The sequence below is a fragment of the Pteropus medius genome, unplaced genomic scaffold (genome assembly GCF_902729225.1).
Source record: "Pteropus medius unplaced genomic scaffold, Ma_sr-lr_union100, whole genome shotgun sequence".
NCBI lineage: Eukaryota > Metazoa > Chordata > Mammalia > Chiroptera > Pteropodidae > Pteropus > Pteropus medius.
In genome coordinates, this window is record NW_024344374.1 from 795,505 (window position 1) to 867,593 (window position 72,089).

General features: G+C 36.3%; 1 pseudogene; it reads right to left on the minus strand.

Annotated features, from left to right (window-relative positions):
- Nucleotides 1-24,224: 24,224 nt before the first annotated feature.
- Nucleotides 24,225-52,342, minus strand: LOC120608764 (WD repeat domain phosphoinositide-interacting protein 3-like; annotated as a pseudogene).
- Nucleotides 52,343-72,089: the final 19,747 nt, after the last annotated feature.

The following is a 72,089-nucleotide window of genomic DNA, read 5'->3' on the forward strand; positions in this document are numbered from 1 at the left end:
CTCCCTTATCTAATTCTTAACACCATGATATGTGGTAGGGAACGGTTTTGATGATATGAATGAGAGAAATAGAAAGCCCTAAAATAACCATGTTTTAGTTAAATTAGAATTCAGAAAAATAAATCTCTTGATCAGGAGTCAGCAAAATTTTTCTGTAAAGGGCCCGATAATAAATATTTTAAGCTTTGTAGGAACACAGTCTCTGTAGCAACTAATTATCTCTGCCATCACAGCATAAAAGCAGCCAAAGATGGTGCAAAAAGTGTTGCTGCACCAGATTTGGCCCATCATTTTCAGATCCCTGTTCTTGATCTTTAAGTACTAAAAAGAATATACATTTTTCATTTATGATTACCGGTTAGTACAATTCATGATTTAAAAAATAGATATAGCCTTATTTAGGATTTTGTTTCTTAAGAATCAAGTAAAACAGAGAATGGTCGAACTACAGAATATTAGTGCTACAAAAGGCTGGCTCTGCCAATGGTCTATTTTTGGAAAAGCAAAATATTTTAAGGAATGTGGATGGTTTGTTTTATTCTACAAATTATAGGTAAATAATGAACCATCAGAGCCAGCAATACTTCCCTGGAAAGGATCTTAAAATTATAAAAACAAAGTAAAGGTTATTTAAAAAAAAAACAGCTACTAAAGTGAAGTATTAGATTGAGATCATAGATTGTGTCCCCCACTTTTCCTTTCTCTATTTTTCATCCTATCACCAGGCATTTATAATAAGTCCACGATGAAAAATTACACTCATTTCATCTTGAAAGAAATATCACATCCACATGTGGGCCAAGTGATTTAATCTTGATTAGTGCTGTCTGAAGCCTTGTCAGATGGGTTAGTGATTGGTCATGTATTTTGTAGCACTGCTATTAAATCCACTGGGAATTAACATGTTAAATCCATAATCATGCTTTATTACCTGTATAATCCTGGGTTAACGGCAAAATGAAGTTGATTCATTTTTCACATGTTCGCCAAAGTGAAGTCATATTTTTTCTCTTAACTAGTAATTAACCTTTACGACTTTATTAACTACTTTATTAAATTTAAATGAAATGTTTATTGGAACGAGTTCATGGGAAGTGTAAACCGCAATGCCAGTGTGGCCCTGGTGATGTCCTGTTCCTGGAACTTCTCTATTAAAAAGGTTCATATTATAAGTAGTTTATTTTTTATCACAGGGTACGAGTGCTTGTAACTTAATAAACAGTGAGGCATAATAAAACAAGCAATGGCTTTGGAATCAGATAGACCTGGGATCAAATTCATATCTAATTGCTTACAAGCTATGTGACCTAAGGCAAGTTACCTCATATTTCCAAGGCTCAGTTTCCTTATATATAACATATAAATAATAGCAATCCAGACGTCTGAGGATAATGGAGGTGAATGAAATCGTGCGGGAAGATATGAGAGGCAGTCAATTTGCAGAGGAGTTTTTATTAAAGCTTCTATTTTTGGTCAAAGCAGAAAGATTTTGGTATGGTACTCATACAGAAGAGAACACTGGAGGCAAAAGGAAATGTCTATTCCTAACTTCTTTCTACCTTCTCCAGCCCCATGGACTAAATAGGAACCCTATAAAGAGAAAATACATGGCATAGACTGATAATATCTTTCATTAAGAATCTCTAGGACTGTCACCAGCCTAAATAGTCATCTTGTACAAATCAGAGAAAAGTCTCCCTTGGGCAGAGACAGGCCTGTGGACACACAGCAGAGAGAGTTTTATGTGAAGAAGAGGGTGGAGTAGGGCTTGGTGAGCCCAGCATGTATTGGGTATCAGCTTCCCTAGTTGCTCAGCAGGGCACATCTGCACCCCAGGGTTTGAAATGGGCTTTTGGTTGCCCAGTTGGACATGACTTTCCCAGCCTCTGGTCGCAGGAATTAGTTCCAACTAACGAGAGTATGCACAAGTGATGTCTATAATAACTTCCAATCATCTTCCTTAAGAAAAGCCCTATTGTCTTGGATATTCTCTTCTTTTTACCTCTGTGTGGGAAATAGCAACAATGGGGTGGTCATCTGGAATACAGAGACAGAAGCCATGTGTTGAAGATGGCAGAACTACTCCATCAACCTGGTGGAAACAGCCACCATCAGTCCCGGGATGCTCGTTTCTAGAATATACATCAACAAAAATAAACTTGTCATGATGAAGCCCCCATGTGTTGTGCTCTTTCTGTTATATCAGCCTCGCTTGTATTCTAATTAGTATGGGGCTTTTAGATCAGAGTTGAAGGAGTTATTTTTATGACAGAGTCTGACTTCCAGTGACATAAGAAATGCTGCTTTGGTTTCCAGGTGAAAAGCTATGATGAAGTATGGAGAGGAGCACATGGAGTGCTTTGGCATAGTGGCAGCACCTAGGAAGGCTGCAGCAGAGCAATGATGGAGACTGTGATACATGACGGGAAATGACAGATGCCCAAGAAACTTGGCAATGCAGTGGCTCTGCTCAACTGAAGTGGCACACAGGAGATCTTCCTATGGACTCCTCATTACACTTGAGTGAGAAGGATGGTATAGATGGCTAAGGTCCGCATAAGTAAGTGATGGGAAAAACAAAACTTGCACTATTATTGTTACTCTGACCCCATCTATACGCACAAGCTGATAGGACTTTGAGTCAATCAAGGTCCAATGAAGAAAATAGAAATCGTTCTGTGTATTTCAAATAGAGGTACTTTAGAAGAAGGTTATTGTTTCAAAAGTGATTGAAAAGTTGAGAAAGGGGAAGTTGAGGTAATACAGAGATTAGGAAGTACAAGAAGGTCCCGGGACTATAAGAACAAAAAGGAAGAGATGGTATTAACAAACCCAAGAAAGCGCTCACTATGGTGGTGGTGGAGCTTACTACAGCTGTTGCAGCTGCTTCTCCTAGAACTACTGATCACTCTTGGGCTTGTAAATCCTGGCAGGCATTGGCCAGTTACCCACTGCTACTCCTGCTAGAAACCATAAAGGCTACTGGTGTTCATAGTTTCCTGCTATGAAAAGAGAAAAAAAAGATGAACCTATAGAAACTAAGTTTGGAATTATACATTCACTTTATAAAGGCAATTTTCATGTTGCTATGGGGGAATTAGAGGTGAGGGGCTGGAGGCCAGGAAACCTGCCAACTGGAGGTGATGTTGTCCACAGTCTCTAGAACAATGTTAGGTAGACAGCAAACCTCCAATATGTATATGGTGATCTAGAAATTGAATACAAACCTTTCTGTTTCTTCAACTTTTAATTTTAAGGTCCATCTCCCTTTTCAATACACAGCTATTGAAATTGTTTATGTGCCACGAACAAGTGTAAGTTCATGGCACATAAACTATTTTTTAAGCAGCTAATAATATAATTATGTACCTGACGTATACTCCCTTTGCTTCACATTTTGTAAATTTTTCATAGCATGAAGTTTATTTCATTGCAAATTATGAAACACTGAATTAAACATAAGCTTGAATGCCAAAGGAGTAATAGAAGTATGTCAAAGTTTCACCTGCTCTTGGTTTAATTTAAATAAAATTTGCTGGTCTTCAGAGATGGACACTGAAAGCTTATCAGTGAATAATTTTAACAAATGAGTGATATACATATTCAAAGAAATATCGACGAAGGTACTAATATTTTGTTGGAACACTGACACTTATTCACTATGTTTTTTCAAGTCGTTAGGTTTATTTCTCACGGGGTCATTCTATCTCAGGGTTTGATGCTTGAGGTACACAAATTTTATCTCTACTCTTACCATGAACTCATACCCTTACCCCCTAGCTTGTACAAATGACTAAGGAATCCTGCTTATTGGGATTGCAATGACTACTAAACTACGTATTAGAGAGGGCCCACGAGATCCAGTGACCCTATTACTGTCTCCTCATTTGAGCGATGGAACCTCATTTGTCACATTATTTCAAAGTGATGCCTTTTTACACCTGACTGGTTTACCTTGGGTCAATATTACTGACAAATGACTATCTCCTTCAATATCAACCAGTGATAACTCTTAATGTGACTTATAGTTGCAAAAGATTAAACTTCCAGTATACTTACAAACCAAGAGAAGTCTTGTCAAGGAATATTTCTAAGTTTCTTTAGTGCCCAGTACTGTGCTACATAGAAAATACATAAACTGCGTAAAATCGTAGCTCCATTCTTTGAATGCCTGGCAGTGGGCTGAACATTTTACATTCGTTATTTCAGCTAGTCCTCTCAGTTATGCTAAAGGGTATTTTCATGCCTATTTTATAAATAGGGAGACAGACTTGGCAGTAGATTTAAACTTAGCTCTGTCTGACCCCAACATCTTTGCTGCTAATCTTAGACAGGATTCCTGCCTTTTGGGGTTGGTTCTATCCTTTAGGGAATAAAAGAAAGGCCCACGTGGCCATCGTTTTGCCAATCTCTTTTTCATCTCCCTCTCTGTCCCCACACACAAGGTTTGCTGGACATACCTTATCTAAGTAAATACACGATCAACAAATCATCAACCTCTACATGCACAGATGAGTCTGCTATTTGTGGTGTTTTCCATGACTCTTTAGCCTCCGTCCATGGCTCTTTCCTCATATGTGTGTATGTCTTCCAGCCTCTTGCATAGCAATTGTCTCTTTATACCAGATTAGCCCTTGGGAGACAGACCAGGCAATTAGGCTCCAAGGCCACTTGACCACTTCTCTGACCTGGACTGGTGCCTCTAGGCCCCCTCTTTCCCTTACTTTACTAACTCATGGATTCTCAGCATTCTTTCCTTTTCTTTATGAAGCTGCTATAACCTGCTTTACCCTGCAGAGTGAGATTTGGTCTCACACGCTTCCCCTCCATCCATGCTACTCACAAACGTAAACCGGCAGGCCTTTCATGTGTATATTTTAGTATTTTTAACCACTGTAAAAACAGAGACAAAGACAGATAGAAACAAACAAGGGTAAGATATAAATGTTGTAAAAGCCTGTTGTTGCTCCTGATTCCATAAGGTTGGGGGGCATTCATCTGAAAACCTCAGATTGTGCTCAACCTTTTCTGAATTGCTGATAACTGCTCATTGTCAACACGAGAAAGTCAAAGGTTTTGCATACCAGGTCCCCCACTGGCCTGTCTGATGCCATCTCCTATCATTCATAACTCACACTCCAGCCATGGAGCACTGTGACCATGCCCCTTTACACTTATTTCTTCTGCACTTGCCATTGCCCCTGCCAGGAAGGACTTCTTCCGTATCTAGTCCATGTGAATGGCATTGTCCTTCAAACATCAGCTCCTATTTCATTTCCCTTGTAAAAATTTTCCTGATTCCCTCGGGCTTCATGAACAGCTCCTTCTATTCTGTCTGCCTAACAGTACTTCATGTCTGCCTCTCTTATAAGCCCTTCTCCCATCATATTTATGTGCCCATATCTCTGCTTGAATAAGATGTTCTTAATGGCGGGGGCCATATTTTGTTTACTCTATTGCCTTCTTGGCACTTACTAAGTGTCTGGATCTTAGAAAGTACCCTCCCCCCGAAATTTGTTGAACACACAAATAAATGCATGGATAAGTGAATCATATGCTTGAGAGCATATGAAAATGAGGACAAGTCATTATCATAACCATGTGTCACACATCCCAGGGCCAAGAATGTGAATGACAGTTTTAAAACCTCCCATATTTATAACGTCTCTATTCACATCATATTGCTACAGAAACCTGGCATTTTATACCAGTTTTTTTCTACCTAAGGATGTGGAAGAATTACTCTTCCCCATCAAGGAGAGGCAGTGTGTCAGTCTGATGTGTGTTCTGTAGCAGAGCAGTACCCTCCACAAAGTGATTGCCTGTCAGCTTTATGGCAGGTGTTACAGCAAGCCAGCTCTATCTGGCACAGAGGGGAGTTAATGAAGGAGTGGTGGTAGGGGGGACGTCTTGAAACATTCAGACAGCATGGCTGGGAGCTGGGTGACTGAAGGGAGAAGGCTCCCTCTCAAACACATAGGAAGGGGTCTACTTCTGGCCTTTGAAGGGGACAAAGTTATCAGAGAAGTGTACTGTCCCCACCTTCTTGGGTAGCTACAGGCCCTTCTGCGTGAGGCTTGTCCTCATCCTCCCACCTTCTGAAGCAAGCAGCCAAGGTATTCCTAGGTATCATTTTAGTGTCAAGGACGTCAAAGATCGGTGACTCTCCTTACCTGTTTTTGGAGAAGATGAATACACGGGATGTGAAAACAAGATGGGGCCTCTCTTGTCCTTTAAAGTCTGTTTAGCCTGAGAGAGGATTTGCTCTCCTTCCACTTTGTTATCTTCAGATAACATGATATCGCATCATACCTGGGGAAAAAAAGTTGTCTCACTGATTGAAGTTGAACATTTATATTTATATCTGGTATTGTGGCAGATTGAGATATGGGCCATAGTCTCAAAAAAATATATAGTCCATGGAGAAACACACAAGTTAACCAATGATTACACTGTGATAAGTGTGACTTATGGAAGAGCTTAAAACAAGGCACTGTGAAGAATATGCTGGGGAACTCCTAAGCCATATTCTGTGGTTGATGTAAAGCATCCCGAGGAAGACAGGAGTTGAGCTGAGTAATAAAAACATCAATAGTTAAATAGGTTGAAAGAATATAAGAGGCTTTCAGGCCAAGTAAACAAGATATATGAAAAAAAAGGGCAACATGATACTTCTTCTGGGAGTTATTATTTAACCTGACTGGCACACGAGCTGGAAAGTAGAGAGTAGGAAAAGATAATGCCAGAGAGTTAGGTTCAGAGAAGGCTGTGATGGGTTTGGTGAGTAATGTTGAGAAGTTTGGACTTTGAGAACACAGAGGAGTGGCTGAGAACCACAATCCAAAAGTTCAAGTTGATTAAAGGGGATGTTGCCATAAAGAAGAACCGAGTAGATGAAGATGAGTCCTGACTCCCGGCGTGGAATACACAAAGCTGAGTTTCCTTGCTGCTCTGACAGGGGAAATGAGCAGCCTACGTACCACAAGGCCAAATGCCCCAACTGACCAGCTACTAGTGTGATGTTGGACAGATTACAGCTGAATACAATCCTTTAAGTTAAATCAATTCACTTTCACGAGTCCCCATTATTTTTCTACTTGAAAAGCTGGTGTAACAAATCTATCGCACAGCCAATTTGTGAGTATTAAGTAAAATAACATGTGAGAAAAGTGAAAAGCGCTTAATATAATGTCTGACACATACTTGGTGCCCAACAAATTGTTAAACTTAAATTGTAACATACTTATTAGAACTCTACACCAACACTCCCCAGCAGGACTTTCTGTGATGATAAAAATGTTTTATGTCTGTGCTGTCTAATGCTGTAGCCACTAGCGACATGTGGCTATTAAGCACCTAAAATGTGGTTAGTGCAACTGTGGAACTAAATTATTAATTGTATTTCATTTCAATTAATTTAAAGTTAAGTACCCATGTGTAGCTAATGGCTGGCATACTGAACAACACAGCTTCATTTTTTTTATAAATTCTTTGCAAAATTAAAATGTTTTGTTCTAAAAATATAAAAAATATAAGGTTGGTCATTTCCAATTTTGGTAACCTTTTAACATAATTCTACTCTGTTTATCACTCACATTTTGAAATTTCTGGTGTACAAATAACTTTTTTAAGATAATAATTTTGATTTTGACAGCATGTTTGGATACATGTTATAAAATAACTGAATAATTAATTTTAAAAATAAAATTACCTAACAACATATACATTATTGATCCCATTTATTTTAGAAAGATATACATCAAAACTTTAATACTGTAATCACAAGAATGTGGGATTATATGTGATTTGTGTTATCTCCTCTCTGAATGTTTAATATTGCTTAAATCTTTTTAAAGGAACAAGTGTTAATTTCATAATTTGAATTATTTTGTTTATGTTACAAAAATAAAAATGAATTAACCAAAAAGATTCCAGAAAATAAGAATAAGCCCCAGTCCACAGGAACACTGCCTCCAGTTGTGTCTCCATTTAAGGCATTCAACTTTGGCTTTCTATCATGACTAGAGATTCACCCTTTGATATAAAATTAGGTAGAAAAAAGTTAAAGCAGTTGGTCTGAGAGCCATTCACTCCCTTTACCAAGAGTATGCTACTGAGTAAAAGCAAATAGGGTAGGTGACAGAGTCTAATCTCCTTGTTGGCATGATAATTAGACCTCTTGGTAAGTGATAAAATGACATTTGCTAGGAAGAGGATCCTTAACTATTGAATGCTCTTAACAGGATGTGTTGATTATGTATTGGTCAGAAATTAAACTCATAATCTATGGATTTATGATGTATAGTTTCTTTAAAATAGCAAGGACATTGAAAGGAAACCCCTGACTAATTCACCAAGAAAGTGGTTCTTCCCTAACATTACTCATCAGCAAAAGTTAACTGAGCATCCAGGCTTCTCCAGGCACTGTCCATAGTACTGGTTATTCAGAAGTCAAGACATAATCACTATTTTTAAACAGCTCATCAGCTAAAAGGACTCTGTGTTGACAGTGCTAAGAAATAAACACAGATGCTATGTTAGTACATATAAGAGGTAGAAACCCAATCTGAAAAAATTATGGGAAGTTTCCTTAAAGAGGTGATATCCTAGAGGAAACGTTGACATTATCTTGACAAATGGCTGTTGGGTATTCTTGGAATTTTGAAAAGATTAATAGTAAGAAGCATAGGTCTAATACAAAGCATGGTATATGGTGAAATTAAAAGTAGACCAGGAGGCTTGAAGTCTTGTTCATAGAAGAAGAAAATCAATGATGGACAATGATGCAGGAAAAGGGCATATTAGATCTTTTATGTGACTTAGGGCAGGGGTCCCCAACCAGGTACAAGTCTGTGGCCTCTTAGGAACCAGGCTGCACAGCAGGAAGTGAGTGGTGGGAGAGCAAGCAAAGCTTCAACTGTATTTGCAGCCACTCCCCAGCGCTAGCATCACTGCCTCAGCTCCACCTCAGATTGCCAGGCGTTAGATTCTCATAGGAGCACCAGTTCCTGGTGCCAAAAAGGTTGAGAACCACCGACTTAGGGAATTTCCCAGCTATATTGAAAAAAAGGAAGCTTTTTAGGAAAACAGTGACACAATCATATTAGTATTTTAGAATGGTCATTCTAGAAATAGTGTGGAAAACTGATTAGGAGGAAATAAGGCAGGAAGTTAGGAAGATTTATCAGTGATCAAGAAGAAAAATATCAGGAATCTGAAATAAGGCAGAGGCAGTGAGAGTGGAGAAATGAGAGTCATTTTGACAGCCGTTTAGGAAGGTCAGTCTATAAGATTAGATAGATTAAATGTGGAAAGAAAAGGATGAAAGTGAAGAGAATGACTTATTTTCTTATTTGGGCAACCAAGTAGATGGGTTTACCAAAGATATGGCCCAATGGAAAAAATTAATTTAAGAAAAAATTATAAATTAATTCAGTTAGGTTTTTGAATTTGAGGTATCTGTGAGTTATAAAAATGGAGATATTTAATAAGCACTTTTATATGATACCTGGAGTATAAAGATCTAAGCTAAAGATATGATCTGGAGGTTATAGCTTGCAGGTAAAAGTTGAATTCTCTAGGAGGGTTAAACATTGATCCACAGGGACGAAGGGAAACATACAATAGGGCTGAGACCAAGAACCAATACGTGTGCATGAAGGAAGAGCAGAAGGGAAGGAGCACACCCAGGAGACAAGGAAGCAACAGCCAGAGAGGTAGGACACAAATGAAGCACTGAGATGGACACCAAGGGAGGAGAGAAAGGAATGATCTGTGTCAAATACTCCCGAGCCATCAAGTTAAAAAAATATCCAGTGTTTTGAAAATCGAGGAGATCATTGACGGCTCTGGCAAGAGCAGGTTCATTGGTAACAGAAAGTGAAATCCAGGAGGAGTTATTGGAAACTATCACAAGGAGAGAAGACTAGGCTTCCTTTTACAGTCTCCTGGTTCCTATCAGTAATTAGGATTCTCTCTCCTACCCATAGAGTGTGAGACATTGTGAAAAAGGGGACAGAGTCTCACTAATCTTTGTTCTCTTCTCTTTAAAGAAAATAGAGTGCTGCCTACTTGTTTCCTGGTCTCAGATATAAGGTAAGTTCAAACCTTGGTCCTGCTCTTTTTAGCTTTGTGACCTTGAGCATGTCTCTTAATTCTTGGTTACAATAGCATAAATAATGTTTACTAAAAGGAAGTAGTGGACCAGCTGCAAGGCATCACCTGGGAGGCTGTTAGAAAAGCATATTCCCAGGTCCCACCCACGGCCCGTTGCATCTGAACCTACATTTTAACAAGATTTTCTGATTCTCACACATATAAAGTTTGAAAGGCATTGACTTAACTCAATAAATTCAAATTTTCCAACTAAAAAATGGGATGTAATCCTGACACACAGATTTTTGTAAAGACCAATATTTAAAGTGAAAGTTAATATCGATTTGTATTAACCCTTGAACCTATTGCTCATTGATATGGAGGTAAGAGAAAATAAAAAGGGGAAACCCCAAATACTTCTTGTACCATTTCCTTCTTAAATTGTAAACTTTTACAAGGTAAACCTGTCTTAAGAAATAGACCATGCACTATTTCTGCTTTGGGGTGAAATCAATCAATATTTCCCAAGTGATTGGAATCAATTTTGTCAGCTTCTACAAGAAGATATGTGGACCATTTGAGATACCACGGGGTGAAATCTGTTGTACATGGAACTAAATCTATAAAAAAGGAAAAACAGTTACTTATCACGTATATAATATTGGTGCTCGTTGCCTTGTAACTTATATTTCTGACCAAACACCCGCACAGTCATACACTCTTATGTGCATGTCTGCCCACCCCTCTGGGTTAGAGTTCATTATTCAACCATTTAACAAATCTTATTTATTAGGCAGCTACTCTGTGCCTGGCATTGTGCTCAGCTAGAAGTATGACAGTGTAACCACTTGATGCAGTCCTCAACATTGTGAAGTCCACGATCTCATTTTTCACGCAGAAGTTGGCTCTACTCCTGCCCCCAGCATCCTGGCCTCTCAATTTTAGTTTATCATTTAGTACTGCCCCTTAGTTCCCCTGCTTTTAAATGACAACCAGGGTCATCCTACTGCTGACATTTCACTGCCCAATATAATTCTGCCTCTCAAGTTTACAATTGCTCAAACACTTCCAACAGCAATCCAGTACTCATTTATTTACCGTTTGTTCAACATATATTGTTGAACACACTGTTTGCTAAAGCACTGTTCTAGAAGCAGGGCCCAGACTCTGATTTGCCAAATAAAGAATATGATAATTTTTAGTTAACAACAATCCTGCCATTGTAGTTTTGTTAAAGATAAGTTCTCTGAGGAGTGCTACACTTAAGGTTACCCTAATTACAATAGCATAAATAATGTTTTACTCAGGAATTTAATGACTTTTATTTGAAGCTTTTACAGCTTTCCTGGAATTTTCCTATTTGTGTACATCCGTATTATCAAGTCCTTGCAACTTTCCTTTTCTACTTTGATTCCTTTATAAGATAGGGTCCCACTGAGGTGGATCTGAATATTCTTCTGTTCTTTGAAATAAAAGTGTAAGGTTATTCCAGATTTAAATAATTGGTACCATATAGCTCTGCGGGATGCAGAGATCAAAAAGCCCTTGATATACTTGTTTTCATTTTGTTGTTCTAATATTCTGAGGACAGGTCTTCTGGGTCAAGTTCAAATATCAATTATTTATCATATTCTTAATATTATTGCATGAAATAAACCCTTCCACTAGAAGACCGTTTCAACTCAGCTGAGGTAACATGGAAGCTAAAGACAGAAGCCTGAAAGATGTAGAATAATGTGATGATCCCAGGCATAGAGGGAGAGAAAGAGAAAAGAAAGGAAAATAGGGATAGAAGTGTATTGGAAAGAGAGAAAGTAGCTTCCAGTTATTGCTCAGCAAATCCAAAGAAGGGCAGTAATTTATTTGCTCATGTGAAATAGAAAGTATAAGAAAGTTTTTGAATATTAGAGCTGGATTCTATTAAAATAATGCAACATGTCTAGGGATTAGGATTTTATCTTGCAAGTGTAGTGTCATATAATTAGAAGAAAGACTTTAAAGAAATATTCCACAATGTTATCTATGCAACTGACCTGGGGAGATGGGATTACTAGGTATTTTTGCTTTCCTCTTTCTAATTTTCTCTGTTGTCCACACTGGGAATGCTTTGTTCCAATATGAAAAAAAAACACAAAACAATACTCATTTAAAAATGAAATGCTCCCTTCTCCTATCTTCATAAACAATCACTTTCAAGTAGGTCTAAGTTTATTGCAACAGGAAAATTTTGAGTTTCAAATGAGCCTGTTACTGAGACCACGATTTCCATTCCAATTTCTCTCCTGAGAAAGGAGTGTGGAGATGTTTGAGCTGGAAAATGTGTCTCTAAGCCATTCCCAAAGGCTAGGCACCCTGTAGTTCTCCCTTTTTAAAGAGCAAAACAATATGGTCACTTCTCACAACACATTCTTAGCAGAGATCAATTGACTTTATATCTACCACCATGCATTCCCGAACTGAAAAAATATAAACAAATAAAAACAGCAATGATGCAGATCCATGAGTCCACCTCACCCCTTTCACTACCACAGGTGTGCTCTGGGTGAGGATGGCTTTACAGCCAGTAAAAAAGCAGAAGGGATAGCTGAGAAAGTGTTTCAGGAGCAAAAGTCAAGAGCAAGGGTCTCAGTGGAGTAGAACAGCCAGTGTAGCCCAGGATATGGCAGCATCTGACATGAACCTCTTCTTGCTGAGCATACCCGAGCGTCTGGAGGTGGGCACATTCACCTGAATTAGTTGCTTGCCAGGTTCCACCTGGAGGATCCTACTTCATCATCATAATCAGGGAAACCTCCTTTTTACAACCTTTCCTGACTATGTAGTTACCCTCTGTTCTGTTTCTGTGCCTTTTCCATGCTTGTTACTGCTTTTACACATAGAATAATCATTTTTTTCTAGTTATTTGGCAATTATGTTCATATATAATTGTTATATATAGATATATATCTATTTATACATGTTACATATAATTGTTACATATAATTGTATATAGATGTATATCTATTTATACATATGTTACATATGTTACATATAATTGTAATAATATAATTGTTACATAAAATAATATATTGTTTTTACCTGTGTTCCCTTCTATACCATGCACTCTATAGGGGATAGGGCTGTATCTCCATTATTTACCACAGGGTCCGGAATAGATGCCTCTCTTCACATTCGTGAATGAATGGATAATTGGTTAAAATGAAATAAGGCAAGAGAAGCATAACTGCTCATTAAGGTAGGTGCTGTGACATAATAAAATTGATTTCTATGCCTTTTGTGTGCCATGGGAAACTTATCTGAGCTTTTTATCCTGCAACTACAATGGAAAAGAACTTCTGACCGAAGGTTTGTATCTGGCCTTAAATTCTAGTTCTTTCCTAGATAAGTCTCCAAGTCAGTTTCTTTATTTGTAAAGTAAGGGAGATAAACTAAGAATATCCTAAATTCTTTCCTCTCTTTTAGTGTTTAGGATATTTTCACTGAACATTATTATCAAATGTGTTAGTAATTTTGTTAATAGTTTCCTGCATTTCAATCCAGTTCCCTTTAGATTCCGACTATGTGCTACTTCGCCGAGTGACATAGCTTCTGACATGTGATCTGAAAACAGATTAATATACATATAAAATCGTTCATATTCTAATAGTGAGCTTATATTTATAAAGATGTGATTTTTGATATTACATCTTTATATTTTAATTTAACCTAGAAAAATTAGATAAGAGTAATCATTTCTTTATGCTATCATCTCCCTAATTGGCTGTAAGCTCCCTACACACAGGAAAATACATTTCCCGTTTCTCTGGCCTCAGGAACCAGCCCTGGGACTGCCATGAAATGATAATCGGTACACATTCATTTAATTGAGCTGAAATCCCTGAGTACCATTTCTTCCATCTTCCAGGCCTGCAGGCCATTGTTTATTTAACAAGCTGTTATATTTAACAGATAGATTTCAAACCCCAAAATCTGGTTCTGGTGCCTTCACTTTTCACCATTAGGATAGCTCACCTCGAGAGAACCCCCTTCTTAGGAAAAATGAGTAAAAGACCTTAAAACATAATCTTTTAAAACTATATAACCAAGACTCTTCAGAAAATCTTCTCTCATTTGAGATGTCTTTGTATTTTGACAGAAATATCCATTTCATGCTGATATTGCTATCACTGAATCACTGTTACTGATGTCTCCATCCCCAACCTCAACTATTATCTCCCCTTCCTACAGACTCTCCATAAGTCGCTCAGTCTGTCAGTCTCCTGATTTGTAGCCTTAAAATATCAATTTTTAGCACACCACATATATCAAAGCCATAATAGTCCAATCACTGTAATCTTAGTAGGATTTCAGGACGTAGCAGTGAAGGTCTGAGTCTCTAATATTTTCTTCACTCTGTGGGCCCATTCAGGACTGCCCCCATACCATCTGCTTTGTCTCATGTTCCAGCCTCATCAGCCCATAAAAATTCTGACTTCAAGTTAGCACAGGGTGGACTCACTTTCCTTCCAAAATCTATTAAAATGTTTATAAGTTTGGAATAATCTACATAAAGCCCCACATCTGAGAGTGGACCATTAGCAATCAGGGATGCTGAGGAATTTTTATATTACGGAAAGCAGTATGGACCGTTCTGTTTGAAAAATTGGAACAGAGAAAATAAATAATCCAGAACACAAATAAAGAAAATCTGTAGTTGAAAAGTCAGCTAAGGACACAGAACTCAACTGGGTCATGATGCAGAAGTCCAAATAATTAGGTACTGTTGTCAGGACAGCCAGGTGAGTTGACTATATATATATAGTATTATAATAATGGTGTATGGTGTCAGATTGGTACTATAATAACGGTGGATGGTGTCAGATTGGTACTATAATAATGATGTATGGTGTCAGATTGGTACTAGATTTATCAGGGTGATCACTGTATGTTATATAATGTCTAATCACTATGTTGTACACCTGAAACTAATATATTGTATTCCAACTGTAATTTTTAAAATATTATTAAAAAAAAATAGGAGGACTCCCTGGATGTAATCTAATCACATGAGTCCTTAGAAACAGAGCAAACTTTCTGGGGCTGGTGGCAGAAGAGGAAGTCAGAGAGATTCTAAGCATGAAGACAATTCGACATGCTGTTGGCTGGCTTGAAGTTGGAGGGGGCTGCATGGGAAGTAATTCAGATGACCTGAAGGAGCTGAAAGAGGACTCTGGCTGACAGCCATCAAGGAAACAGAGATCTCGGCCCTATAACCACAAGGAACAAAATTTGACCAATAACCTGAATGAGTTTGGAAGCAGATTCTTCCATAGAGCCTTTAGACAAGTGTCCAGCACTGTCATCACCCTGAAGTCTACCTTGTGAGACCCTAAGTAGAAGGCTATACCAGATGTCTAATCTAAAGAACGGTAAGCTAAGAAAAGTCTGTGTTGCCTTAAGCCACTACATTCATGGTAATCTGTTATACAGCAATAGAAAATGAACACATTTACCATCTACATTTGATATTCTGCTTTATTTTAGTCTCTATGAACTCAGGATTCTCCTTCACCTTTTTTAATCTAAATTCATATATAACTGCCATAAACTTTTAGATTTTGCATGGGACGTTATCAATCACCCAGTTCAACCATCTTAATTTTATAGACAAGGAAATTGAGGTTAACAGAGGTTGAGTAACTGGCTTAAGGGCAAACAGTGATTGGGGCTAGGAATTAAACGTAGGCTTCTGACTATATCTAAAATTTCTGTCACCACTACAGCTACTGTACCATCTGCATCTTAATTATTTTGTCATCTTTTTCTGACTGTTCTTAATCTTCATAAAAATGTTATTCAAATGCATACAGCAATCAAGAATTCATGGAATTTTCCAAATGCAGATATCTCATGTTTTGGGAGATAGTATGCTATCTATTTTTTCATGTGCCACCTCTTTTCCTTGATTTTACCTGACTGCTTGGGAAATATAGCATTTCTCCCTACATTTAGCGTTACCTTGGAAAATATAGCATTATCCTACATTTGCCCACAGTTAAGTTCTTCTGCCACTTTTCTGCCCACTCACACACTCTTGTGCCATTTTCATGCAGTCCTTTCCTGCGACATGGCATTTCTACCCAGAAGTAGGTAGCATCATCTGTAAATTTGGAGAATTCACTGTGCATTCCCTCACGATTATTTACAAATTGGTTAAATAAGATCATCCTCCAGCACCAATCCCTGGGGACCCCACTTGTCCATTTAGAAAAATATTCATTCTTTTAAAACATTCGTTTCTTTCTTTTAAGCCCTTAGCAGTTATTCACCTAGTTTTTTGTGAGCTGTCCTGAGCAAATTTAGCAGCAGCTGGTAATATACGGTCAGCCATATCTTTTGTTCCAGATAAAATATGCTCCAGTTCCATAAATCCCACTACATCTGATAAGTGCTGGGCTGTAAATCTTCTTACTGCAATGTGTAAATGGCTATAAGGAAACGTGGTCAATTAAAACAAAGTTGATGTGTAAACAATTTTCCAAAGAAACACCTTTAAAGTTAAATGATTAAACTACTCCTAAACTTCATCACCCTTGAAAGTTAAAGTGACAAATTACTTGCATTAGCTATCCTTCCCCAAGAAATTAAAAAAAAAAACACTTCAGTCACTAACATTTATTTAGTTCCAGATCTGTGAATGTAGGTAACATTATTAAAATAATGATGTTATTATTCTTTGTATCAGCATCTAATATGATGTTTGCCATGTATAGATTATTCGATAAATGTTATTCAACTGAAAAAAGAAAGAATAAAATGAAAGAGACTATTTAATTTTCATGCTTAGAATATTCAGCCTCCAGCAGCACAGGTTTAATATAAATTATTGACTCTCTTACTTCCTCCTGACTGTATGACCCAGACCTCCAGGCCAAGGAGGACTTTCTAAGCAGTAGCTGAGAAGATTTTTTTTCATTTTCAGGCTAAACTATAGAGTTCCCAATGGAGGAAACTTGATCTTTCCTTAGTCTATGGTTTCTTTAAGAACTGTACTGCCAGTATATTGTTACTAGCCACATGTGGCCTTTAAATTTAAATGGAATTAAAATTATATGAAGTTAAATATTCCTTTTCTAGTTTTACTAGCCACACTTTAGGTGCTCAGTAGCTACATGGGCTAGCGGCTACTATTGAATGAATGAATGAATGAATGAATGAATGAATGCATAAATGAATAAACAAATGAATAAATAAAATTGAACAGTGAAGAAATAAAACATTTTAATCACCACTGAAACTCTTACTGTTCCAACAAATAATGGAGACCAGTAGAAAAAAAAATGAATGAAAGAAGATGGGCAATTTTGCATCTTAGTATTTACAAGTATTTGGAGAAGCAAAAGGTCTGCAGTTGCCAATAATTTCTCAGGCAGGAAGGCTTGATTTTACACGTTTACACAAAACCATAAACCTGTTTCCCCTTTGTTTCACACCACTCAAGCTCCTGTTGGGAATCTAGGCCCAGGTTCCCCATTGCTTCCTTTGTGAGGCCATTTTAATATGGCTGGGAAATAACTTTCTGTCTCCGCTCTCTTTTTGTCGGCAACCCTCAATAATGCTAAGAGCGCTAGTCGTCCTTCCAAGCATTTTGCAGAACAGCATGCTACTGTGGTCATAACTCTGTACAAAGTTAGCACTCATTTTCTGTTATCTGTTGTTCCTGCTACCTTGCATTTTCGTTTTTGAATTTTGGAGGAGCCATGTTCTCCTTCAGATTGATAGATTTAATTATCTCTAAAATACAATTGGAATGGAAAAATTCTAGTTTATTTCATTATATATTTTATTTCCTATCAAGATTACATTTCTTTCTCTATGGGAAATATTAGTTCTATATTGAATAACATTTACATAATCATAATTTTGTAAATGCAGCTCACTGATTTTTTAAAAAATGTCATAGAAAAAGCATCTAATATGATTATAATTATACAAAGGAATGTAAAGTCAGGCTTATTATAGCTTGAAATCACCCACAGACATAGGCAAATGTTACAAATCAGCCTCCCAACCCCTCCAATGTGTCATTTACCAGTAAACCACTGGGTATGAGATTCTGCAAAATTAGAATTTAATTATTTAAATAGTATGTATCAAGGAATAATCTACATGATGACAAAAATAGAAATATATATTATTTAGAACTATAAATGAAACCAATAGAAGAATCAAGAAATAATATAAATAAAATTAGTAGGGAATAAGTAGTGTAAATAAATCCCTAGATCTTTCAGAGGCAAATTTTATAGTTACTATTTAAAGTTGATATATTGGGAAAAAAACAGATGTCAGTATATTATTTAGAATAAGTATGCTAACAGATTTGGGGACAAAAAATTTTCATTTAACACAGGCTTCATATTATTTCAACTTTTACTATGTACCTACGTTACTTAATAAATGTAAAATTTTCAAAATAAAACACATATTAACTGCCACATTGACCTTATTCTTCTAAATCTTCTATATGAATAAATTACTTGTTATTAAACTTAAACTGCTACAGGAAAATAAAGGAGACAAAAACATTTATTAGGCACATACCAAGTGTACTACCCTAAGAGTTTCTGTACTCATTAATTCCTAGTGGGTTAAATCCTTCTAATGTCCCAGTAAAGAAGCAGTTTTAGAATTTAACAACCTGAAGCAAGAAGAGATATATCTGGGGCAGAAAAAATTTGATAAACCTACAACGTCGGGGGTACCCAATGTCATCTGTGTATAAAAATGACTTGGTTAGTGATGCCAGGATTTGAATTACATTTCTTATTGAAGATCCCTTTGTTTTTGTGAAAGAATAAAGACTATGAGATGGGAATTGAAGGGGAAAGTATATTATTCTTTGATCACGCTTGCTTGGCCACAGACGGGCAAGCGGATTGACTTGTCCATCCAAACTCGGTAATTCCTCACTCCTTCACTTTTAGTTTATGTCTTTATTTCTTTATCCTTGGCAAGAGCAGAAAGTAAATCACGGCATTTCTTGGATGAAAGACAGAATGAAACAGCTGTGACCCCTGAGATATTGTTTACTTTATTGCCTCCCGATACACACTCAGTCACTTTTGTTGGACATGCTCGATGGCTTTCGTTCACAGTTGGCTGTTCCGTCTGCTCTACCAACTGATGAAGGGGCAGAGAGTGGCTACTTTAAGCCTCGCTTATTAATTCATCCATTACACATTCATGAGCATTTACTATCTGAGAGGGACTGAGAACAAATCAGGTAGGTACCCTACCTATCCTTAATGTGCTAACAGTCTACTAAGGAAGGACAGAGATGTGAATATTAATCATTACACAAGGAGGGTGAGAACTAGAAGAGGTATGAATAAAGTGACAGGGAAACACAGAAAAGAGAAAGACTAATTCTATATAGGAGAAAGGCAAGATACAGAAAGGTTTACAGACAAAATGATATTTAAATTATACCCTTGTGGTAGGCAATGGCCAGCCTGGTGAAACAATTCATGACACAGATATAAAAACCAGAATCAGCAACCGGGGCACAATTACAGTCCATAAAGGGTAGCAGGTTGAGTGGATGTAGTGATGTGATACCCAGATCACCCCTGAAGAACCAAAACACTCAACCTAGCTGCCAGTAGTGTTACCTGCTAAAGGCTCAAAGCTGAGTCCTTCCCCCTCTTCACCCAAAGACATGCCTCCACTGGCAGGGGCAGCCCGATTTGTCGAATTTATCAATTTAGGGATGCAAAGTCTTAACGGTCTTGCCTCTGATGAAGGGTCATTCCAGTGGGTCATCTGAGTTCCAGAGCATTCTATATGTGGTAGGCTAAAAAAATTGCCCCGCACAGATACCAATTCCTAATATCTGGAACCTGTAAATGTTATTTTATATGGAAATTGAGTCTTCGCGGATGTTATTAAATTAAAGGTTTGGTGATTGAAAGATTATCCTGGATTATCAAGATGGGCCCTAAATTTCAGTACATGAGGAGAAGGCGATGTGAAGACAAAAGCAGAAACTGGAGTGATGTGGCCACAAGCCAAAGAATGCCAGCAAGCACACGAAGAGGCAAGGAATGGACTTTCCCCTAGAGCCTCTGGAAGGAGTGTGGCCTGACAGTCATCTTGATTTTGGCTCAGTGATACTCATTTAAGGTTTCTGGCCACCAGAATCTGAGAGAAAATGTGTTTATTGTTTTAAGCGGCCACAGGACACTAACACAGGCTGAGGTCAGCTGAAGCCTGTGCTGCAACTGCATCTCAGTTCAACTTCTTCCTCGGCCCCCTCTTGTGGAACAAATTAAGCCAAGTCTGAGCTGTCATTATTTTAGGCCCCTGGGCCTAGATCAGTCTTTTGTGGTCTGGCTTAGCTCAACACTTTACAATAAATAATAATTTGTCAGGAAAAGGGGCAAAGGTCAGGCAGGGAACCAGTGTAATGCATGAAAGAACTGGTGTATTTAAAGTTTTCAGGAATTTAGGACATATATGTTATGGCGAGCCTCACATCTTGAAGCTCCACTCTGGGTCTCCTTATGGCCTAATTGCCTACTTTGTTTCTGGCTTCTATCAAGCCTGGATCTGACACTCAAACAGTGAGCCCACCTCATGCAAGGCTTTTCATTTTATGCTGAGGTGCTTGGACATTATCCCAAAGCGGGGAGTTTTTCTGGGGAGTGACATGATCAGATATGTGTATTTTAATATCGGTTGGCTGCAATGGGTAAATAGGAGTGAAGAAAAGACAGAGTGACAAGGGTAATAGAGTAACAAGAATAACAGGAGCAAAGGGTAATGAGGTCACATGAACATGGTATGTTGTTTCCTGGGCTTTGAAAGGAAACGACTTCAGAAAACAGCTATGTTTAGTTAGTGCTGACCTTGAGCTCCACAGTTGAGTTTAGAGGCTAACCATTTGAGAAGGCAACAACAGTTCTGACGACAATGCATCCCTAATCATGGCCTGCAGAAAACTGTAGGAACCTGGGCCGTACAGCCTGGGTTTGAATCCTAGCTCTGCCACTTAATTCGCAATATATATTTAAGTAAGGTTTATGAACTATGTCTGCATTTTTCTCATCTACATTGACACCTATTTCAAGAAGGTTGTGTGCATTAATATACGTAAAGCACTTAGAATGCCAGGCACATAGCAAATGCCTAATAATATTAGTTGTCAAAAGCCCAGCAGTTTCTTAAAATGTTTTATAGTGAGGAGAACTGCTTTTCATTTATCAGAGCCTGAGGGATCTTGAAAAATGAGGAGAGAAAGGAATGTATATAAAGTTGCTGATTAAAGTTGGAAAAGACACACTGCTACCAGGGATTTTACCTTCTGCCTAGTCTCCAGCCCCAACTTTCTTTTCCCCCTTCCTCAGTAAGAATGGTGATCTCAGCAAGGGAATCCTGTATGTAGAACTAAAAGGGGCAATCACAGTCATCTCGGCAAACAATGCATTCAAGGCTGGGTTCCTACTACCGCCTGCTTCATCCTTTGGTTCCGGCATTGGACTTGAATACCTCTAGCAATGGGAAACTCACACTATCCACATCCTCAAATGGCACCCAGTCTAGTGGACAACACAGTCATAAATGATCAATTATACACATCTATAACAGCATAATAAACTGCATAATGGAAGCCAACTTGATGATGCTACAGGACTGAAGAAGGAAAGACTAATTTACCTTGGGGTAAGTAGGTAAACTTTCACTAAGACAATTATATCTATGATGAATCTTATAGGATGAAGTTTTATCTTGCTAGGCAGAGAAGCTGGAGACATTCATTTGACGCAGAAAGAAGAGCCAACAATGGCACAGAGTCTCGAAAGAGACCAGCTTCTCTGGAAAATCTTGATAGCTGAAACATAGCTTGAGGAGCGGTCAGGGCGGAGTCATGAGAAGAAGGGACAGAAGTTTGGTCAGGGGAAGTAGGTTATAAATCCTTCAAAGCAATGCTAAGGTCTTTATAATGATCCTGAAGGCAAGGAGAGACTTTGAAGATTCCTAAGAAGAAAAGAAATATAATTAGATTGTTGGTTTAGAAAATATTTGTGATGCTCTTGTGGATGAAAGAGGGCAAGACTATTGAAAAGCCTCCTGGACATAACGAGGAAGTCAAGTCTCTTTGAGGCACAACATTTAAAATCACAGTGATAATGCAAATATAATCCTAATTTTTTACATGCAAAATCCAAGACAATGCAATTAAATGACTTCCTAAGGATTGTACATATGATCAAGGAACTTTTTATTCAGGGATTTTCTGTTTACTTATATTTTGTTTGTGTTCATCCAGAACATTGTTTTATAGACATACATTCAAAAGATATGCTTGCCTTTTAACCCAAAAGAGAGACGTGAAAAGATCAAACTAGGAAAACTGTTATCTTTTTCCATGTAAATGGCTGGAAAAGCCAAATGTATAGTGTCTGAAAATAATTGCCTTGTCAATCCCTACAAATGTTTCCATTCCTGTGAAAAATAAGTGTGTATTACTCAACATATGTGTCCATCAGTCCCTATCAGTTTGAGCTGAGGATTAGTCTGGTAAAATTTCCTAATAGAATACTAAGTGCTAAAATGTGACTTCTTAAAACTGAGAATTTTATTTCACAAAGGTAAATTTAAAGCACAAGTTTGGAATTAAAAACAAAATGAAAACTTTATCAAAGTGAAATATATTTTGGAAGTAAAATGCATTAATAGTGTTTTGCTGATTTTTTTCTCCTGAAGTTATTATTAAAATAAAATTTAAGTGTCCATTAAGGACACCTGAGTTATAATCAAGACCAGCAAATGCATAATTGTCATGTTACGTTCATGCTTTAGCCCTTGTGTCATATTTGTTACAAAACTGAGTATTTGCTGCTATACAGATTTTAAATGTTTGCAACCTGAAATTAAAAACACAAAATTAAATCTCTTTATCAGAAACTTAAGAAAATTAAATATATATCTCATATAGTATGTAACAATATAGAGCCCATAATCTATTGTTTAAAAAAATGCCATGTGTCTTCTGTTTCCGGAGAGCTAGTGTGCAGCTATTCTTACAAATGTTGGGGAGAGAAAAAGATGGTGAGAAAAGTAAGCAGAAAGGGCAGACTGACAAAGGCATTTTGAGCAACACCACTAGAAATTACCAGAGACTGGCTATTCCTGATAATGCTACTTTGTTGAAAGAAATGCTGAATATTTTCTTTCATAGACTCTAAATTAAATTACTAATTTCTAAGGTCTATGCATTACTTTGTTCCTTACACATAACAAAGACATTTGTTTTAATCCTGAATAAGGCCAATTCTCCTCATTTAGGAGACTCAGCTACGGTCCCTGGGAAGACTGGCTACTCCTGACAATGATACCACAGAACGCCTGGGCTCACTGAGTCTGGTGTTTTGCATCAATGTTAACAATGCCAGCGCAGAAACAGGGCATGGCAGCGCACAGCGTGTGTGCACACAGAACCAAAGTTACAGGCACAGAAAAAATGATGACACTGAATTTACACAGGGGAAATGTCCGCATTGTGTTTTCTAGCATAGTTGTGTCTTTTTCTTCATGTTTAGCCGGAGAGGACTTCCTTTCTAAAGCAAGCTGCTGGTATTATTATTGTACTTAAAACTGTTATACTGTAAACACGAAGTTTGCATATTTGTTCATTTCTTCACTTTAGACTCAGTAAGAATGACAGAATTTGTTGCCAAAAACAAATTTGAATTGTTCATTCTTTTCTCAACATAGATTCTAAATTTGTATGGAATGACCCCTAATTTTAGATGTAAAGGATGCAACGGAATTGCTAAAGCTGAACTTCACAGACGAACTAAAAGACAAGAAGCTGACAAACAGGCACGAATTACTCAGTCACTCACGAATCTACTTATGCCTGTGTAATTATTCCTCCTTTAATACTGGAAATGGGAAGCCTTCCTTAGGAAAGCAAACGACTACATTTGGCTTCAGAGGCAAGGGTCATAGGGGCAGTCGCTCCAAGCCTGTCACCCACGAGGTTCACAGTGTGCCAGCACCGGTCCCAGAGAGATCTGAAGGGTACACTCAGCAATTCAGTGGGGCGGTCACCATGGACACTGATGGCACATACTTGGTAAGAATCATGGCTTGTCATTGGTCATTTCTAGAAATGGCGTATAAGCATCCCGGATGTACCCTTCATTGAAGCTGAATGGGAAGGTGTATAGTAGCTGCCTGCTGCACAAAGTGAAATAACAGTATTTGACACTGTTCCAAAAGTGCGAATGCATGGAGAGCCTGAGGGAACCTGAAATTTGGGCAAACTTCATTTGGAACTGAAGTATTTCACAAGGAAATTGGTTGATGTGAAACTATACTGTTCGTTCCTTTTTTGGATCTTTGACAGCAGAAATGTGCACTGTGCTATGGTCACAAGATATACAGATCAGGAAGCATCTTGACTGGTTAATGCAATAAATATTTGCTGCTTCACATCTTCATAGTTCCTGGATTAGACGCCCTGATGAAGTAGCAAATTATTCTTGTAAGAGTCCCTTTAACGGATGGCAATTCTGTCCTGTACAGGCTGAGTGCAATGCAGCTCGGGATGTCCTTGGGTGTGGGAATGTCCATGGGCAGTAACTTGGTGCTGGCCAGGTCCACAAGCTGCACATGACTCACGTGCGTGCCTGGGAGGGCCAGGAAGGAATTGCTGCTGTTGTGACACAAGACATAAAGTCCGTTAGGGTTATAGCAGGTTTCCAAGACATGCAAATTATGGGAACTGTATGTGCATGTGAACATTTTATTCTTGGGGTCCAAAATGACCATAATTCTATCTCACCTCAATTTGACCACCTCGACTTCTGTAGATAACTCTGTTTTAATAACAACCTTCTTTTTCAGATCATTCAAGATTAACGTTTCATTGGGAAAGTATTTCAGCTTCTTTTCCACCAACAACTAAAGCAAAACAGTTGCAGCAAAATGCCATTTGGAGAGATCTTGAAGTAGGGTCAGGCTGCTCCTAAAACAATCAAATATGTAATATACCAGTGGGTGATAAATGCTATGAAAAAATAATAAAGCAGAATAAAGCAGAAAGGACACCTGACTCAGGTGTGTGCTTGGTGGCTTAAGATCAGCAAGGAGATCAAAGAAGCTAGAATAGAATAAGGCAAAGAAAGAATGTAAGAGATAAAGTCAGAGAGGTGATAGGAAGTCAGATAACATAGTAAGATGATGGTTAGCAAGGAAATTCCTAAATTATGAGACCTACGTCCAAGTTCTACAAGAAATCACAGAGCTAGAGAGATTCTATAGAACTTTTTGACTTGTCTATGGGGAAAGTAATCCTCAAGAGTAATGACTACTAACAGGTGAACAAAACGGGTTGAATTATTTGAGGTATGAAAGCTACATGGAGGCAGCGTGGGGCCAAGAAGGCGGGACTAGGGTTTCTTTGAAATCCAAAATGGTCCAGAAATAATTTGCATGACACATATTTTTGAATGAAAGTTTATTTTTGAAAATATGTTAGAAAATATCAATGGATGTTCTTACTGGATAACCAAGCATGAAGAATACATATCCTCCAGTTTACTTCTTTAGTTTCTCTGCTTTTCTTTCAAAGAAAATGCATAGAGAGGCTTGCAATGGTTTGCTATAGATAAAACGAGTAATTTGAATCTTTCTCCTTGACTGAGAAGTGATCCAGATTATTTGGCAGCTGACTTTTTTCCAGTTTGCATTGCATTTGCATTTTAACACAATGTCAATAGACATAACTATCTTCTTTGAACATTTTATTCCTTTCCTTTACAGAGCAGTTATTCTGATCAGAAGATAAAATAACGATTTGAAATGAAGTCTCTGATAGAAATCAGACCAACCTATTGAAATAAATTTAAAAAGAAATTCTACCTCAAGATGTATGTGTAGCAGAGTAAAATGATATACTCCTGCTGTTTCACAAAGGATGAATTACTGTGAATGCTGCCTAAACAAGAGATGAAACTTTAAAACACTGGCATTTGAAGAAATACAAGCTTAACCAAGAGGAGAAAAACCTATACTATACAGACGTGCTATGTCCTTTTACCCACAAATGCCTTAAGAAGATTACATACATATTTGTTAATTCATAAAATATTATTGTGTAAATATTCTGTACCAGGGACTGTGCTTGGCACTAGGATAACTCAGTCTAGTAGGGAAGGATGGTAAGTGAACTAACTACTAAAACATGATGAAAAAAGTAAGCACATGGGAGTGGGAGGAGTTATTGTAGAAACACAGAAGAGACTGGAGAACTGAGAAAGGCTTCTTGAAAGAGATATTGCTTGAAAGAGATATTTCAGGAACTCGGAAATTATGATTTGAAGGATGATTCATTCAGTAGGAAGATCCTTGGAAAGGGGTCAAGGGATCTAGCTTCCGATATGATCTCTGCCATTAAATAAACTCGTGACTGGAAAGGTGATGGGAAGCATGCATGAAGGGAAGAGATAGGACAAATAGGATGCCGTGAAAGTAAAGAATGCTTGACATGGCTGGGTGGAAAGGACTGAGGACCTTAAGTGTAGTTGTAGCCCTTGGACAAGCTATGCCTGGGAAACCACACATCCTAGGTTTCTTCACAAGAGAGGCAGTTCTGGCAACTTTAGTATCTTTCCTGTACATCCTTTATTGTCTATGGGTTTTTCCAACTCCTCCCTAAAAATTTCTAAAAACAAAATGTAATCTAATCCATTGATTTTCAGTATGTGGTCTCAGAATCTCCTGCAATACAATTACCCAAGGTCCTTTTTATAAATGCACGTCCCTGGGTCTTACTTCAAGGTAGCTGAATCCAAATATCTGAAGCTGGTACTCACATTTGCACTTCTAAACAGGAGCATTGTGGGGATTAAAACCCATGGCTCTCAATTCCCAATTAAGTGTGTTTTTTACTTCACTGTGCAATTTTCTCTTTCTGATCCAGCAGTTTAAAATTATTGGGTGTTTCCAGAAATAACACGGAACAATTCTATGTTAAATTGTTAAGAAGCAAAATAGAAACTTAAGTTGTGCATGCTGTAATACTTTTATCTATAAGCAAAAATATTCATGAAAAAATACTAAAAGGAAGCACAATGAAATGTTAGTCATTTTTGCCTTCATGGGATAAGACATGATTTTATTCATCTTTCTCTTTTTCCACAGTTTTCATCTTCAAAAATCAGCACATTTTTATAATTAAAAATAACACGTTAACTTAATTCCACCTGGAATAAAATTAGAGTTAAAATGCAAAAGCCATAAGTGACCCTGAGAGAACTTTCAAAGTCGATGGTAAATTGTGTTTTCAAGAAGATTTAAGAGTCTTTGTTGGCTCTGGCCTCCCAGATGGTAGAGATCTGCTCAGTGATATCTATCTCATTAGATTTCTGAAAATGTCCTTTGATCATCAACCTTTGCCCTACTCTTCCTGAAAAATTAAGTCATCAGAAACTCTGACTCAGGGACACAAAGGGTTTGGAAGATTTCAATTTGGGGATGAATTAAAATGACAGGGAGTAGTATCTGTTCACTTCTAAAACTCTGTAAATCTTCTTTATGAGAAATTTTAAAGGCAAGCTTTAAATTCTTGATCCAGGATTTAAAAGTTGATGAGGATAAAAAGAAATTCAGATATTCTTCTCAAATAGGGATAAAGCTAAAAACTATAACATTTTGATTTTCTTTTAAATGACTGTTTTAATGATAAACCAAGTGATTATACTTTTAATTTAAAAACTTTTGTAACATTCTATTATACACAATTTAAAAAATAAAAACAAATATTAACTATCCATAGTCTCACTATATATTAACATTATAGTGTATTTTCTATAGTCCACGCATGGGACTGTGATCATAGACTACATAAAATTTGGACTCATAATTCTCATAATATTTCAACATACATATTTCTCATGTTACTAAGTAGATTTTGGAAACATTGAATCAAAAGATTCTTGACACTAAAACCATCATTGAGCTTATCTATTTAGTTCATATTTTGAATTACCTACAATAGGCTTTTGGTCTGATGACACATTTAAGTATTCAAGAGGACTTTCATTCTATTTCTTATTGCTTTATTACATAATTAGTTATACCTAGAGGAAGCAATGATAAGGGGGAGCATAAGTTTAAGTGAAGAACCTTATTTTCACTCCTTATTAAGATGTCTATCTCATGGATGGATATTCATATTTTAAAAAGCTTATAAACAATAATATCAACTTCTTCAATAGAAAACTTAACTTTGTGATAACAGATGAAGTTAACCAAATGTTTGTGAAAGCACTAATTTGAGGATTCTTCCCACTTCTCTATCCCCCTTTAGAAGCTGCAGCACCTTTAGGTCCTGCATATTGTAGGGAAAATAGACTGTCATTGGGCTTGGATAATCTTAGGAAACTTTTATTGTGCTGAGCATTGGAATATTTCCAAATGGATCTGGACTCTCTGAACATCTGGATATTGATATATCACCTGGAAACGTCCCTATTTATTCTTCAATAAATCGGATGGCACCGAAAGCTCGATAAGTCCTACACTTGGAGAAAGAGAAAGGCAAAATATTCTGAGATAAATTATATAGCAGGTAACTACTGGTAATACATAAGAAAACCCTGGATGACAGAAGGTTCTAATAGTGCCTAATCTTGGAGACCAGAAATAATAGTTCCCAGGAAATTTGAGTCCAGTCTCCCTGCTCTTTCAACAGACGGCTTATTATAGTTCCCTCAATTTCATTTAAAATTCTTGCAAAAAACTCCCCCAAGCAGTTTTTTTTATTAGAATTTTCCTTTACTTTCCTATAGTGACACGTCCTCTTTACACTTAAACTTAAACTGTCCCACATCAATCACTAAGTTGTTCATTCTGGGCTTTAGAAAAGATAAAGCTGATACACAAAAGAAGAGTACAAGGTGGCTCCCTTCCTAATGCTAAGTTCAGTTACATCATGTTGAAATCTTGAAATCAGCCACACTGAGAGCACTTTAAACCACAGAAATCAACAAACATTTACATCAGGGTCCTTGCTGGCAGCCCTAGGTGGCTTATCTGACCAGACCACCACCGTTTGTAGAGCTCCACACAGGAATCAAGTGTGAGCATAGTCTGATAATCACGCACTTAGTGGCCTTAATCTTAACTGGCTCTCACTGGCAGTATGATCTAGAGTCTAGACACAACAGCATAAGCAGCTTGAAAAGGAAAATGAAAGCCGAATTTCCCATTTAGTGGCAATCCAAAGTTACCCAAAGTATAAATCATAGCAAACTCTCTTCCTCCCTTAATTCAAAGGGGAAAGAAGAAGACAAAGATGAAGAATGAAGAAGCAGAGGAAGTGAAGGAGGAGGTGGAAGAGAAATAAAGGAAAAGAAAGAAAAATAAGGATGAAAAAAGGGCTTGTCAAAAACCTTGCTTTTTCCACAGTGGCCAAAATGCATGGTCATTATTTATCCTTTGTTTCAGAGGCACTTTTACTGTGGATTTTATTTCTCTTTTTCTCTCTCTTTTTTTTTTTTTGCCAGTATTAGAATACCCTGTGACATGCCTTATTATAGTACAGTAGTATTCTGTACCATGCTTCGCTTCTGTACCTCAAAAATCCAAGACTATCTACTCCTTTGAGGGCCCTAAACTCCATTAATGAGTCATAATAAAATGCTCTATTTCCAAGACTCGGTGACACAAATAAGTGCTTCTCAGATGTAAAAGAACCACTCACAGGCAAAACAAGATTAGGCAAAAGAGACTGAACTTGAATTGTTACTTTTGGAGAGATCGTTTAGATCAGACTCATTACGAAGTTGCCTTTCAGAAAATTAAATTTCTTATTAAACTGCTAACTTGACTCTAATTTCTCAAAGACCCTTATTATAGTTTATCTCAGTTTAGTACCAGTCAAATATATCATTTTAAATATACTCTATTGAGACTCTGAATATCAGATACAGAGCTAAATGAAATATCAAAATTTCTCACTCAGGCAAATTCAGATTAGATGGTTTCATAAATTATATCAATGGTGCAGCACATACTCTGCAGTCTCCAGATATATGATGATTTCCATAAGACCATGTGTATTTTCAAGTATTGTTGGTGTCACCATGAATCATAACAAAAAGTAAGTGAAGATGAAACACAGGTACTATAATTTGCAGTTTGCACCATATTTGAGGTGTATTTCCGCTTTGACATTATATTCAGACAAAGAACAATAAGTAATTCTCAGTTCCTCTTGGTAATACCACAGAAATTTTTCTAATAAAAAGAAGAAACAGAAAATAGAAAATGTAAGTCCCTAGTCATACAGGGATTTTGTTCAATTTTATTCACTGATATAATCCTACTGTTTAGGACAGTACTTAGGAGAGTAGGTACTAAATAAATATTTGTTGACTGAATGACTGAATGAATAGAAATTTTGGATTAGTAACTTGACTACTTTTTTATGGGTTTCACTATGATTGTATTTTCTTTTTTATTTTCCATGGTAACTGCACATTTCTGCCACAGGGAAGTAGTCACAACCCATGATTTATAATGCTACAAATTAACTGCATTTTCATAGAAACCTCTTTACATCTAAATTAAGTTCATCATGTCAGAAAATCCTTTAGCTAAGGAACATAGCCAACAAAAATTATCTCAAGAGGCCAATTTATATTTATAATCTTGCTTATTAAAATTCTTATTTATGTTATTTCTTTTTTTTTTTTTAGAGAAAATAGCTGTTTTATTATTAGCTTATGGCAGGTAAACAATAGGTTCTCAATAAATACCCGTAGAGGGAGTGATTGCATTGATAAATGAACAAGATTAATTTCTAGTCAATACATAAAATACATTGATAAGATGCCTAAAGAGCTTATATATATATATATATATATATATATATACATACACACACACACACATATTTTTTTTAAATTAATTAATCAATTTTTTTATAGTGACATTGGTTAACAAAATCTGGTAAGTTTATGTTATTTCCATCACCATTTTTTCTGTGCACAAAAGCACCACCATTCAAACAAATAAACAAACAACAATAAACTTCCTTTCAGATTTAAAGGAAAGGGACCCCACCCTTTTGCTAACTAGGCTCCTGAACTCAGTCCTCTCTGACTTTTCACCAAATGTGAGCAGCTGTGGAGTCACCTGGACACAAAGGAGCACTTGTCAACTAAGCTAGTTTCTGAAAAGAAGAAAAAATATCATATCCCTTTCTTTTACTGTCAAAACAAGTTAATGACTACTTTAGGAACATGTATATTTGAGGAGAATCAACTTAATGACCTGTGTCAATCAAAGTCTTAATTGTATGGGTAATTAATCCTAATTAGTTGATGAAATATTTATAATTAACTGTGTACAGTTTCTATTACATGCTACTATACCTAGAGATAATTTTTTTAACTGTCTGCCTATAGATGCCGGTAAATGAAAGTGTGTAAAAAATTATCTCACATGTAAATTTTCAGGAAGGTCAAAATATATAAAATTAAACTTTTTGTTTTGAAAATTAAATTCTAAACTTCCCTTTCCAAATCATAAAGTGAAGACTTTCTTTTTTCACTTGGAAATAAAGGTATGTGATTTAGAAAAGTCTGAGCTTCCAACTCTATGTTAAAAAAATTGATAATTTTAGGTAACAAATTCTATTACAATCTCTTACATGAATTATTTAGATCGGAGTCCCCAACCCCCGGCCACAGACTCGTACTGGTCTGGGGCCTGTTAGGAACCAGGCCACATGGCAGGCGAGTGAGCAAAGCATTATCTGTATTTGCAGCCTCTCTCCCCAGCACTAACATCACTGCCTCAGCTCCACCTCAGATCATCAGGCATTAGATTCTCATAGGAGCACAGGTCCCTGATGCCAAAAAGGTTGGGAACCTCTGATTAGATCACTGTTCCCCTTATTTGGCTATGTATCAGAATCTCCTGTAATGCTTTTAAAAATATTGATCTAAGGATCTGTGCCTAGATCTATGGAGTCAGAACCTTTGAGGGTGGAGCTCAAGAATCTGTATCTTCAAAATATATTTTCTCCAGTGATTCTGATGTTCAACCAAGTTTGGTAATAAAATATCACTTGCTAGCCTCAATCTCATCCCACCACATACTCCAGGAAGCAAATCTACATAAAAATTAAGCCAATTATCAAACTTAGAGAGTTTAAATTTGTCTGACTTGACATATAGTTCAGAAACGTTATACAAAATTCACTCCGGAGGATCCCTGTGAGCAATCCAAAGACTAGATCTTTCATCATCCGTAGTTACTGCAACCATGGTAGCAGTTTAGAACTGTATAGCTTCCCATCAGGGCATACGGTAAAGAGAAAACAAACAATAACAATTTTGAGTATAAGCCCAAATCACAAGGTTTGATACTCTAAATTGCCAGCTTTGACTATCTGCATTTGACCTGTGATACTGTTAGCTCTGCACTTATCTTCTCACCCTTAGCTTGACTGCCTCTTTATTCCCAAAAAGGCATGAACCCAGCATCTGGAAACAACTTAGCTTGATCCTTTGCTGGGAGATTTGTTGTTAGGGAAAATTGTGCCATTGTGTATTCCTGTTGTGTGAAGGAATTCAATATTTCATAGAAACAGAATGATCAGATTCACTTTTGCTTTTGAGCTACTACATATTACTGTGCAGGGACTCATCAAATTGAGTCTGACCTAAAAATAATACAAAAACAGAAAGAAATGATTCATTCTATCACCTTTCTTTTTGTGGTTCACATGGATACCCCATCTCCAATCCCACTCTTTAATTATATTAATTATGGCAATAGGCAGAGAGTATACTAAAAAAAAAAAAGGCTTACAAAGTATGTGTGTGGGGGGGGATGTACTTCAGCAATTATAACTGAACAATTAAGGAAGTATTTGACTTCAGATATGGTTTAGTGAGTGTTCAATAAGAAGCAAATAGACATTTCTAGCTCTGTTTCTTGGCTTTGCTTCTGCAACATTATTTGCATTTTCTGCAGACCCTGCTCCCTCTTAGCAATTATAAGATGACTGCAGCAGAATGACTCCATCCCTGCATGCTCTCGTGCAGTAAGGAAAAAGAGTATTTCTGAGGATTAGGTGAAAATTTAATTGAGCCTCGTTGAGTTTTATTGGCTTATGCATTTATATTGGACTGTCATAGATTGAGTTGTCCCCCCTCCAGATTCATGTGTTGAAGTACTAACCCCTACTGTTTGGAAATAGGGTCACTGCAGATGTAATTAGTTAAGATGAGGTCCTATGGGAGTAGGGTGGGTCCCTCATCAAATATGACTGGTATCCTTATAAAAAAAGAGAAATTTGGAGAAAGACAGACACACAGGGAGAAAGCCATGTGAAAACGAAAGCAAAGATTAGGGTGATGTAGCAGAACACAAGAAAAGGTAGAGACTGCCAATAAACCAGTGGAAGCTGGGAGAGAGGCATGAAACGGATTCTCCTTCACTGCTTCTGAAAGAAACTAACCCTACTGACACCTTGATCATGGAACCATAAGACTGTAAGACATTAACTTTCCACGTTTAAGCTACCCAGTTTGTGCTATTTTGCTGTGGCAGTGCCAGGATCAATCAGCATGGTCAAGTGAAAGCAATATTCTGGCCAGGCTCGAATCACGTGCAGGGCAACCATACGAGGAATGGAATGACAACTCTGGAACAGACTGAGGAAAGAGGTGATGCTCAAGGGTAAGTTAGAACTGGAGGATGAATGAAGGGTGGGTAGAACAAACTTTAGCTGTCAACCATACAGCTTCCTATTTCCTCTCCATTTTAGAGGCATCAAGGTTCACTTCTTCACTTATTTATGTGATAAATCTTTGTCCTCTTCCAGTCCTTCAACTACACCTGATATTTTCTCATCTGCACAAGGTCAAGAGTTTCTCAGGACCCTAGAAACATTGGAAATGTCCATGATTTCCTTTCCAGGTTGAAGATGTTAATGGAAGTAATGATAATATAAGATCCCTGGTATATACAATGATATCTTAGTAATCAAAGTAGTTGATCAAAATGTTTTATCTTTTGTCCATAATATATGAGATTTTGCTATGTGAATATACCAAAGTAGTATGATGAACATATGTAGAAATTCTACAACAAGCTAAATCTTGGAATGGCATGTAAGAAACAAATGCCAAAAAGAATAGCCATTTTCAGTTTGAGACAAATTCTGTGCAATACTAATATGTGAGAAGCATGGAATTGAGCATTAAAGGAGAGTTAAAGTCATGCTGGCATTATTAATGTATATGTTGAGATAATAAAGGTTGAACCATTAGTATATATATTCATGAAATGGGCTATTAACATTCTGTTTGTTTTATACTTAACTCTGTAGGGTCTACTAATTTACAATTAAATTAAAAAATCCACTAGGACTAATGAGCTAATAATTGCAAAGAACTCTGAGCATGGAAAAAAGGCACCAAGGGAAGACAAACTTCTATTTGTGAAAATCGAAACATTTGAGACTTTAATTACATCCCTTGCTAGAACTGACTTGTAATCAGTTATGGGGACTAGCCCATTAATGCTCTTCTATGGGACTCCTACACAACACATTGTAAGCCATTTCACTTATCAAATTTGAATATACTTGAGAGCAGGCATTTTCAGTAATTCTGTCTCAGTACATCAGGTTCCCTTTTTTCACTGAAATTCAAAAGATTCTAATTAGTCCTACAGTATAATATATTTTGATCTAGTTTTGTAAAAGTTTGAATGTAATACTTATTTATGTTTATATTTAGTCTTTAAATTGTAATAGTAATTGATTAAGTTTAATTAGTAATCTTTGAGTGGTGGGAATTTAGATGATGTTAATTTATTTTTAATTTACTTTTCTACATTTTATAATACGATGATCACATATTACTTATATAAATTTTAAAAAGACAGTAAAACATCCTGGAAAACCATTCTTCCTGGGTTATTTGGAAATAATTTCACTAGGGAGCTATCAAACATTTCATAAATTTTATGCTATGCATTTGAATCTATGCGTAGAGTTGAGATTTGTGATCAGCTGTACATTATAGATATCTGAAAAATACTAAAAATGAAGGGCTTTATTTTTCTCATACACCAGGGAATTTGCAGGTAGGAAGTCCAGGGCCGGTATCTTGGCCTCACAAAGTAATAAAATCTGGCTGCTCCAATCTTTCTCTCTGTCATGTATTCAAGGTCATATGGTCTTAAGAAAAGTACTCAGGTTCCAGCATTGAGTCCTCATTCTGGTGAGGAGAAAGGAAGACAGCATCTGCCAGTTAAGTCTGCCCATTAAAGGAGGTTTTCTTTTTTCTCTCCTTTTTCAAAATCCCAACCCAGTGATTTGTGTTTATATCTCAATGTTTGGAACAAAGTTATATGACTATGTCAGTCAGTAAGCAAAGCTGGAGAACGAAGTCTTTTGCTGGCCAATATGCCTCCTCCAACAAAACTGAGCATGAAACACATAATTTTATGTACCACTGAAAAAGAAAGAAAAGAAAAGCTCCTGCTAATGAAATTATGGCATGATTTTCTTTCCATTTAGAAATTTACTTGATAATCGCTGAAAGAATACCTTTCGTCTTTTTTACACTTAGAATATTATTGTATGTCATGTTATTCTGTGTCCAGAACATTGTGCATACATACACTTTTTTTTCCAATGGTAAATTCTAATCTTTCTGAAGACATTTTAAAAAGCAATTAAATTCAACATAAGTACACATAATTCGGTTGATGTGACGACAGTGAATAATACTGACCAAATTCACACAAGATCAGATACTAAAATACCAACTACACATAATTCAACTACCAACTACTCAATTCAGTTGATGTGACAATAGTGAACAGCAGTGACCAAATTCACACAAGATCAGGCAATAAAAATCATGTCATGATGCTTCTTAGCCAACGGTGATGGCAAGACGCCAACAATGGCAAGAGTATGGAACACAGAAGCACAAGTTGGTCCTAGAGCCAGTTAGTACGGCACCTAAAAATTAACTAGGCTGCTTTGGCTAGTCGCGATGTCTGCAACATAACTATTTGAATCTGTGTGGCAGTACTTTAAATTTAATCCAGATTATTTTTAAAAAGGAGGTGGTAATATTCTCTTCTAAGTAACTATTTAAGAATTAAATGTAACTACTTTCAAAGGACAAAAAATCCAGATACTAGATAAGGCATTTTAGATTTCATAAAAAGAACTAATGGAGAAAAAGCAAGCAGGGACCTAGGGAAAGAAAAGAAGGATAAACCAGAGGACAGGATAGAAGGAGATATTTGTTCAATGCAACCTTGAGAGAGATAAAGGCACTGGAAGTAAAGTGCATCCAGGCATTGAAATTGCATCCCTGAACATGTTAGGGCATATAATTAAGCTGAGTGTGAGGGGCAAGGAGGCTGATAGGATGATAACTAGCTCGGTCTTCTGCTGTGAACTTGCATGCTCTTTATCAGTGTAATTAAGGTCATATAATCCATTACCAGCAGAGGATCTGGCATATAATAGTGCTCAAAATGATTTATTACATTGAATTAGAAAATTTTAAATTTTATTGGGATGAGGAGTTGAAAACCCCAAGGATATTCATAAACATTCTTTTTCAGCTCAGTAGGTTAAGTAGAAGCTCACTCTTAGAGATTTTCTTTTTTGTTGGGGGATGGTAGTCAGGTTTCTCTTTGACTTTAGAACCTAGGTGGGAATCAGTAGGTAAGAATCAGACATGTCTATCAAAACTAAAGAACTTGACTTAAATGTTACATGCTAAAAGAATATTCTAGTTGTCTATCATTTCACAAGATAAGCACAAGTTATAGTCAGTAAAAAATGGATTTTGAATTTATACTAGATGTCATTCAATTGCATTTATTACGCACCTGCTTTCTATAGCTTCCTGAATTGGATACTATTGGAAGATAACAGAAAAGACTGGTGGAGTGTAAAGAGAGGCTTGGATTCAGTGACTAAGTCTTCTGTGTCCCACGCTAGATCCACAAAATCATCATCTCTGCAGTTCTGACTCCAGCATCTGTAATTTAAATATCTGCCAGAGTAATTCTTATGTGCAGCTCTGTTTGAAGTCCCCTAGACTGGATCATTTCTAGAGTTTTCTTTCAGCTCTCAAATTTCATACTTTAACACATCCATCATGTTATTCAACAAACCTACTGGTTTTCACTAGCAGCTGGCAGTCTGCTAGTTCTCATCTCTCCTTAAAACCATAAGAGCATCCTAAACCTCAGATCAGCTCAGGTTAATGAAATTCTAGAGGTAAATAAAGCCCTCAGATATGAAGAAATTCCTAGAAGCATGAGACGAGAGCAAGAGGGTTCCAATCTAATAATGTTAACATTTCTATCCAGTATCTCCAACTTTTGCCCCTATATTCCTCTATTAACAGCAGAACTTTAACTATTGCATTCATAATAGTCTCTCTGCCATGGAATGTGGATGGTCTGGAGACTGCTGAGCCAAAGACTGAACATAAGGGCAGTGGTTAAGGAAGACAGAATAACTATTTGGGGCTTACTACATGTAAGAAAATGAGTAATATAACAAATAATGTGTTATATAATACACCAATTAATATAGTACTCTACCAAATGATATATTAATTATATAGTGATCTTTTGATACTCAGCCACATGGCCTGTGAGGAAAATTATGCTTAAAGAGGTGCAGTTGGAGTCACATTAGGGAACTCAAGAAATAAATATTTCTGCCTTTAAATGGAAGCCAAGTAAGGCATCTCTGTCAGTTTTCTGTTTAATTGGCCAACATCACTTTATAGAAAAACAAACATGGAATTCTTTCCAAATTAGGAGTCGTCAGCTTTGGAGGCTGAGAGACAGATTGCACGAGCATCAGACATCCATTGACATATTCAGCTGTGGCTACAGTGGAAGTAAGCACTTATCGGAAATTTCCCAGTAAAATAAATGTGCCACATTGATTCTTGAAGCTAAAATGTCCAAAAGAATGAGAAAAAAATTTCCAGGAGGAAAGTCAAAACAGGAGATTCTGACAGACTTAAATTTTTAGATCCATGTGCAAACAAGACACATTATGAAAACAGCAATTTTGAAAGAAAATGGGGAGGACTTTTAGCTGAGAGACTGATGATAATAAGCTCATGAAAAATGAGACGGATTAGATTTTTGCTTCTCCCTTTAGCATTTCTCCTTGCAGGAGGATTATATCTCATACTCCATTGATATTTTCCTTGCCTATGTCACTTCTTTTAACCAATGAAATGAGAGCAAAAGTTATGCTTGTCACCTCCATTAAAGTTTTAAAACTCAGTGTACCGTCCATTATATATATTTCCTTTCTGTTGCATGCCCAGATTTTGTCTGCTCCTTCAGTCTGACTCCAAGAATTAAAATAATTTGGGGCAGAGCTGCAGTCAACCTGCTAATGCCATGCACCATGAGCAAGAAGTAAATCTTTATTATCTAAGTCATCACAATCTGGGGCTATTTGTTTCTACTGTATAACACCACTTAAACTAACTGATGCAAAGTCCTTTGTATCAGATTTAATACAGAAGCGCATGAGGATCCACTGAAGTTTTTAAAGTAAGGAACAGAAATGACTATGAAGGATGAAATGAAAGACAATAAAGCTGTAGACTGAGAAAGGGTACTTCTACTTTTAGCAAGCCCTAAGCAAGTGTTCTTGCTCAATATATGGTATCATTCCTTATATTGACATGTTTCTAAACATTCTCTCCTACAAACACAATAAACTGCTTAGAGAACAAGTCAGCATATATAGAGAAAAATGATTATTCTCATGCTTTTTCATGCTCCCAGTCACTATGCATTGCAATTATTAGTAGAGTACAATTTATTCATTGTTCATTATTATTAAAATCAAGATAGATTCCAAATAGTTGTTATCTTTCCTCAGAGATTTAAAAAAAAATTTAATGTCACTGGAAACTCTATGTCCTTAAACATTAGGTTTAGAATATGTGCTCTAACAATTAACACCTATGGCTGCAAAGGGCTAACAAAGACAGTAATTATCTTATGTTCCGTTTATTTGCCCAGGTTCCTGCTGAAAACCATCATGATCTCTGTAGTGCAATATTTTCTCAAAAAAGAATATATGAATACTGACAATGTCAATCATCTATTAGAGATTCACTGAAAAAAAAAATAGATCAACGGGAAAAAAATTCACAAAAATGTATATATGTGGATAGACATTGATTGGAGAGTAATGGAAGATACCTAGGAACAGTTGTCTAGGTGTTCCCAAATTCTGGATGTTTAGCAGTTATGCAGATCAAATATTTGGACATTAGGTAGAAGTTTTCAATTTTTCTGAAAATGAAGACATTTTTTATTTGGGAAAAATATATTATTTCAAAATCAAGAGGAAAGCATATTCTAACACAAGAGTGGAAAGAAAAGTCTTTTAAATTTGGATTGATTGTCTAGTTTCATCAAGTTCATCTGATGAATTTGTAATACTTCATTTCGTCTTGTTTAACTAGTCTCAAAAGCTTAAGAAAGTTTTTAGCTTAAATCAGAGCAATCTAAGAGGAAATTTCTCAAATTGCAAAATAGGTTCTTAGAAATCAAGAAACTTCTATTCTTTGGTAAATATATTCAGAAACGCAGAAGTCTGAACAATTTTTTTTCCAGTAACTATGAAGGCATGTCTAAGATCTTCAGAAATAGCTTATTATGCATTTTTCCAAGCATATGTTCTGAATAACTGTAAAATGTGTAATAACTCCTATTTCTTCTCCTCTGAATGCAGACTAGTTTACCAGCTGACAGACAACATGTTGGACCTATGTCTGGGGAAAAGGACCAAGCATCTTCTCTTAAAGATTGGGATAATCCATTGTGAGAACTACTAGCAGCAGCTGAAATTATTCAGTCAACAGAAATGATGTTTCTTGTTTATTCTGTTTTCAACCTTCCAGAGGAACAGAATTCAAAATAATTCCCAAAGAAGAGGCTTAAGATAATTATAAGAAAGATTACAGGAGATAGCTTCTGCTCAAACTCATTAAAGAACTAAAAAATGTCAAGAGGCTTGCTATAAAAACAAATATGTTCAGTAAGACAAAAAGGTAGAAAAGCAGAAGACATCTCTGAAATTAGGGCAGGAGAAATGATAGTTTCTAAAGAAAGGAGTAAAGGTAATTTGGCGGAGGTAAGTTAAGTTAGTAAGACAAAAAAAGTCGATGGGCCTAGAAAGCTCAGCGGACAGATACCTTCAGTGAACAAATTAAAGTCATTATTTTAAAAGACACTTTCAGAGATTCGTATACTTTCAGGATCCCTGAACTCATGGGAACTGTTTATGCATGCTTGAATTGAGAAAATAGACTCCAAAAGAGAGAGAAAAAGAAACATGGGTAGAGTGGCAGAGATGCTCTAGGATGAATGTCATGCATTGAAAAGAAGAAAATATCTTGCTTTTTTTCCTTCACTAAACAATTTTTAGTTTTGGAAGATTATTCTTGTTGATTAATTTATATTCACGTTTTCACTTTAAATGTTGTATGGGACTCCATTATGTGAGTATGTAATAATTTATTAATCCACCTCCATCAGTAAATAATTAAGAGGAGGCCTATTTTTAGCTACAATAAAGAAGACTGCAAAGAGCCTAAGTATATACCTAAATGGGGAATTGATGAGTCACAGAATATGCGCATCTTCCAATTTTATTTCCAAAAGAGATGGTTTTGACTAATCTCACTAATAATGTATGAGAAGTCCCTTTTATCTACATTCTACTTAGATTTGCACTTGTCTTTTTAAATAGTGTTTTAATCTATAATTCCTAATGATTTAAAAGATATATATTTGTGTGTGCATTTAATCCTTTACTGGTTATATGCATTGTAAATGCCAGTGGTATGTGTTGCCCTATATAGAAGTTTTTAATAATAATATGTTTAAATTTATTTATTTATGTTTGTCCTTTTTGAATCATTTAAGAAATCCTCCCCTACTCTAGTGTCATGAAAACATTTTTTTATGTTTCCTTATAAAATTTTTATAATTTAATTTTGTACATTTTAACCATCTGGAAATTACTTTTACTTTATGGAGACATTTTATATATATGAATAGCCATGTTTTCCAGGACTAATTACTAAATTACTTGACTATTTTTTGTATAGCTCTGGTTCCTATTCTCAGCAGGCAGCATTTCACCCCACAATAACAAAAGTTGGCTATATCCTTTATTTTTTTAAAATCACATCTGCCAAGGCATTAAAAAGAAAAAGGAATTTGAGAAGCAAATATAAGTATAAGTTGTATTTGGGGGAAAAATTGAGTGGAGATAATTTTCCATTGTGTGCTGTGAGTCCTTGCTCCTACGAGAAGAGGTGGCAGGTGCTCATACTTCAATTGAAGCCTAGTGATAGTAGCTTTAAGTAAGCACTGAAAGAGATTTATACACGACCACAGCAATTTAGAGGACATAGTGGAAGTGTGTATGACTCCCACTTGGGAAATCTAAAATCCAAGAGGCTGCTCAAAGTAACCCACGTCACAGAAAGGGAAGATTCGGTTGGGAAGTAGGTCTACTGTACTGATGCAAGGTCTAGGGATGAGTTTCAACAAACTAGACATGTATTATTAGAGAGGGCACTGCCATAAATTTGTCTTTTAAACAGCCAAAAACAGCCAGCTGGAGGGGATAAGACTTCATCTGAAGGAAAGTATATACAACAGGTCCCCAGTTATTGATGTGCTGCTCACCGAAGACCACAAGCAACAATTTAAAAAAGAAAAAGTAGTTCTACTACCGCATAGAGAATTTGATAACAGCTTAGAACATGACTACTCAAGAAAAAAATATTTTGTTCTCGTATATCTTCCTTGTTCATTCTCTTCCTCTCCACATGAACCTTGGAAATGTCAGAAACCATGGTTAGCAATATGGAAGAGAAGGGAAAAAGGATAAGTTATGGGAGTTGAGAAGGGGTTGGGCATGGCTGTTTTCCCACTGAAGCTGGCCTTCTCAAATTAGGCATAATTGGGGGAAGTGAGAACAAATAAAACAAATAAAGATGTCTTAAAATATTACAATATACACCCAAATACCCATCACTTGGATTCAGAGTATAGCTTCTTCCAAGGTTGCCCTGAGGTTTGACATTCAGTCGGCAGAAGAAAAAGAGGGAAGAATAACTTGGTAGGTTTTATGGGCTAGCACTAAAAGCGGAGACATAAGTTTTGCAAACACTCCATTGGTCAGAAGTCATTAGCACGGCACTACCTAGAGGAAAGAAAGGTTTGGAGATGTAATCCTTGGCTAGCTGGCCTCAATTCAGCAATACTTCTAGACTGAAATAGGAGCATGAATATGTGGTATTTGGTGGGCTAGCTCACCACATTTGTTTTGTCTTCTAACAGAACTCATTCATCTAAAATTATTTGCGTGTGTGCGCGTGTGTGTTTGTGTTTATGATGTGATTTAATAATCTAGAAATTCAAAGTTGCGATTATTTCCCTGGATTGCCTATGTCATTATTAAACTGAGATTTTTCAGAGGACTAAAGTGACTCATTCTTTTTACTAAATGAGAGATAAAAACAAAACAACAGCAAAAAGCTCTGGTGCCAGCCTGGGATTTAATCAAGAGACAAAGGCAGAAATAACCTCATAAAGAGAGCTTGAACAGTGGAAAGAGCAAAATTGTTTTTCCTATCTCTTATAAGTCCCACTTATCTGTGCCTTAACATTTTTTAAAAATATGTAATCTTTGAGTTTAAATTTAGTACGGGTCTGATTTACTCTTTAGTGATTTTACATTCAGAATAATTTAAAGGAACAAATCAACACGTATTATCTCCACTAATTGAAAGACTTTTTAATGGGTAGTAATAAAATGCAAAGATACAAAGCAGATCTAATCAGGTAAAAGTCATGGGTGTAGGATGAAGTGTCTTGTTTTTAATTTTAGTATCTGGTTGTAGATGTTCCTCTTTGTTTCTGTATTGCTTGAGCTAAGTGATATGGGGGTACAGCACCACCAATCACAGTTGATTATTGACTCCGGTATTGTGTCTCTATCATATTTTAGACATATCAACTCTCAAAAGCATCTGTGCCTTGAAATCTATATTTGTATTCTAGAATTAGCCAAAAAAATTATGCAATATTCTATGGTAAGAAAATATTTATTGCCAGTATCAATTTCAAAATATTTGTCTAGCTAAGATGATACAAAGAGTATTTTCTAAACCTTATTTAAAAGCTATGTTTATATATTATTGTAACATTTGTAAAATGCTAACTTTCCTGAAGACAGAGGAAAGGATATAGCTAAAGTATACAGGAAAGAATTAAATTAGGTACTGTGGCTGTGATGGTTAATTTTATGTTAAGTTGATTGGGCCAAAGAGTACCCATATATTTGCACAAACATTATTCTGGGTGTTTAAGTGAAGGTGTTTGGGAAGAGAGTGACATCTAAATTGGAAGACTGAGTAAAGCAGACTGCCCTTCCTTTGTGGACAGACCTCATCTAATTTGTTCAAGGTCTGAACAGAACGAAAAGTCTGGCCTTCCTCTGAGTAAGAGAGAATTCTTGCCACATTTTCTTCAAGCTGGGATATCAGCTATTTACCTGCCTTCAAATTCGGATTTAAAACTTGGCTATTTTGGGGTCTCGAGCCTGTCAGTATTTAGAAAGGAACTACACTACTGGCTCTCTGGTTCTCAGAACTTTGGACTCGAACTGGAGCTAGAGCATCAGCTTTCCTGGAACTTCAGCTTTGCCAACTGACCCTGCAGATCTTGGGATCTGCCCACTTCCATAACTGCACGAGGCAATGCCTTATAATAAATCTCTTTATATACATTTTAAATAGATTTATTGAAGAAATTGTATCAAATTTACCAAAGAAAACTGTGAAGCCTCCTTTGACAATAGGATGGACTCTCCCCTGACACGTTCTCTGTATAACCACTTTGACCTCAGTGAAATAAGAATTGTAACTTGTCCCACCACAGAAGTCCTCCCTTATCTGCCAGGGTATGTTCCAAGGCCCCTGAAACCTCGGATAGTACTGAACCCTCTATATATTATGTTTTTTTCCTATATATACATACACTTTATGGTTTCTCTTTGGCATATCTGAATTGCCAGCATCGCTACTCCTGTGCTTTGAGACCATCATGAGGTAAAATAAGGTTTACTTGAACATAAGCACAGTGATACTGTGACTGTCCCTCTGATAAACCGAGACAGCTACTAAGTGACTAATGGGCAAGGAGCACATACATAGTGGATATGCTGGACAAAGGGAGGATTCGAGTCCTGGATGGGACAGAGTAGTGGGACTGGACAGTGTGAGATTTCACCACACTACCCAGAAAGGCACACGATTTAAAACTTATGAATTGTTTACTTCAGGAATTTTCCATTTAATATTTTTGGACTGCAGTTGACCATGGGGAATTGAAACTGTGGAAAGAAAAACTTTAGATAAGGGGGGAAACTGTACTTTCCATTCTGTCAGGAGTATCTAGTGTAAAGTTTTTGATCTTCAAAAAATAACATAGGGGAAATAATACTAATAAGAATGACCACTCTTTTAAACATAAAAAGGCAGAAGCGTCATTAGTGTTTAAAGCAAGAAGTTAAATTATATGAATATATTTATGAGTATGACCTTTAACAATAAACTCTAATGTTATTTTAACTTGCATCGCATATCATTTTAGACGCGTGTGGTAGGCTCATCTTCTGCCTGGCTTCTTTTTCTAGACATAGCTCCTGATATGCAAGATTTAGCTCTGACTGGCAGTATTTTTTCTATTCTTATTCCATCCTGCCTCACTCCATCTTGATCAAAGAATAAGCAACCAACCTGAGCTGCTTTAATTTTTTTTCATCCAAGAGTCTGAATCTTGGAATGAAGAAAAACAGAGACTGCGTGTGGTCAGCAGCATCTGACATGGCTCTCAAAGATGCTCCTCCTGGTATTCATGTTACTGTGTGACTCATTCCCCTTGCATGCAGGGTAGATATAGTGACTTGCTTCTAATGAACAGACTAAGGCAAAAGTGGCAGTGGTGAGATGCCACTTCCGTGATCGGGTTTCAAGAAACCATGACTTTTGTCTTGCTAGCACTATTGCACACTTTGATGAAGCAAGCTATCATGTTAGAGAGAAGGTCCATATGGCAAGGAACTGAGGGTTGCCTCTGGCCAACAGCCAGAAAGAAGAGAATAGTTCAGTCCACCAACTCGAAAAAGCACTGAATGCTGCCAACAATCACAAGGGTGAGCTTCAAAGCAGTTTATCCTTCGTTAAGCTTTGAGATGACTACAGATTCCTGAAGCAGTGGACCTCGTTAAGTCATGCCTGGATTTCTGACATACGAAAGTTGTGAAAAATAAATGTTTTTGTTTTAAGTCTCTGAGTTTTGGAGTATTAATTACATAGAAACAGATAACTACTACACTGGGTTCCTTTAGAGGTGAGTCAGTGGTACTTCTTGATCCCATGCTGTTGGGGTTCTCAAGGCATCTCTGGTTCTCTTCCGCTGGAGTTGTAACTTCTCAACTTTCTTTTCACTCTTTAAGATATCCCACCATCTTTCCATTATACACATTAAACCAGACAAATTTAACTTCTGTTGATTATCAACTAAACTGCCTTAGCTATCATTGTTTTAGTTTCATGTTATACTTTTATTTTTACCATTATTTCTATTCCTGTAATTTTTAAAAAGATTCAATAAAATTATTTTCCATTTTCTTACTCCATAGTTACCTATTTGATCTTAGCAAGGAACAAAATAAACTTGTGCCAACATAGCTATAAATAATTTAAAAAATAAACCTACAGATGTAATATATAGATATCTGTGACATCTAGACCTTTATCTTGTATTTTAATATTGTATTTTCCAAAAAAATGAAATTCTTCCCTATCTGTGATTGTTGGTGAGATTCTATGTGGTATAGCCAGAAGTCACTACTAGAACAATGCATGATATTATTCAGAATTTGGAAAATAATGTCCAGAGTATCTATCAATTAGAAAAAGGATCTTCCATTATTTTAATATTGAATCTATAAAAGAATAACTATAGAACTATGTAACATCACTTAGGAAACCAAAGATTATAAATTAGCAATTAAAATACTCAAAAACAAACAACAAAAGAAACGAAAATAAGAAAAGTTAAGTTGGCAATCCAGATCTTGTGATTCCTAGTGTTGTTTTATCCATGTTCGTTAAATTTCTATCCTAATTTTATTAAATGGCATTAAAATATTGTTTGGAGTGGTTTTTCACTTGGGGAAATTAAATTGAAATAATAACCTACCAAATTCAAATCATTTTTGTCTCAACAATTGCCTTTCTTATCAAAAGCTTGGTTGCTACCCTTAATAAAAGGTTGCTATCACTATGCACTATGCCTATTGATTCAAAAAATAAACTAACCTGAAAGCTATTGCTTTCCCTTCATTTTAATCTTGGGAAGAAGTAGTTCTATTGACAGGTCATTAAGTGCCCTTTACCCAGACTACAGCATCAGAGGGTGGAGCTTTGGGGTTAAGGAGGGAAAACATTTAGCCTAAGAGCTGAGTCATGGCGGGTTCTATTTCAGTTTTTTATGCATGTGGAGGTTGCTAAGTCATGGCCCACAAAAGAATACATTTCTTCTGCATCAACCTCCTCAACCTCATTGAGATCCATGTTGGAAAGAGAGTAATGCCTATTGGAAGGATGAAAACTTAAGACTGCCTAGTCTCAGCCAAAGGGGTCCACAGAGTTCTGCACTCTCTGGTCTACCTCACTGCAACTTAGGTTCCGTATTGAGGCTTGAGGAAATAGCCCTAGGAAATAATAAAGTATTCCTTCACATAGTCTTGTTATCCACTCATATAGTGCTCTTTTCAAAATTTTGGTAATAGTAGCCAAAAAAACATGGATGCCTACTATTTGTGTGGCAACTTAAAAGACAAATAATTTACATTCGATGTATGTTGGCGGAAAAGGTGAGACTATCCATTAAACTAAGAAAAAAATGTGGAGATGCAAAGTTCCAAAACAAAAAGTTTTATTCTGTTTTTATCTGACTCTAAACCCTGGGAGCTAGGTCATGGTTGATGTTAGCCTGGATCCAAAGTGGATCTTCTGAACGAGAACTGTATAGGGAAAACTCCTTTTCCTATTGCAATATCCGATCATCCTTTTCCAATTTGGTGCCTTTTTGGCATCATCACAACCCCTCCAGCCAATTTGACAGTGCCTGCTTTGAACATTATCAGGAGATAAGAGAAAAGTAAACTTCAAATTTAACTATTAGCTTCTTAGAGATATTTGCTTGGAGACTCTTCTTTGTATTTTTAGCTTGTGAGTTCTCACCATTTTATAGTATTCGATTTTATATCTTATGTCCTGCTTGGGTCGCTCTTATATGTACAGCATCAATATAAATTTAAAAGAAAGAAAGAAAATTAAAATGAAAGAACTCATATGCAGTAAACTAGAAAAAAGGTAAAGGCAAGCTCTTCCAAGAAAAAAAGAATTGTGAGCTATCACTTTTAATAGATAAGAAAAAAGGGAAACAAAAGGTGATAAAAAGAATTCTGGAACTGTGCTTTATCTTGGAGTGGTTTTAATTTCAAGATACTGACATTTGAGTTTTAAGTCAGAAAACCTCTCATGCTGAATAAATCCATCCTTGACGCAGAGGAAAAAAACCCTTCTTATATCAATCTTTATTTTATTATATTATTCAGGGCAGGCTACTTGCTAAAACAAATAATTTCAACATCTCGGTAGCTTAGTAAGATAGAATTTTCTGTTTCACTCATGCAAAGCCTAATAGGATGGAGACGGGTGGGTGTTCAGCTTCTTAGTCTCTCAGAAACCCAGGCTCCTCCTGCTGCACAGTCCCACTGTCCACGGGCCTTGGAGGCCTCAACTGAATCCTCTTGACTGGCAGATAAGTGGAGAGAGAGAATCACACACGGAGGATCACACTGAAAGCTTTTATGAGCCAGGCATAGATGTGGTACATATCACTTTCACTCATATACCAAAGGTCAGACTTCAGTTGCTGAGGAAGAGGCTAGGAGATGTAGTCTGATTATACACCCAGGATGGGGAAAATGGGTTTTCATGAATACATACTCTCTGCCATTCTTCTGCTTATTGTGGCTCAGGCATTCACATTCATTTCCAAGATCATGAAAAATTCACTTCAAAATTTCCACTCTTATATAGAGATTTTTGACTTTCAGATTAATGTATTTATACTAGAATCTTTTTGTCCTTTATTCCCCTCTATCTCCAGCCAAGTTCTGAGGGACCCATTTATTACTAAATCTTGGTAATACCATGGGTTTGGGGCAGGTGGTGGTGTGGGGACCCAGATCCCAGAGTATGTGTTCCCGCACGCTGGAGTTCATCGATAAAGATAAAGAAAAATGGGAACCACTAGTATACACAAGTTATACCATCTCCTTGCACTGAAGAAAATTAAATGCATTTATTGAAAATTCAATTGCTAAGAAGGAAACAACACAGTGACTATTATCGGAATTGCTAATAGGCAAAGGGATAACCACAATCAGCAGGTAAGAAGGCTGGCAACAGAAAACTGTCAATTGCATTTTATAAGAAAACTATCAGAAACTTAGGAGTAAGGAAATCCACTTATAAAAAGTGTTGATCTAGCAGTAAAAACGTGAGTTGTAGTAAACAGTAAAAGAAAGTAAGGAAGACATTCAAACTCAACATACATTAGTTTTGTACACAGTCAAGGAAAAACAGATCAAATTACGAAGCACACTGGAGTGTTAAAATCGCAATTGGCCTTTTCAGAAGTGTATTGAGAGACACCGAAGTAAAACAGAAATGGATTTCTAGAGTGAGTAGAGCCAGATTTCATTCTATAAATGGTAAATTAAAGATGCAAGGAGTATTTCTGCCGCAACTGGAATAGAGAAGGTTTCTGAAGGTAAAGGAATTCAAGGAAAATCGATGTTTGGGAGAGGAGTATACACGAATGCTAGTACTGGGTCCAAAGGTACAGTTTTAGAAAACAAAAGGAATTCCATCACCAATTCATAAGTCTCCAGTTCATAAGTCTGTCCTCCAGCAGAGACAAATGTGAACTCAGGAAGAAATCTTTCCTGGGAGGGAGAATCCAAGGTCTAAGGAATTCAGGAGTTGCGGGCTGATGCTGCAGCTATCATTAGTAATATAAATGTCAGCAAATGGCTAAAGTGGTTCCTCTGGGGACGGAAAACTTCAGAAAGAGAAGCAAGAATTTGGGAGAGTACAATATGCAAGGCCATGAACTATACTAGTCCTTATTGTAAGTCTGAAATTCTCATCTCACAAGACAGTAGAAATTCTAACCCTAGTCAGACCACACCCATTGAAAAACTGGGATTTCCAAGAACTCTGGTCTAAAGGGAAAATATGAATTAAGATCAATGGACTAAATATGACATAAAAGAGAAAAAGTGTCACTAATACAAAGAAATCTTTGAATACTTCTATATATATTTTAAGAAGAAAAGAATATTTCAATAAACCTCTCCTAATTTATGTAACTAGGGCAGTGCTTATTTGTTATTATTTTCTTCTCTTTTGTTTTATTATTCCCTTCAGAATACAAGAAGCGGAGTATCACAATTATCTCTAAATGAGAAATTTCCCACATATGGGGATTAAATTCACAGGCACTGAACTTGGGAAATTGATGGATGTTCTGAAAAAGCTAAATAAACCAAAAAAGATTTCTCTCTTAAATTCTTCTATTTTTTTCTTAGTTCTACCAGTTATTACGAGGTCTTTGAAGTTATATATTATTTGTAATCAAATGTGGATCTGTCTCATAACATCTTTTGTGTTTTAGGGACAGCATTTTTGCTTGGAAAACACTTTTGTTTATGGGAATATGCTTAGATTTTAGGGGCTACCAATGTTACATGGGTCCCGAATGTTTGTGGATAAAATGTGAGGCTGGTGTCGTGATACTCTTATGTGTCTTGGGATCCCTCTGCAACTTTCCAAGAATGTGGCAGAGTTTTCTAGTTGGAAGAAGATCTTGTGGAGGTGCTAAAAAGCTCTGCTACATCCAGCGGGGACGCAGGCCTTAATCAAGGCATTACTGATGAAGAAGAAACTCCTATTTCTCTTAACGAGAAGCCTGAGTTCTCCTTTGACTAAGTAAAGTAAGAAGAAAATGCAGGAGAGAAAGTGCTTTTAGACATAATCTAGGACTGTCATTTATCTATAAAAAGGGAGATAAGCTTTCATTTCAGCTATTAAATCTCCCTATGGTAAAAAAAAGAGGTTTATAGGATAACAAGAAGGATTAATATTGCTAAAATGAACAGGTTTGGTGGCAAATTCAGGACATTTTAAATTGGTGATCTTGTGTTATTTGGGCTCTTGCTGTTAGCTGACACATCTTGTGATAAGCTTATCTGGTGAATAGATAGGAAATGGGGAAATAGGAACCTGAATAATTTATCTTAATATATACTATCCCCTTGGGTTCACTCAATTACTTTCTTTACTGACCCATTTTAGAGGCTTTTGGGAACAACAGCAAAAGTGATTTTCATGGTGGCCTAAGGGCATGATCTACCGGTATAATTGGTCTCTGCTAGACTATAAACTCTATGAAAATCAAAATTAGGAAATTTTAATTACACTGACACATTTTGGTTGTAAAAATGTGGGTTAAATTGTATTAATGGACATGAGTACTTGAAGAATGCAAATGCTCTGCTGAAAATTTCTTTCTCAGCAAGACAAGAAATTGAAAGAACGAGAATATGTATTTCTTGTAACCACAGGAATATAAATGAAGATGCTAGCCAGATGGAAAATAGCTTTTTGAAAGATGAAATCGTGCATGCTTTGTTTCTTGTCAATGTTGATTAAGAGATCTTTTCTATATTTATCAATAATTAGTACAGCAAAATAAGACTTTCTGAGAAGGATGAATGTCTGACTACATATCTTCTAAATGTTAGAGTTTAAACACTTCATTTTGTCAAGCGTATTTGTGAAAGGAAGTTATGTTTGTTCACATTAATTATATATTTATATTAAAACTTAAATTTCCTCTCTCACTTTGTAAATGATCTTGCCAATCTTGCTTTCATTAATTCATTACTATTTATTCTGTATAAAATCTCTTTTTAGACTGAGACAATTTTGGTCTTCTACAACATTCTTTTTTTTTTTTTAAGTCTGTTTCCCCCCTGACTGATTTGATCCCAGCATAATATGAAGTCTAATTTATTCAGTTGTTCCCTGAGAGCTGAACTATTACATGTTTTGTCCTAATCACTGCATGTCCATTGCCTAGTATAAATTAAGTGCCTAGATTTTCAAACCATGTGATTACATATGACTTGTTCAAAATCAATAATGGGGCCACACAAAAGTGTAGAAGTGTCTTTGGATAATCCGTCAATCTATTTCCTCTTAAAGTGGTTCAGTGAGGTCTCCAGTTGACTAGTGAAGTTAAGCTCGTAAGATTAATAAAAGAATCAAAAGTAGGGGAAAGTTGACCTCTGAAGGCTGCTCAGGCTCCCCGCTGTATGCCATTATCACTGGTTTCCTAAGAATGAGTTAGAATTAAGGATACACTTTGAGCCACAGTGTTAGGGCTATAGGATCCTGCATCTTTGTAGCATCTCCTTTCCTTCCACAAAGCTGAGGGAGTAAGAACACCAACTTTCCCTATCCTGAGAGGATTGGTGACACAGGCATTGGGAAGATAGACCCTCTCCTCTCTAGCCGCTATGGCAAATAATTGCTAGATGGCTTATGTTTACCTCTGTCATGTATTTAATCTTGGACTTGTCTTTCTTTACCATAGAGAAGAGGTCCCTTGCCTTATCAGTGTTGTCAACTGGTCTCAAAGGTGTGACAATAGATTACTGAGGATTCGCCTTCCTTAAAGGAGTCTTGTCCTGAAAAAGCCCTCCTGTCTCATTCTTCCCAGGAAACTTATTCTCCAAACTGGCCTTCTCTTCAGACCAAAAACCGATGTTTTGGGTATCTTCCTCATCATTCAAAGATGTAAAATTGACAAAGTCCATGGGAGCATCATAGGAATAAGGGGCTTTAACTTGTGACATTGTCCCCACCCTGGTGCAGAAGAGCCGGTTTTTCCCAGTATTAGTGTCACTTTCCTCAATGGTCATTTTCTGTGGTTTAATTTGTCAGTCCAATCAAAGTTGCAATATACTCTTTTACCTCTCATCTGAAATCTTGAAGTCTAGCAAGTACTCCTTATCGAGAACCTCGTCTTGGGTATAACAATGGAGCGCCCACAAGAACCGTTGTGTAATAAATGTTTGATGAAAGAATAAATGGAAATCAAGAAACCATAATTATGAGAAAATAAATTTTACCAAGGCCAATTCAGTGGAAGAAGATTGTCAGGCTATGCAAAGCTATGTGGGGAGTAGCAAACCCAAGTCTCGATTTAACTTTCCTGATGTTTAACATTGACTATTGTTTTAAAGGTAAGATTTTATCATCTGTCATATCAGACTTTCAATTCATTTAAGCCTCATTTATTAGGAGTGACAAAACTCAGGATTTAAGACTCTGCCTAATTAACCAAGTGTGCCTTCAATTTCAATCTCTGTTACCTACAAATATTTGAATTCGCATTTAGTGTTTATTTTGAGCTATCACTGCTATTTGTGGGCCTTTGCAACTCAATTAGAAATGCACTTCATTTCCTTTCAGTTTAACCAAAGGAGAATCATTAACTCTCAGCAGAAGAGAGAGATTTCAGATCAAACATCCTGTAACTGGAATTAGCATTAATGCAAATTCATTCCTATATGATTTGTATCCTCCAATAAACATTTACCATCCACTGCCTCTGACCTTCCACCACTACTTGCCTCACTAAGGCCAAATTATTGCATTAGTCTTTTTAAATTCAAAATAAGTGGAAATTCCCTCTCCTGCTTTATTTCCCACTCCTCGATAACCATACTCTCCAAGTTACCTTTGTAATAATGAAGAATTGAATTATTATCTTAGACTCTACCTAACTTAGTTTTTGGCTATATTCTAAATCAACTGTTGAATTTTAGTGTGCCTTCGAATCATCTGGAGATCTTATTAAAATGCAGATTCTGATTCAGTAGGTCTGTGATGGTCTGATATTCTGCATTTCTAACAGGCTTCTAGATGTCGATGATGTTCTGGGGACCACATTTTTAGTAGTGAGGTTCTGGGTAATTTCAATTCATTATAATTGTTTGAACTTGCTCCTCTGCATTCCTTGATTCTTTATCCTCTTATCATAGCCATTCATTTATCCCCTAGACTCATGCTTAAGAATATTTCTCAGGGGTAGACTTTGGACCATCTAGTCAACTACAGCTTGTATTGATTGTCTCAGCTCCATGGTTAGCACCTGGAGCTCCCACATCTGTCAGCTTTATAAAGACCATCTGCAAGTAGAGTCCCTAAAAACAGGAGGCAGACCTTCAGTAAACAGTAAATGCTGAGACAAATCAATTAGTTTGAGTCCCAGACTCTGTTTCCTCTGAAGCAAAGATTCTCTGAATCCTTGAAAAAATGTGCAATATGTTTTCAAACTTACTAATTATAGTATTCAAATTATTTATGTCTCTCGCTTCAATTGTATTTCTAACAAAAACATGTCTCACTTTCAAACATATTACATATTCACTTTGTTTTCAGTTTTTTTTAAATTTAACCTTACTTATTTTATATATTTCTTAAATTTTGCTATTTAAAATTATTTTGAATGAGCCACTTGATATTGTGTTCATCTTTTCTTATTGGCATTGGTATCATCATATTCTGATAGACTGTAAAAATGGGTGATTTCCCTAAAAGGCTAAGATATTATCAGAGTCAGTTATCTTTGGAACAGGCAGTTCCTAAGATAAGGGACAAGGAAGATAACAGAAAATGATGAATTATTAAGGCAAAATTTAGGTAAGAGGCACAACTATTAGATATCTCCCTAAGTCTTAATCTCTTGAATCTAAACTTTTAATATAACTATGCTTTAATATTTTTCTACAATCTAACAATTTATATATTATTTGCTATATTCCTTTTTATCATTACTAAACTTTCAAAATTAATAAGTCCTTTTCAAAATTTTAGCTTATTTACAGATATACAATAGGGAGTTAATAATGAAATGGTAAAGCAATAGAGGCTTGACGCTTGGTTGAAGGGAATATAGATTTGGTGGACCTCAAGGTCAGAGACGGTAGCCGTGACCCCAGATTTCAAGAGCACATTCACTTCTATAACAAGTGCTGGGCCCACACATAGAGATAACCTAGAAACACAAAGAGAATAAAAAGAGAATCCTGCTTCCTTATTTTCTAATTCTCTATAGAACACTAATACAAGTTTCCTACATTGCTGATAAAGTGCATTTGTGTGGGCTATGTCTTGTGAATGAATAGGGAACTGTTTAAATATGGTCTGGCAACAACAGTGGATGAACATTGTTCCAAAGCTCTTAATCTCCAACAATAAGTATACTTGGAAAATCACCTTTTTAAAAGCATCACTGTCTCTATCTATGACAATTGACCCTGCTGTTCTCAATGCCATTTTTTCAGAGTTACATTTCCTGAGAACTTTTCAAAACAAATGCGGAGGTTTAAGCAGCATGAGTACGCTGAAGTGGATTTATCTTGTTTCCCAATAAATAAAAATTACGAATGGCAAAACAATTTTGTAATACTGTAGGAAGGGATCAAAATGAATTCCTTCCCACCACCAAAAGCCATGCTCATTATAGCAGGAACCTTATGTACTATCTCCATTGGGACCTTGACCTTTACAACAAGATGCTAAATAATTAGCATTTCTATAGCAATGGGAGCTGAAAACAAGCTGCCTTAACAGATCACAGTCTGTACAAAGAAAGCAACTCATACAAATAGAGTGAAGAAACTTGTAATATCAACATTTATGAAATACCTACTATGCATCAAGAATTTTTAAATATTTACTTTTTTAATTGAAAGAACATAAAATTAAGAATCAGTACACCTGTGCCTAAGATCCCAACTCCAACTTTTAAAATTGTGTAATTCTGGGAAATATATTTAACCTCTCAATTTTGGTTTTCTGAGGTGTAAAATAGGAGTAAGAATAATAATCTCATATAAAAATTGTGAAGAGACTTAACTTATGAAAAGTTGCTTTATAAATATTTCTGTTGGGAAGTATGAACTGCTAACCGAATATTTCTGTTTTCGTGATCGTTAGTGTAAGTATTTTTTAAAATGCCAATCACTTTAGGCATTTGGCTGCAAAAACAAGATGGCAGTTAGAAATTAAAATGGAATTTTGAAGGTGTTTGCAAAAATGTAGAAATGCCTGAATTTTCAGCTCATCCCTGAAATTACAGCTCATCCCTGAAAATTTTTTAGGGAGACAGATCAGGGGGAGGTGGAAGCCAATGGGAAACAAATATTATTTTATTATAACTTGGGTAAGCACCTAATTACTTCTAATGTAAAGTGCTGGCAAAGCTGAGTTGAAAGTCTATAGTTCTTTGCTTGCATCTGGCCAATTTCAAACCTTGGACTGTTACCACATGTCCAGGCACCTGACACACTGGCCATGATACTTAGGTGGTTTTGTGGAAAAAAATGAGAAATAACAGAGTCCCTCCCAAAAGCACCGAAGAAGGGAATAAATGAAAGAGAATAATGTTGATTCCTGATATTTATTGCTGCTCATTAGCAAATATGGATGAATCTATGGCCCAGAATTTGATGGATAAGATTAGCAATTTCTTTTTCATGGGAAGATATGAGAAATAGGGTACAGGTGGAGGGAAAGAAATTGAAATCTCCCAAGCCTACGGCAGTTAGCATCCCTAGATGGCCCTTCCTGGGAGCTAGCCAGCCTATCTTTGATTGTCCATTTATATCAACTGGGTCCTTTGGATAAACTCACGGGCAATGATTCCACACTGATGCACCCCAAAGAAGTGTGCCACTTATCATTTTATCACCTCTCAGCTATAAATCTATTCTTCGCTGCCTGCTCTGTGCAATGGAGCTGGGCTCTTGAATTATTTCTTCTTTGCTACATGGGATAATGCCAAGCTTTGTCAATGAGAGTTCTGAAGAGACAGTCAGTGGAGGAGGAAGGGGATCCTTTTTTCCTGATTTTTGTGTGCTCCACTCCGTAGGCTGCTGCAGTGTTTGGAGCTTCTTCAGTGCCTGGTTTCTGCAGTGCGTACAACTTCTTCAGTCCTTGCTCCTGCAGCGTGGGTGGCTTCTCTAGCACCCAGTTACTGCATCACTGTGGTTTCTCCAGCAACAGGATTCTGCAACCCAGACGTCTTTTCCAACACTTTGCTCCTACAGTGTACAATGGCAATAGCATCCGTCACCAACAGCTTTCCCCAGCACCCTTTCTAGTGGTTTTGCAGTGGAATGCCTCTGGCAAGATAGTCCCAAGTGGTTAGTTTTTCCAGCACAATATAGGATAAACTTTCAGCAACTTCTGTTGGTACAGCACCACAGCAACTTCTCTGCCATCCAGCAAGTCATGACTGTGACCTCTTTGACAAGATCTGGATCTCAGTCATAGGGGTGAAGGATGGGGGCGTGCTCTTTCTTAGATGCTCTTATACCCCTCGTGGTAGTGAATACTCCTCATATGTGCATTTCTTGTATTCTTTAGAGTTCTCTTTACTTCTAACTAGCTACTCCCTTGTTACTCCAATTCCCTGTTATTGCCAATATTCTTCTATTAAACTTATTAAAAATCACTGTGTGGTTTCTATCTCCTGATTGGACCCTGGCTGATACAGACAGGTTGAGTAGGCCAGGAACTACCCTAGAAGAGGAGGGAACGAGTATTATTGAGCATCTACTCTACACTAGGCCTCTGAGTGAGTTTCATCCCTATTATCTCATTTAATCTTCACAGCAACCCTTTGATTCAGGAAACTATTATTGGCATCATTTTACAATAAAAAAAAATTGAGGCTTAGGAAAACAAGCAACTTGTCAAGGTCTCTCAGCTATTAAGTCACAGAGTTTTGGAATTAACCTCTTATTTATCTGGATTAAAGCCCATGTAGCCCACACAGCTAGGAATTTTCCAAAATTCACTTGAAATGTTCCCTAGTTAGAACTAGGATAACTATCCTAGATAGTTATTTATAGAATAATGCCCTTTCTAGTTCTCACCGAAATGGAAATTATATTCCTTAGTGACAAGATGAAAACGGCCTTTATTAGAGTTTAAGCACTCTTTACCACTATCCTTTACCACCCTCTCTTGGTGTGTCTATAAGGACCCATTAGAAATAACGCGGATTGAGCCATCAATAACTATCACTACTGTTTCCTTTAACTCCAATTGATTTTTCAAAATTATCAGTTTCTGCTCGATTCCCTGTTTTCTTGCACTTCCATCTTCCTTTATAACATCACGAATTACTTTATATGCTTTGGCCCAGTGGGGTGATTTCTCAGATGAAAGAATTTGTTTTCCTTCTCTTGTTCTAAAATCATCACAGGAACCTAGTAGCATGAAAGGGAATTGTGCAATGTGTTTTGAGGATCATTGGAAAGAAAATGATGGATATGTTTTTCTATTCTCTGCATATATTATGTGTTTTCTCAAAACCAAGTTCAAACGTTTTCTCTTGTAAATTTTCCCCTGAACATTCCAAACATAGTTGGGTGGCCCCCAGTTTATAACTTCTTCACATATCTTTTCTCACCAACTGGTATAGGACTTTGATGGAAATAGTTGAGTTTGACATGCTAGATTAGGTGGTTCCCATTACTCCCTAGAATGCAGCTATAAACTTCATGCCTATCCAAGAGCTGACTGCAACAATCTCTGGGAATAATGGCTTCTCCTTTTCATTCACTTTCCAAATCACATGTGAGTGATTTTCATTGGTACACTTTAAATTTGAACCATATGGGGAAGAGCATTCTAAAAAGTGAATTTGTTGCTTGTCCTCTACTGTCATTAGAAAAAGACACATTGGAAGGGGGTAGTGGTGATGAATACTTGATAATGAAACCTTAATCTGGTCACAGTGACCAAAAACATTAAATAGCATATAATTTACCCTTTGCTTTGCAGTATTTTTCCCTCACACCATACTTAACCCATAGTTTTTTGCAAAAACACAGGTGTCTTATTATTCAGGGCTTCATAAATATCAGCTCTGTCCCCAGTCATTGATGCAGCCACATGGAATCCTTGTCCCAACAGTTCCAGTAATGAAGACACCCTGGATCTTTCAAGACCCAGAGCTTCTGACACCCTTTCCAGTCAGTGACACATGTCCAAGAGTCTCCCAAAGCTCTCTAAGTGTGGTAGACACACTGGAATCTCCCCCGCCCCCCAACAGTACCATAGCCATTGTGGCCCTTCTTGGTCCACTGTAGTGGATTCACTGATCTCCCTTCAGCATCTAGTGGTGGAGTCACAAATGACACTCCCCAGATTAATTCTACAAGCATGCTGGACACTGATATACCCTTTCACAGTGATGCAAACAAGCCCAACACATACCCAAGGGCAACCTGAATCACCCCCAGAAAAAGGTTAACAATACACACTCCCCATCCGGTGCTTGAGACTGACCAGTCTCATTCCTAACAAAGACACAAAGAGATAGATCCTCCTTTTATGATGCTGGACACACTGTGGCCTTGGTCATCTCATGCTGCAGACTCTCAGTCTCCTCCATAATCTAGTTCTTGAGACCCACTCTGTCTTAGCCTATTTCTGACACATTTGAAACTTTCCATTCCACTACTACCTCATTCAGGGCTACAAAAACACTGGCTCTTAACCTGCTAACTTGTTCAAACTCATCAGCCTCTCTCCTAAAAACTTTATCCTGTGCTGTCCATATACTGTCTCCCATGACTAGGATTTATCAGCCATTTCTGTTCATGTGACAATATACCCAGACCTGTCTAGGGAATGTCTTATAATTGGTCTAAGAGAGTCACAGAACCCCCCTATATCTTTCCTAGGGGTTAGCCTAATGAAGGTATGAGGCTTAGTTTTGGCCAAAAAGGATGTGAGGAAAGTAAGCTAGGAGATACCCTAAAAGATTATCTTCCCCGAAAAAAAAAAAAAGAACACAAGAAGAAAATGTCTTTGCCCTTTTCTTCCTTCCAGCTCTGAACACTGTTATGAGAACACAATGGCTGGACACTCTATGTGAGGTTGTTAAATAAATGAATGAATGTTCTCGTAGAGATACCACAGCCATTCTAATTGATTGGGTCAGTTTTTAAAATAATTTGCAATAATAATTGGTGGTAGGTAATTGAGAGAAGAGCTGATCTCAAAATAATCCTTTAGCATCTCTCTGGAATAAACCAGTTAGACCTACATTGAGATGAAATTTAAGTTAAATGGTGTGTCCACATTTTAGGTGTCCACATTTTAGCTCTCTCTTGCTCTCTCATTTTTAATACTGCCCTCAGAAAAAAATCTAAAAATTAGGGGAGGAGGATAAGAGGCAGTTATCAGGGCATAGAGAGACATAAAACAAAATTGCATTTCTGAAGCCATCAGAACTAAAAGTATTTGAGAAAAAAAAAGATACAAAGCCAAAGGTCCAGAGCTTTTTTAAAAACTTAATTTAACCTGTTTCATTTTCCAGTTTTTGAGTCATTGATAGCTAATAGTTTATGAAGTCATAGAAAACGAAGAAATCTTAAAAGATCTAGGTATCATTAAACCAACCTAGTTAGTGATCACATCAACTCCCAGATTTTGGGTGTGGATTCTTTCTACTACATTGCTATGGCCACACAAATAAATTAAAACAAAAGAGCCCCATGAATGTGTTGATTTATAGTTTGTTCCTATTTCAAACAAAAATTTCACAGTATCAGTTTCCCAACGTACTGAGCTGAAGAGCATTTCATGCTGCCCTGTTGTTATCCTGTCTCCAATTCTGTCATTTTCTGTCTAAAATCTCACGAATTTTGCAGGTGCTCTCTATAGATCTGTTTCATAGAAGAGGAACTGGACAGCTCTCAGTCACAGGTGGTCTGTTTGTGAATATACAGCAATATCCAAGAAGAGAAGCAAGAGCAGAACTCTAACTTCTGCCATCTTTACCTATATTCGTAGCTGTGCTCATGTCTTCATTCTATAACTCCAAAGCCATGAGGTTAGGGGGAAGGAGAAGAGAGAGGAGAGTAACAGAATGCTATATAAAAGCACTGCAATTATCTTAAATTTTCCATATGCAGATCTTTATGGACTCCTATGGCTTAAAATAAATTATTTATTGATTTTGCTATAATAATTTATAGCTTCAAGATAATCAAATTAGTGGATAACTTGCTACTGTCATAGATATATGCGACGAGAAACAAGCACAGAAATGCATTTGCATTAGTAATATCAATCTCAGAGTTCCTAAAGCAGATATGCCTTTCCTTGACAAGTATCTGCAGAGATAACATTCATTCCAGGTACTAACTTCAAGACCTCTAGGGAAGGATTTCTGTGATGAAAGAGGATGGAGAGTAATGTAGAGCTATTGCCATCTAGTGGTTAATAAGAGAAACATCAGGTGGCTTTTCTCAGGTCTAACTGCAATAAATTTTTTTGCAAAGGCATAAATATTTTATAATTTTATTTCATTGCTCTTTGTATGTATAGTTGGATTAAAACACTTTAAAAAGAACTTATGGATGCTTATTTTTATATGACAACAATTCAAACTTCTAACTATATCAAAATTTTCATTTATTCACCTAACTTTTCTTGAGTATAGCCAAGTTTTGAGCTAGGAATGTAGAAATACATCATTCTCAGAGCCCCTGTTTCAAGTTGTGGTTCAAAAGCTATGTCCAGTTATTCTAGATCTCATGTGTATGACCCAGGGGAATTTTTGCATATTTCTTTGATTCTCCTTCTCTCTCTCTATTTATATATATATATTTATATATATATATATATTTATATATACATACAAACACACACATATATATATATACATACACACACACATGTACATATATACGTAATTTGGTACTAGGTAGTATGTATACTACAAACCATTTACCAAAATAGATATTATACAAAGAATACAATAAAAATGAATTAGGAATTTAAAATTTTTTAAATTATATTTATTAATAAAACAAAAATCTATATTTAAGAACTCACTATATTATTATTAAGAATATTTTTTTGCAGTGGGATGTGATAAAATATGCTTCATTATTTAAATTAAATTTTGGCTTAATGCTTTGTGTTGCAGAAATTAAAGGACTAGTCGTGCATTTTATTTTGATTCTTGGTTTTGACAACTGTCTTAGCTGCAAAATATTTCTCAAAAGATCTGTGGATCCAACAGAGGAGGTGCATCATTAGCTATACTTTCTAAATTATATTTATTTCTTAATCTCATTCACAATGTTTCTTGTTCATTTGTGCAGTTAAATTCAATAAATTCTCCCTTTCCCTGATGTCAAATCAGATTTTTTTGGAATAAGTCAGAAGAAACCAAATGATTTCAAAAATCACCGAAATTCTTCATTTGCTTACAAATCTTAAAATAGTGTTGAGATATGAGAAGTTTATGTCTGAGGCAAATCATTTTTGACTACAATTATGCAAACATTTCCAAACATCTATTTTTCAATATTCTTTCTCCATAGCTGGAGTAAAAATAAAACTAAACAAAAAAACAGTTACTTGCTCACTTGTTAGAATGTCACCTTTACCTTGAAAGGAGATAATAAGTGTCTTTATCTTTTTTGAAGATCTCTTATTAGGTGGCATTTTATTGACAGCTACTTGTCAGCACTGAAAAGGTCAGCAAATTTGGAACACCTGTCATTTCGTAAAAGAAAACTGTTACTCTTTTAGGTTCTTTGCCAAAAGATAACAAGGGAATTATGTTACACAAAACAAAAATAAGAACAATCCATAAAATAGTTTATCTGGTTACAACTTATATCGTTACAAATTTCATTATAAAGATTCTACTCTTTATGATAGCAAATTCATAAAAACACATACCAAACATATGTGAACCACATTATGCTGCAATGTGCTTGAATGGATGTGTGAACATGGATACCACCACCAATCATATATTATATATTATTAAAGCACACTTTCTTGTTAGCCTATTGGATAAAAATAAACATAAATAAATGTTGTAACATTTTCTTTCTGCACATCACTTTGGAGACCCTTGGTAGAGGGTTGAGGGAGGGAGCAGGCTTGGAAATATTTTCAGGTTTTGATACTCCATCTTCAGTCCTGAGGGACAAGGAACTTTCAGGGGCCTTAATGTTGGTGGCAGTTCCAAAGTAAAAGCTGTTTTCTCTGGGGAAGTAGCTGCACTTAGGCCAGTCCTAAGTATGGTTGGGCATTCCCCAAAGACCTAGTTGTGCCTGTGGATAGCTGGTTGGTAGTTCATGCTCCTCATGAGCTAGTGTCAAATCTTCTTGAGCTATTGCATGCTTTTGTTGCTTTGTGATTGGCTCAGGACAACATAGCCCCTCCCCAGAGCAGCTCCACTTAGAGAGCAGGCAGTCCTCACAGGTCTGCTCCAGGCTACTGTGGGGTGGTGCTTAGACTTCCCTCAGCTGGACTTTCCTCATCTGGGGTATCTTGGTATTAGCACCTAGTCTGGAAGAAGGATCTTCACTGGTGCAGGCTTCTGGGCATGGTGAGCTTCCAGTATTATGGCAGAATTTGAAAGCAGCTGGCAACTCAGGAGCATCACTGAGTCTGACATATCGAGGGCTCTGGAAGAGCAAAAATCCAAAAGCCCTGGATTTCTAATGGCTGATTGTGCCCTCCTAGAGCACTGGCAGGACTCGGGAGGAAGGCTTGGGGCATCACGGCTGGCAGTGGGGCAAGATACCAGGGCTTTTGTCTGAGTTTGAAAATAAAATCCAAGCTTCAAATTCTGATAAAGTTCCAGGCCAGGTTTTATTGCATCTTCTGCTAGTCTGGTGGACCAAAGCCAGAAAGATTATCTGGATCTAGCAGCTTTAGTGGATAGGGGACTGTAGTTAAATTCTATCTCGGTCCCTGATAGAGCTTTCCCTGGAACTAAAGCAAGCAGAAATATTTCATTCATGTTTTGGTAAAAAAAAAAAAAAGAAAGAAAGAAAAGAAAAATAAAAGCTATAGAATGAAACTGTGACCTTACTGATTTTTAAAATGTTCTATTATGAAAATTTCCTAATGTACAAAAAGAGCCCTCATGCACCCACTTCTCAATGTCAAAAATCCACACTTGCCAAGCTTGTTTCAACTATCCAACTTCACCTCACACACATACATGTATAAGCTTTATGGTTTTTAAATAAAATTAAATCTGATTTCAACTTTCCAGCTAATAACTGGCTAGAAAAGCAATATTTTTAAGAATGCTTTCTGTCCCTGCCTTCATACAAAGATGGTGATGAGGCTTCTGTGCAACCATCTGTTCACAAATACTTCTCCTACCTTTGGGACATTCTGGAAGAACTGATAAACCTATCATCCATCCAATGCTGAACTTTGAAGTCCTGTGGCTCTGGAGCTTTTGTTCCACGGTTGGGCACCTGAATATCTGTCTATTATCCAGCCCTAGTTTCCAAGTTCCAACCTCCTGAGCTTTATTAAGCAGTCATTCTCACTTAGACATTATTCTTGCTTCCATAAATATTTCAATGGATCATATATCACATATCAAATATACCATAAATTAGCAAATTGCCATCTCCTTTTAAATTTTGTGGCATAGCCCAACTCTTTTACTGCTTTTATCTACTTCTTACTAAAAGATTGGTTTCTCTTCCCTCCTCCTCATGATATCTACCATGAATTTAAGCTTCCAAAAAGGCCTTAAAAAGCGATTTTCTATCAGTAATTTTGTTTTGCTCAGAATTTACACCCGGGGAAAGGAATGCAAAGTCTTGGTTGCCTTTTTTGGAATGAGGGGAGGAAAATACAAAGTATGAAACATAAATAATGCTTATTCTTTTTTATTTTTTTATAGCTTAAAAAGCAAAACACAACCTAACATTTCAAAAAACTATCCATCGTACCACCTTTTCATAATTAAAAATGATGCCTCTATAAATGCACTGTGCTTTACCACAGTGTCTGTTATGTTTTATTTCCAGCCAGCCAATGATCAGCTCTTGCAGTTATGTTGGCACCTTTTTGAAGATAGATATCCATCATTCTGGACATAGGAACCAGCAAGAAAAAGCTAGAGTGACTGCTGGTAGTATCTGAGGCACTGAGGTAAAGTAGAAAGATTTACAATCACAAGGGAGTGCAGCCAGCAGTTAACGGCATGATTTGGCAAGCCACTTTACAACTCTGGACCTTAGGTTTCTCATAATATAATAATAATATAATGTTACTAATAATAATAGTGATAACTTATTCCATAGTATCATTATAAATATTGAATGAATGGATATATTTAAAAATCACTTTTAAAATAAAATCAGAATACTAATGTTATTAATTTTGTGAAATTTAATATTTTTTAAATATGTAGTAAAGTACAGTAAAAAAAATCTTTGAAATCTCAGAAATTGTGGGATTTTCTGATTCTGATTAGAGTTTGTTCATATTTCAGAATATATTTTGAGATTATCATGCTAAGCAAAATAAGTCGGACAAAGAAGTTGAGAACCATGTGATTGTACTTATATGTGGGATGTAAAACTGCAAGCAACAAATGAACAAGATAAACAAAAACTTGAAGACACAGACAACACTTTAGTGGTTACCAGAAGGAGAGGGGGAAGGTAGATAGGGGTAAAGGGGTTCATCTATATGGTGACAGAAGGAAATTTAACTTTGGGTGGTAAACACGCAATGTAATATGCATATAATGTATTATTGAATTGTACACTTGAAATCTATATAATTTTATTAACCAATGTCACCCTAATAAATTTAATTTAAAAAATATATGAAAATTTTAAAAATGCATTGGGTTTTAGCGAACACACACAAATGGTCAGTATACACAATGAAAAGTGTCTGAACTTGGGTGTTAGAGATAAGCTCTAAGATTCGTGCAGATTCACACATTTATTTCTAAGATGTTATTATGTACTAAATGTTCATTTTCCCTAAATTCATATGTCAAAATCTAATCCCCAATGTGATGGTATTTGGAGGTGTGACCTTTGGGAGGTAATTGGGTCATGAGAGTAGATTAGTGCCCTTGTAAGAAGGAGCCAGAAAGCTAGCTCACTCTCTCTCCTCCATGTGGGAACATTACAAGAAGTCAGCCATCGCAACCTGAGATTCCTCACCAGAACCTTACAATTCTGAAACCTTGATCTCAGACTTTTAGCCTCCCAAACTGTGAGAAACAAATTTCTGTTGTTTATAAGCCACCCAATGTGTGTAGTACTGCATTACAGCAGCCCAAACTGACTAAGACAGACACTCTGTCATTGCCAAGTAATGACATTTGCATATGCAGAAAGACATTCCATCATATTTACTACATCAAAGCACTTGACAGAAGTAAGGGCTTTTGTATTCTGTTATCCTGAAATTGAAGCTTTCCATGCCTGGCTCTCTATTAGACTCTAAGTTTCTAAAAGTCAAAGTAAGGCCTTCAAGGGTGCTGATTAAAAAGTCGGAATCAGAAAGACCTGGGTTCAAATTTGAGCCCTGGCTTTTCTTAACTTGGGGCAAGTTATCTGAATTCTGTGAGCCTCATTTGTAAAATGGAGATTATACTAGTCTCTAAATCAAGGTTGCTGTGAGGATTAAATGAGAAAATAAATGTAAAGCCTGACACATAATTAATACTCAATAAATACAGCCAATAATACAGCCAGTACTGTTTTCAGGACCTTGAACTGTATGTGTTGATTTACTTGCCTCATTCTCTAATTAGACTAACAATTTAAAGGCAGAGGCCATGTCCTTGACCCTCTCCCATTTCATTCCCTATTTTCCCCAATAGATTAGTGTTTCTCAGCATGATGGCCTGAAGACCACGGAGACTATACACCTAATAAAGAGAACACTTTTCCCTATCTAGATTCTGAACAATGTGAGAAATAAAACGGATAATAAAACCAGAGGCCAATATTATCAATATTATTGATAAAACCAAATTGAAAAATGCACTTTGTAAAGAGCCAAACACACCTACCAAAACAACTCCAGAACTGGAAATATTTCTCTACCCAACTCCAAGCAGCACTGGACTAAGGCAGCAGGGATGCCTGACTAAAAGATACAAAAGGACAACTGATGCTTCAGTCAGGCAGGCTCATTCCCAAGCCCAGCAAAGAGAGTGGCACCAGAATTGTCCTGGACCTTCAGAGTTTGGGGGTGAGATTTCAGGCATGTGAGAACCAGGTGCTGACCCTGTGAAAGACAGCTGGACTTGTGTATTTTTAAAAATTAATAAAAATCAAGAATACCACCTTAAGTGTTGAGTAGACTTTTCAGAGTCAGTCTTGAGATGCCTGTCAGAACCCAGGAACCAAGCAAGAAATAATAAGTGGTTAGCCAAGAGAGACCTCTGTGAGTCTCAGGGAACCGTAGGTAAAAGGTTCCCAGCAAGTCTCCACAGAAGAGCTCAATTAGGAGAATAAGCATTTGGATAGCTGCCACTTTCAGAGGGTACCAATGTCAGATTACGACTATATCATATGGGCAAACCTTTCCTGTCCTTACCTCTCCTTTTCCACCTATTCCAACACTAGAAGATTCAAAGAATAGTAAATAGAAAAGAAGGAGCAGTAGAGTGGCTGAGGAAACCAACAGCACCTGTGTTTTCTCACTGCAGAATTTCCAGCCTGAAGAAGGGCCAATCTGGGGAATGGAAGAAACCTTAAAGTGGATGAAACATTGAAACTTTAATATGAGCCTGGATTTTTTCAACATTGGGAAATAAAACTATTTGTTACTAACTAGAAGAAAGGAACATGCCTGAGATTTTATCCAGGAATAAGAAGAAATGTTTCTAGACAGAGGTTGAAAGGGGCAATTAACTACAGAGACTGATTTTCCCATAAACCATTTTCATGTATTTTACACAGGGATTTATAAGGATGCTGTAGAGGGAAGCCTCGCTTTTTCTAAGATTGTGATAGTTAAGAACTGTAAGCACAGAGTGGCTGAAAGCCATTTTCTTCCTGAGAATAAAGCCAAATTGGGAAAGCAGAAAAAAAGATTAAAAAGAAAGAGAAGAGATTGATTTATTATTGTTAAGACTGTCTGAATTCTTAATTCAGCCAGGCTTAATGTGAAATCTCCTCTAGGATTTACCAGTTTATGTGAGCCAATGCATTCCCTTCTCCATTTAAGCTAGGTTTAAGGTTTTTTCTTTCAATTCATGTCATAAAGAGTTCTGACTAATAAAACAATTATTTAGAAAAGCAATTAAAACCACATGTACAACATATATTTCAATTAGATAAAATGACTGATATTTGAGTAAGTTCTTAGGATTTGTGCTATTCATATATAATAATGGATAACATGTACTGAGCACTTATTTTATGTCAATCTCTGCTCTAAAACCTTTACATGAATTAACTCATTTAATTACAACAATGACCTATGAATGTGTTACTATTTAGTATGAGTCTCAGTTTATCAACACAGAAACTGAGAGGTTAAGTAAGTTGTCCATGGTCACATAGCCAGAAAGTAGTAGAGATGGCATTCAAACCCAGGAAGTCCAAGTCCAGAGCCCATTCCTTATCTCAGTTCAAGATCAAAAGAAAAGAGGTAATTGTGAACATGATCAAATCTTGCATTTCCCTCGATACGCAATGCAAAGAAATGATTTTATGCACATAAGAATGCAGATTGTTATAAAAGTATGCAAATGAGTGAAATGAGACATTAGATGAAACATTTTTTATAATGTCAGATCATTTCCAAGATTAGAAGTGACTTACTTAAATTGTGTTTTCCATTGAAATGGGCAGAGTCTCGAAAATCTGAATCGATGATACCATGCTAAAATACCACAAATTTTCAAGTTAAGGATAAAATATTAAGGTTTCAAAAGAAAACTAAACCATATTGCAGATTGTTTGATTCCTGAGTTCCACTCTTAAACAATACCTAATGGCTTTTTTACCTGCTGGCATATGAAATTGTTGGTATACATTTACTGGGCATGTTTAACAAAAACCTGAAGGAATGCTTTACAGAGATGAATGAAATGGAGAGTGGAAAAAGATCCATTAATCATTATCTTTCATATTGAGATATTTGACTTTTCAGCTTTTGAGATATTACAGAAAAATCCATCTATAAGTTTTAGGTCCATTTTGAATCTGACTCTCCAAAACCATCAAATAGATATACTGAACATTATTGTCCATTCCTGGTAACTAAAATTTAAGCTAGAACATTCTAATTTAATAGAACAAAAGGATTAAATGAATATATCAACTGAATATGGCCCCAAATGTCAACTATAGTTATTTATTATTAAACCAGATATAGAGAAACACTTGTTGAAAGATTTCAAATAAATTAACCTCTCATTGATCTGAAATAATCATCAGAATTAACAATTTTTAAATATTGTTTTATTTTTATTACCATTTTAAATTTTGATTATTCTTTTTAAAATGTACTTTAAAATTAGTGACCTAAAGCTGTCAAAAGTGTGAGGAACACTGTTCCATACAAATGCAGAATTCCTGTGACTTTAAATGGCACACATGATGGCGTCTCCCTGGTGTTTTAGTGGAAGCTGTGGCCTACAATCAGTAGAGACTTTCTCCCTCTCAGAGGGCTAATTATTTAATAGATTCTTTTTTAATCAGTGAGTGAAATGTTCAGACTTGGAGAACAACATCAGTCTGAATGGTTTCTCAATAAAGTCCCCTTCCTAATTCATTAAATATCAACCAGCTATCACCTAATCTGATTTTTCTGCATTTTAATGATGAAGCTTTTCTACTGCAATTTTCAAAAATCTGACAGAACTGGAGAACAGGCTTCCTGATCAATCACCCAGTCCTCAGCTATCATGTGAGGAGGTTGGTAAACATGGTTCATTGGCAGTTAAGGTACAGAGATACAACTTTGTCATTCATTCCTTATTCCATGAGGTGACCTTCATTTATACCTAGTGACAAATATGACATAATTTGGGATGTAAAGGTAGCTGATTCTTTCTCTAATGGAGCTATTACAAAGTAGCAATCATGCAAATATGTTCATGACATAATGAAAGGAAACTTATATGCTCTCATTTTATTTCTTGTTACATCTTAAATAAATTATCTTCATGGAATGAAACAAGCAAGCCTTGCTGTGCAATGCACTCCACATAATGTTTAATCAGGTTTGTTTGTTCTCAAATGAAGGATGCACTATCACATGGCAAATGATTAAAAGACATTTTGACTAGCTGAGGCAGGCTTCAACGAGAGTCCCTGTGCACCAAGGCACCTAAATCCCAGTGCCTATTTTATGGCTTGGAAGTTTCATAATATATATCAAACTTAATATGTCTCAAACAGAACATTTGATATATATTCTGGAGAGTCGGTAATGACATACCATGTTTCATTCCTCATTTTGGTGATTTGAATCTTCACTCCTTTTTTCCCTTTGTCAATCTTAGTAGAGATTTGTCAATAATATTGAACTATGCAAAGAATTAGCCCTTTGCCTTGTTAAATACATCTATTTTATTTCTTTTTCAACTTCATTGATTTCTACTCTTATCTTTATTACTTCCTTCTGCTTGTTCTGGGCTTGCTTAGCTCTTCTCTTTCTAGATTTTTGAAGGGGGGGTCTTACATTATTAATTTGAGACACTTCTTGTCTAATGTGTGCATTTAGTGCTATAAATTTCCCTCTCAGTACTGCTTTAGCTACGTCCCATGGTTTTATATTGTGATAAAATATGCCCATTATAAAATTTACTAATTTAACCATTATTAAGAGTATTTAAATTGTTCTGCAATCATCACCACCATCCACCTCCAGAACTTTTCATTTTCCCAAACTGAAACTCTGTACCCATTAAATAGTAACTCCCCATTCCTCTCTACCCCCAGCCTCTGAAAACCACCATTTTACTTTTTGTCTCCATGAATTTCACTATTCTAGGTACCTCATGTAAGTGGAATCATACAATATTTAGCCTTTTGTGACTGGCTTATTTAATTTATAATGTCTTCAAGGTTCATCTATGTTATATCAAGTGTCAGAATTCCTTTCCTTTTTAAGGCTAAATAATATTCCATTGTGTGTATATACTGCATTTTGTTTATTCATCATCTATTGATGGACACTTGGATTGTTTCTACATTTTGGCTATTGTGAATAATGCTGCTATGAACATGGGTATACAAATATTTGTTGGAGTCCCTGCTTTAAATTCTTTGGGGTATATACCCAAAAATAGAATTTGTGGATCATATAGCAATTCCACATTTCATTTCGTCAGGAACAATCATGCCACTTTCCATATCAGTCGCACTCTTTTACATTCCCACAGAAGAGTTCTAATTTCCTTGCATCCTTGTCATACTTATTTTTCTATTTGTTTGATAATGGCCATCTTAATGGGTGTGAAGCAGTATCTGATTGTGATTTTGATTTGCATTCCTCTAATGATTAATTAGCAATGTTGAGCATCTTTTCATGTGCTTGAGTCAAATCATTACCTAATTTTTAAGTCATTAGAATTTTGACTGGATTGAATCCTCCAGTCTATTCGTCAACACTCTATTTTATTCTGAATTCTCATCATAGTCTAATTTAAATGTTAATACATTTTCTTCATAGTAACAATACCAGCTCGATAATATAAAGAAATACAATATCTATATACAATTAAAAATAAATAAGCAAGAAATGTATAGGAACTCCATGTAAGAAATTCCAAAATTCTCAACAAAGTTATAAAGTATTTCAAGGAGTCCTGCATGTGAAGAATGAATTTTGCAAAGGTAACAATTCTTCCTTAAGTAACTTTTGGTTTCGTTATAATATCAATACCCAAAATTGCTTACAGATACATTTGAGAATAGCTAAAATAATTCTTAGGAGAAAAGCAGGCTTGAATGGGCAAGTCAATATTTTCAAAAGATTAATAAATGAGACTTGGGACTACTAATTTAAAACATTATAAATATATAATCCTAAAAATACGAGCTTCCAGAACACAAATCAACAGTCAGAAAAAAAAGAAGTGAATTGAAAAAATGAAATAAAAATAATACAAATAAAATAATGGAAATAATCAAGATTATAAATACCAGGTAATGTGAAGAATTAAACCTAAGAATTAAAAGCAACTTAAGTTGACAAAAATTGAGTTGACTTAATATAAATGAAGATTGTCTTAATTTCAGTATATCAACAAGTAAATCTGAGATAAAAATGTCTGTGGCTTTTTCCATTAAATAGAGTGCATAAAATCCTAAAATCTTCAGCTTTATTTACCTCGATATTATTCGTCTTTTTCTGCACATACATCACTGCATATAAATGACAAACCACTCCAAGAAACACAGTACATCATCAGTCTTCTCCATCTTCTATTTGCCATGTTACATTCTGAGAGTTTGTTACTATGAATGGATGAAAAAGGGGAGGTATTGATGAGGGATAGGGGAAGGTGGCACATGGTCCTGGTTCTAGCTGTAAAGAAAGTATATTGACAGGGTAGTTGATCAGGTTGTTTTATCCAAAGTCTCCAAGTCAAGTCTGAAGGAATAAGAATATCTTATACTTATTTCTTATTCTCTTTAATCATCAGTTCCTACCACCAGGATTTAGTACATGAGTCATAATTGTGCTTCTCAATCCAGTTTTATCTACTTCTCAGGGTTCATGGAAACACCTCTGGGTCTTTTTCCAATGGTTGACACATATCTTTAGTTTTGAGAACGATTTCTAGGTATTAATATTAACTGTCTTTAT